Raw genomic sequence first — 72089 nt, 5'->3', positions numbered from 1 at the left:
GATGAGAAATGCAGTCTACAAAAAATTACCCAACATTGACATTTAGTACTAAACTATGACAAAATATAATACTCTACACTAAATTTGACAAAAAAAACCAATTTGACAGTTTGACAGATTATGTCAATATACATTATGCCATGTCACTTTGTACTAAATATTACCATACACATAAATGCATGTATATAAGTGGCGTACACAAAGAGAGGCCTATAGGTCAGCAGTGGGCGACTGAAAGCGAAAATGATGATAATGATGATTACCATATAATTACCTATTCTATTCTATTCTATTCTATTCAATAATAATATTCAAGTAATTTTATTTTGTACTTAACCATGACAAAATATGATCTTACACTAAATTTGACAAAAACTGTCAAATTTGACAGTTTGACAGATCATGTCAATATACACTAGGACACTGTAACATGTCCCTTTGTACCAAAGATTCCCATACGAAACCCAAAAACTCGCCCAAAAATACATACGCACAGCGATCACTGGGGCTGCAAGTGCGTTGCCGGCCCTTAAGATGAGAAATGCAGTCTACAAAAAATTACCCAACATTGACATTTAGTACTAAACTATGACAAAATATAATACTCTACACTAAATTTGACAAAAAAAAACAAATTTGACAGTTTGACAGATTATGTCAATATACATTATGCCATGTCACTTTGTACTAAATATTACCATACACATAAATGCATGTATATAAGTGGCGTACACGAAGAGAGGCCTATAGGTCAGCAGTGGGCGACTGAAAGCGAAAATGATGATGATGATGATTACCATATAATTACCTATTCTATTCTATTCTATTCAATAATAATATTTAAGTAATTTTATTTTGTACTTAACCATGACAAAATATGATCTTACACTAAATTTGACAAAAACTGTCAAATTTGACAGTTTGACAGATCATGTCAATATACACTGGGACACTGTAACATGCCCCTTTGTACCAAAGATTCCCATACGAAACCCAAAAACTCGCCCAAAAATACATACGCACAGCGATCACTGGGGCTGCAAGTGCGTTGCCGGCCCTTAAGATGAGAAATGCAGTCTACAAAAAATTACCCAACATTGACATTTAGTACTAAACTATGACAAAATATAATACTCTACACTAAATTTGACAAAAAAAACCAATTTGACAGTTTGACAGATTATGTCAATATACATTATGCCATGTCACTTTGTACTAAATATTACCATACACATAAATGCATGTATATAAGTGGCGTACACGAAGAGAGGCCTATAGGTCAGCAGTGGGCGACTGAAAGCGAAAATGATGATGATGATGATTACCATATAATTACCTATTCTATTCTATTCTATTCAATAATAATATTTAAGTAATTTTATTTTGTACTTAACCATGACAAAATATGATCTTACACTAAATTTGACAAAAACTGTCAAATTTGACAGTTTGACAGATCATGTCAATATACACTGGGACACTGTAACATGCCCCTTTGTACCAAAGATTCCCATACGAAACCCAAAAACTCGCCCAAAAATACATACGCACATCGATCACTGGGGCTGCAAGTGCGTTGCCGGCCCTTAAGATGAGAAATGCAGTCTACAAAAAATTACCCAACATTGACATTTAGTACTAAACTATGACAAAATATAATACTCTACACTAAATTTGACAAAAAAAAACCAATTTGACAGTTTGACAGATTATGTCAATATACATTATGCCATGTCACTTTGTACTAAATATTACCATACACATAAATGCATGTATATAAGTGGCGTACACGAAGAGAGGCCTATACTCAGCAGTGGGCGACTGAAAGCGAAAATGATGATGATGATGATGATGATGATGATGATGATGATGATGATGATGGTGATTACCATATAAATCATGACCCGAACTTACTAACCCGAAATTACAAAAAAAAAAATTAATGTATGTAAAACGGTCAAGTGCGAGTCGGATTTCAATATTTCCATACAAAAAAGTCATCAGCCCCTGATGGAGCTAATAGCAAAGTTTTTTCGTAAATTCGTACCTTCAGAACGATATATCTCGAAAACGGTAAGAGATAAAGCAAAATGGACTTCAGTTTTGAGCTGACGCTAGTACAAAGTACTAGCGATTAATGCATTTCCGTATACATAGACCTTTTTTGGGACCGATTTGGACAAAAAAAAAAATCAAAAAATGAAAAATAAAAATTTGACCCGGGTCTAAAATCTTTATTTTTAGAGCTAGAGAGATGAAAAAAAAACCGTTTCTGTAAAATTTTAATATCTTTTGTTCAACCCCAAATCCAATCATATAGTCTTGTAACTTTAATTTAAAAAAAATAAAAACTGAAAAATTTGTATGGGAGGTCCCAGAAGGGGGGGGATTTCCACCCCTAAAGGGGGGTTCAGATTTTAGATCTCCTTAAGAAACCCTTATATACCGAGTTTGAACCAAATCTACCGAAGGACGTACCCTTAACCTAACCTAACCTAACCTAACCTAACCTAACCTAACCTAACCTAACCTAACCTAACCTAACCTAACCTAACCTAACCTAACCTAACCTAACCTAACCTAACCTAACCTAACCTAACCTAACCTAACCTAACCTAACCTAACCTAACCTAACCTAACCTAACCTAACCTAACCTAACCTAACCTAACCTAACCTAACCTAACCTAACCTAACCTAACCTAACCTAACCTAACCTAACCTAACCTAACCTAACCTAACCTAACCTAACCTAACCTAACCTAACCTAACCTAACCTAACCTAACCTAACCTAACCTAACCTAACCTAACCTAACCTAACCTAACCTAAAATAACCTAACCTAACCTAACCTAACCTAACCTAACCTAACCTAACCGAAAAAAAGAAAAAAAAAAAAAAAAAAAAACCAAACTAAACACTACCTGAATAAATTGATTTTTGGCACAATTTTAGTACTCAACGAGCCCGATTTTTTGATACTATACTTATTTTCATAGTCCTCGTGGTTCCGTAGATATTCAAATTTTTACTACTTTTCAAAATCTCACTTCTTCAAAAATTCGTAACTCAGTCATCTTTTCACTTTTCAATATTTTTTCCTTTCCTAAAAATCTCTTTTTGACATTTCTTAATAATTCAATTCTAAAATAATATATTCTCATACAACTTCACATAAAAATATCCTATTTTCTTCACTTTTTAATTGCACCTGCCAAAAAGCTACAAGCAATCTACATTTTTACTAATATCTCTGTATCCACCCAATAGATTTTTCTAGTTTTTATTTTATTAAGTAAAGTAAATTTTATTTATTCATTTTGTTATATAAGTCAACATCGTATCTCTTACAGTTTTTTGAATAACTTCGAAGTTCACTTCCGTCGTCTTCTGACCTAACTTTACCACATTTTTTAATAGTTTGTTAAACAAATTTTATTTAAAAATTCTGAAACTTAGTACATATTTAAAGCTCATTAAGTTCCATTTTTTGGTATCATTTCTATGTTCGTATTCTGTTTGGTTACGGAGATATAAAATTTTTAGTGTTCCTTTAATATTTCTTATTTTAAAAAATTCATAACTCACTCATTTTTCAAGTTTTTCATAGTTTTACTTCACAATAAAATCTGTCTTTGTTATATCTATAAAAGAGTTTAATACATGTAAATAGTTTTCTTACATCTTCATAGTTTAAATTAATAATTTCTTCGAAATTTAGCGGTGCCTGCAAAAACCATAATAGCAATCATTCTTAAACTTATTTATCTTCATTTCCACTCGGTAGATTTCTCTTGTTTTAAATTCATTTGATAGATCTTTTTGTTTTTAACATTTTCTTTAGAGAACCCTTTCTTAAAAACTCTTCGTTGCATTAAAATTAATATTTTTCTTAAAATTTAACCTATTTTGTATTCTCCTTATTTCTCGATATATATAATTACATTAGAAAATGAGTAGCGAAAGTGTAAATAGCCTCAACATGTCAGAGCAGTTTGACAATCTCTTCACCACACCGCCGGGCACACCTGCCCAGCGAGAACGTTCACCGTCGCCTATGCGTGACACTAACATCCATCCGGTGCTTGGATTGCTCGACGAGCTCGCTGGCGATCTCGAGTTCGAATCTAAACAGATACTCGAAAACCTCGAAACTACGACAACCCACCGCAGTATAACTGTTGAGAACAAGAGGCAAATTAAGATCGCCGCCAAAAATATCCCATCTATATTTGCGAGTTATGCAAAGCAGATGCGCGCACAAATCCGGGGCATCTTAACACAAACTCCTACACCTACCGACCGTTCGTCGAAAGGGGTTCAAACAGACCCTAATGTCACACTGCAAGATCAGCCTTCACTGTCGCCGCTGCTGCCGCCGTCGCCGCTGCTGCAGCCGGCGACAAAGAACGGTGGCTCGGCCCAATTGCTTGAAACATCTTATACTTCAAATGATTTGATTAATTTTGACTCCCTCGATGTAAATATAAACATACTGACAAGAGAGAAAGAAACGCAAACGAATGTCTTAGTGCCTCGTAATCTCATAGTGGAAATTAAAGATAGCGTTGAGGACTATCTGCGCAAAATTGAGGCGGAAATCCTAAATATTAATAGGAATCTTATTTCCGATCGCTCGCACAAAAGCGTTACGGTCGAGAACAAGAAGAATATACACACTTCGGGAAGAAAAATATCATCCATATCAAGTCATTGGGCAAAAGAGCATATAGAGAAGTGCAGCGGGTTAGCTAATACTACAATCACAACTGATAACGTCACCATTAATAACAATAACCTAACCACTACAACTCGCAAAGATAACCGCACCATCCAAACGCAGACGGACTTCATGCCCGCACAGCAGCTGCTAACAACACCGCCATCGCCACCACCGCTGCGGGTGCCGCTGCCGCTAACACCACCTAATATTGAAACGCTTATGAATAATATAAAAAATGACACAGCCAACCTAATAAAGAAGGAAATTTTGTCTCTCAAGCGTGACATACGTTCGTTGACCGAAAAACCCACTACAGCATCGACTAAAACTACATACGCTACCGTGACGGGTAGGTCCGCAATACAGGCGCCTGCTGCTGTATCTTCGGAACCTACACAGATGACCACGAATCCGGCGATTGTCATCACTTCTAAGAAGGCCGGCGAAGGTGCTGCCGAAACTTTACAGACATGGAGAAAAGTGGTCTCCTTCCGTGATACGGACTTTGCCCCAACCGCTACAAAGTTTATATCGAATGGCAAAGTCCGTATTGAATTTAACACAAAAGAACAGCGTGACATTGCGTTATCTAAGACTAACGACGTCAATGCGGAGGTTGCCGCTGAAGCTTCAAAGTCACTTCGCCCCATGATTACTTTAAAGGGTATATCCGAAGATGTTCCAACAAAGGATCTTGTTGACATTATAATAAGTCAAAATCAACCGCTCAAAAATGTAATTAATGAAAGCAATAAGATTTCATTCCACTATAAAAAAGGCAACAAAAATCCTCGTTTGTATAATGCTGTACTTATGACGACGCCATCCACTTTTAAGGCCTTTATTCAACTGGGTAAAATCAACATAGATCACCAACGGGTGCATGCAGAGGAGCACGTACCTATCTTGCATTGTTTTAAGTGCATGCAGTATGGCCATACGCGAAAGCATTGTAAGGCTACCACAATCATCTGTTCACATTGCGCATCGTCTGACCATGAATATAAATCATGCCCGAACCAAAAAGATCAGACCAAAACAAAGTGCCACAATTGTGATGCATTTAATAAACAAGTAACTGAAGACCAATACAAGCTAAACACAGCACATAGCGCAACATCAACTTTTTGCCCCCGAATGCGATCTATGTTACAGAGAATAAAATCGCGCATTGATTATCAATCTAATTAATATTTAACATATTAAAATTTCACTCAAATGTAACTTTAATCTTTAACGAATTATATAAGTTTGTAAACAGTAACTCTTTTGTGGTAATGGCTTATTGACGACAACACTTGTAACTTTAGTGTATCCTATCTGTAAAATATCTTTGTTATTGAAACTATTATTATTATTACACCATTTTGCTTTGCATGAGAACTGTAATATTGACTGGCTTACGCTGATCAATATTGCAGTTAATTGTTCATCACATATGTAACATATAAACACTAATTTTGTCAAAAGCTTAGAATTAAACTCTGTAATCTCTTGCAAGGGGGCGGTGGCCGAACGGCCACCCGCACTCACTGACTGTCGTGAGGCGGGTGGTCGGTCGGCACTTAGCGCCCCCCCTTAAAACTATCTATGCATCTATTTCTTTATCACATGAACACTAACTTATCAATTGAAATTACTCGCTCAGTAATATCCAATCTCTTGCAGGGGGACAGTGGCCGGGCGGCCGCCCGCACTCATTGTACTCTGTCATGGGGCGGGCGGTCGGGCGGCAGAACTTGTCCCCCCAAAACTTCTTTTTAGGATAGCTGGTCGCCCGTATTTCTAGCGAGGGCCAGTTATCCCTAAATTAAAATCAAACAAACACTCCAGTTACACTCAACACACATCTAATAAAAACATATTACACTCAACATGAAGTGGGGGAGGTTTTAGTCCGTAGGCGGCTGGGTACCCAGCTGAGTCGGACATAACCGTCGGTACGGGCCGGCGGTATACATGAGTATTTCCTCCCTCACCGAAAAAAAAAAAAAAAAAAAAACCTAACCTAACCTAACCTAACCTAACCTAACCTAACCTAACCTAACCTAACCTAACCTAACTCAAAACCTAACCTAACTCAAAACCTAACCTAACTCAAAACCTAACCTAACTCAAAACCTAACCTAACTCAAAACCTAACCTAACTCAAAACCTTACCTAACCACTGTATTCCTCTAATGGGTGGACTATTTGTAGAAAAATTTTAACAGCGCGATCTATTTGGAGCGATCTGAATGATCAGTGCCATCTAGCGTACTTATAAAAAGATTTGTTGTTGTCCTTATTCAAAATCATATTGTTGCACTGATTTTGTAGGATATTGACATAGTAATTAATTAGTAATGTCGATGTTTTTTTTTTTTTTTTTTCTTGATACCTTATGTACTAAGCTTACATTTTCAATATAATTATGACGTACTCAAGCAGTACTCGCTTGTACACGTAGTAGCACGTATTTATTTCAGGCGTCGTAGTTCTTCAATATCCGGAAGTGTGTTTTGTCTCATTTAAATGAGTCAATAATTTCTACAGATCTTCCTAGGCTAGGTTTATTGAATTTGAAGCTTATTTTAGATGGCCTCCACTTGTTTAAGTAATAAATATAATAATATCATCTTAATCTTGCGGGTGTTACATTATCCTGGCATTTTTGTCTATTTTTGAGTATTAATTTGTTGACTATTTTTGAGTATTACTTTGTTCAAACTCATGTATGGAGTGAGCACAATGGATTTTTTCTTATGCTGAGACTAAAGTGAATATTTGTATGCCCCCAGAGCCCTCCAGTGGCGGGTAGAGAAACAAAAGCCTTAGTATGGCTTCCAGGGATTCTAGGGGGCGCTTTTCATTGCTTACACCCGATTTATTTCAATATTTCTAATTATAAAAATTCTAAATATCATAAATAAATGTGCAATTCGTGATCAGTGGTTTATGAAATTTACTATCGAGTAAGATTGTTCTATTCATAAATCGCTTATAATTTGTATTATTTAAATAACAGTTGATGAAATTTAGCGCCGTAATCAAAAGAGTGTGATTTTTTATTCAACAGAATGGGGCTCATTTTGAGCATTTGATAAATTAAATTAATAAATTTTGAATTAAAAATATTAAAATTCATGGTCTTTCTTTAATTTCTGACGCTATGTTAGTTAGCAAAAAAATAATTCTTATGATGAAGCCTTTCGATTGGTATGATAAAGCTACAGGGTACATTTTTTTTCTCGTGATGTAGCGTCTTAGTAATAGGGTCCCATTTTCACCCTTTGGGTATGGAACCCTAAAAATACGAACAGAGAACCCGAATGACCCGATGTCACTGGCACTGAATGTATTAAAATCATGACCTTTCGGAATACCAGTTCGATCGAGCAAGAAGCAACTGAACTTGTCTACTCGTAGTTGTCGAGATATTTCTTTGGATTGCCAAAAGTCCGACTTACCTACGTCAAACATATACTCTAGCCAGCCGCCGTCACGGCGCCTCACCTCAGCCAGGGGTGCGAAAGTCCTGACTTCGGTCAAACTCGGCTACGCTCGGCTCAGCATTGCTCCGAGCAATTATTTGGGTTGGCACCACTTGACTTCCTTTTGCGTGCACGACCACAGATAAGATAATCACTTGATTTTTGACAACCCTAAATAGCCGAAAGGGATAGTGCCATATAATAGAAAGGGACAGCATGATTCGACCCTGAACCGCTGTCAAACTTCGGTTTGGTAGGAAGTTTCCTTTCTGTACGGTAGTACTATTAATTATTCTGTGCCCAGGAGAGGAATTCAGGGGACAAATAAAACGACTCATAAGTTTGTAACCCTCATAGAGTTTATTAATTTGTTCTTAGAACACAACATTATACTATCCCGCGCGCTAGGCGCGCTCCTCGGGCGGCGCCGACGTCGCACCCACAGCCAGGGCGAGGCCGAAGGGTAGGGCGAGGGGGACGGAGGAGGTTGCGGGCCGGGGGAGGGGGCGTCAATGGCGTCTCTTATCACAATAATATTAACATCACTCCTGTCACTTATTTTATTAAATCATTACAAAATATCAATCGTAAATATCAATCAGTTTATACGATTTTATCCATTAGGTATATAATTAATAATTATCCTTCCCTGTCTTTTACAATACATAAATCGGATAAAAAATAGTCCATCTGGTATTTTTTTTTAATTCTATAGTTACTTTACAGGTACTTGTAGATATATATTATGTAGTTTTGTTGTATGGTCCGGCGCCGTCGGAGTAATCTCCAGAGCTGCTGCTGGGGGACGGGGCGGGGGTGGGGATGCGGGCGTGCAGGACTAGGGGGGGGAGGGGGCGCGGCGCCGGCGGTGCCCTCTGTAGGCCGCTTAAAGCTTTACAACTTAACTTTACACTATTAACATTAAATCCTAAGTTGTACTTTATTTATCTACAAAATAAATAATTTATGTTACGATATCATATCACTCTGTAAGAACGTTTACGCCGCGCCAACGATGCGACGTCACAGCTCGACGTACCGAATCATCTGTTCACATTGCGCATCGTCTGACCATGAATATAAATCATGCCCGAACCAAAAAGATCAGACCAAAACAAAGTGCCACAATTGTGATGCATTTAATAAACAAGTAACTGAAGACCAATACAAGCTAAACACAGCACATAGCGCAACATCAACTTTTTACCCCCGAATGCGATCTATGTTACAGAGAATAAAATCGCGCATTGATTATCAATCTAATTAATATTTAACATATTAAAATTTCACTCAAATGTAACTTTAATCTTTAACGAATTATATAAGTTTGTAAACAGTAACTCTTTTGTGGTAATGGCTTATTGACGACAACACTTGTAACTTTAGTGTATCCTATCTGTAAAATATCTTTGTTATTGAAACTATTATTATTATTACACCATTTTGCTTTGCATGAGAACTGTAATATTGACTGGCTTACGCTGATCAATATTGCAGTTAATTGTTCATCACATATGTAACATATAAACACTAATTTTGTCAAAAGCTTAGAATTAAACTCTCTAATCTCTTGCAAGGGGGCGGTGGCCGAACGGCCACCCGCACTCACTGACTGTCGTGAGGCGGGTGGTCGGTCGGCACTTAGCGCCCCCCCTTAAAACTATCTATGCATCTATTTCTTTATCACATGAACACTAACTTATCAATTGAAATTACTCGCTCAGTAATATCCAATCTCTTGCAGGGGGACAGTGGCCGGGCGGCCGCCCGCACTCATTGTACTCTGTCATGGGGCGGGCGGTCGGGCGGCAGAACTTGTCCCCCCAAAACTTCTTTTTAGGATAGCTGGTCGCCCGTATTTCTAGCGAGGGCCAGTTATCCCTAAATTAAAATCAAACAAACACTCCAGTTACACTCAACACACATCTAATAAAAACACATTACACTCAACATGAAGTGGGGGAGGTTTTAGTCCGTAGGCGGCTGGGTACCATACCCAGCTGAGTCGGACATAACCGTCGGTACGGGCCGGCGGTATACATGAGTATTTCCTCCCTCACCGCAAAAAAAAAAAAAAAAAAACCTAACCTAACCTAACCTAACCTAACCTAACCTAACCTAACTCAAAACCTAACCTAACTCAAAACCTAACCTAACTCAAAACCTAACCTAACTCAAAACCTAACCTAACTCAAAACCTAACCTAACTCAAAACCTTACCTAACCACTGTATTCCTCTAATGGGTGGACTATTTGTAGAAAAATTTTAACAGCGCGATCTATTTGGAGCGATCTGAATGATCAGTGCCATCTAGCGTACTTATAAAAAGATTTGTTGTTGTCCTTATTCAAAATCATATTGTTGCACTGATTTTGTAGGATATTGACATAGTAATTAATTAGTAATGTCGATGTTTTTTTTTTTTTTTTTTTCTTGATACCTTATGTACTAAGCTTACATTTTCAATATAATTATGACGTACTCAAGCAGTACTCGCTTGTACACGTAGTAGCACGTATTTATTTCAGGCGTCGTAGTTCTTCAATATCCGGAAGTGTGTTTTGTCTCATTTAAATGAGTCAATAATTTCTACAGATCTTCCTAGGCTAGGTTTATTGAATTTGAAGCTTATTTTAGATGGCCTCCACTTGTTTAAGTAATAAATATAATAATATCATCTTAATCTTGCGGGTGTTACATTATCCTGGCATTTTTGTCTATTTTTGAGTATTAATTTGTTGACTATTTTTGAGTATTACTTTGTTCAAACTCATGTATGGAGTGAGCACAATGGATTTTTTCTTATGCTGAGACTAAAGTGAATATTTGTATGCCCCCAGAGCCCTCCAGTGGCGGGTAGAGAAACAAAAGCCTTAGTATGGCTTCCAGGGATTCTAGGGGGCGCTTTTCATTGCTTACACCCGATTTATTTCAATATTTCTAATTATAAAAATTCTAAATATCATAAATAAATGTGCAATTCGTGATCAGTGGTTTATGAAATTTACTATCGAGTAAGATTGTTCTATTCATAAATCGCTTATAATTTGTATTATTTAAATAACAGTTGATGAAATTTAGCGCCGTAATCAAAAGAGTGTGATTTTTTATTCAACAGAATGGGGCTCATTTTGAGCATTTGATAAATTAAATTAATAAATTTTGAATTAAAAATATTAAAATTCATGGTCTTTCTTTAATTTCTGACGCTATGTTAGTTAGCAAAAAAATAATTCTTATGATGAAGCCTTTCGATTGGTATGATAAAGCTACAGGGTACATTTTTTTTCTCGTGATGTAGCGTCTTAGTAATAGGGTCCCATTTTCACCCTTTGGGTATGGAACCCTAAAAATACGAACAGAGAACCCGAATGACCCGATGTCACTGGCACTGAATGTATTAAAATCATGACCTTTCGGAATACCAGTTCGATCGAGCAAGAAGCAACTGAACTTGTCTACTCGTAGTTGTCGAGATATTTCTTTGGATTGCCAAAAGTCCGACTTACCTACGTCAAACATATACTCTAGCCAGCCGCCGTCACGGCGCCTCACCTCAGCCAGGGGTGCGAAAGTCCTGACTTCGGTCAAACTCGGCTACGCTCGGCTCAGCATTGCTCCGAGCAATTATTTGGGTTGGCACCACTTGACTTCCTTTTGCGTGCACGACCACAGATAAGATAATCACTTGATTTTTGACAACCCTAAATAGCCGAAAGGGATAGTGCCATATAATAGAAAGGGACAGCATGATTCGACCCTGAACCGCTGTCAAACTTCGGTTTGGTAGGAAGTTTCCTTTCTGTACGGTAGTACTATTAATTATTCTGTGCCCAGGAGAGGAATTCAGGGGACAAATAAAACGACTCATAAGTTTGTAACCCTCATAGAGTTTATTAATTTGTTCTTAGAACACAACATTATACTATCCCGCGCGCTAGGCGCGCTCCTCGGGCGGCGCCGACGTCGCACCCACAGCCAGGGCGAGGCCGAAGGGTAGGGCGAGGGGGACGGAGGAGGTTGCGGGCCGGGGGAGGGGGCGTCAATGGCGTCTCTTATCACAATAATATTAACATCACTCCTGTCACTTATTTTATTAAATCATTACAAAATATCAATCGTAAATATCAATCAGTTTATACGATTTTATCCATTAGGTATATAATTAATAATTATCCTTCCCTGTCTTTTACAATACATAAATCGGATAAAAAATAGTCCATCTGGTATTTTTTTTTAATTCTATAGTTACTTTACAGGTACTTGTAGATATATATTATGTAGTTTTGTTGTATGGTCCGGCGCCGTCGGAGTAATCTCCAGAGCTGCTGCTGGGGGACGGGGCGGGGGTGGGGATGCGGGCGTGCAGGACTAGGGGGGGGGAGGGGGCGCGGCGCCGGCGGTGCCCTCTGTAGGCCGCTTAAAGCTTTACAACTTAACTTTACACTATTAACATTAAATCCTAAGTTGTACTTTATTTATCTACAAAATAAATAATTTATGTTACGATATCATATCACTCTGTAAGAACGTTTACGCCGCGCCAACGATGCGACGTCACAGCTCGACGTACCGCGTAATATTCCCATTCAACTCAAAGTTGTCCTTTATAGACAAATTAAATTAACTTTTTCTCAAAAATGGACGGCAAAGTCGACTTTGCCGTCTAAAAAATAGGTCGCGAAGCGCGTAGTTTATGGTCACTCAAAAATTAAAAAGTTAAAAACATTGCAGTCTCGCTTTTGGGACTGCAATGTTGCATACAAATTCCATTATTTGTCGAGTTCCAAACTTTTTAAAATTTGAAATGGCCATATTAAATGAAGGCACAGGCCCATTAAACAGCCAAACAGATGATTAGTACCGCGACTATTTAGTTGTCTCAAATAGGTTGGCGTATTTTCGGCAGAAAAATACAGTTCTATTTTTTTATTAAAAAAATAAAAAGGCGGCAAGGGCTTTTTTCTCTGAATATATATACTTAAGAACGTTGGTTTTGTAAAATATTTCTATGATATTTATATTTCTTGCACCATTTTTGAGAAAAGCACTATATATGACTCGGCTGGAAGGCTACTTGCTGGCTTCGGATTCAATTAAACGGACTCCCAAGGTCGTCCGTTTAAAACGAATCCTCAGCCTGCAAGTAGCTACTTCCGAGCCTCGACAATAATGTACTATTAATTACCAGTCTACTATTATGGGATAAAGTAATCACCCTCCCTTCGTTAATCACGATTCACGATTAACTTTTTAAATAGGTACTAGTGACTGTACAAACGATTCACCAGACTGGTTAAAGCTGTAACTGATGTAACTGTGTTTATATTTACTTGCCTACATTAAAATATGAAAAAAAAGCCACAGATTTACATTAGATTAATTTCATCCCAACACGAAAGTGGATCCCTAAAAATGTAATTTTAGATTCCTTTAATACTTGAAGTTTTCTAAAGGTGTATACATTTATAAGACGCATAGGTAATATAATTTTATTATAAAGTGTATTTCAGAATGCGAGTACGCGCGGCACGCGAGCCGCCGCCGGGCGCGGGCGCGGGCAAACCTCCGCTACAATGCCATATTTAGATACGTAACGTGCAGTTATATTAAGTACTCAAATTAAATTGGTGTGACATTTTACGTATCTGAATACGCCTCGAGCCCGCACTACGTGCGGTGCATACGACGATGGTAAATAGAGGAAAATTAGCGACCTCCAGCTGCAAAGCACCACATCTAGCAATACAGCAATACTAATATGAGTAATATGGAAATGCATTAATTGTCGGTCTGCTTAGAATACAAAGCTACTTTGCAAACTTCCAAATATATGTTGTGTAGATATTGACGGTATTAAATAAGCGGTAAAAACGAACTGGAAAATATTATGCGGATTCTTTAAAACTGGTGGCCGCTAAGTAAATTTATTTAAATATTTATGATAGAATGAGACTTGTATTAAGTAGTTACGAGCTAGAATCACAACGTGGCGCAAGGCGCGTTACTGTCTAAGTACGATCAGTCCGGTCCGGGGCCGACTGCCGACCTCGTCGCGTCGGCCGGCCGGACTCCTCCGCCTTAACACTTCTAACAAAATATATATAGCTATGAATATAGTCCCTACTAGTCTAGTCTGCCGCCCCGCGGGGCGGGCCGGGCCCGCGTCGCGGGGCGCGATTTTACATCGACGCTATCACGCGTCGATCAGTTCGGAGCTCACTCTAGGAAACGTATTTACAACATCTAAATAATTAAAAATTTTAGTAACAATATATGTCTCTGCGTCTAAATAGTTATCACTCACACCTGTCAATTTAATCTCAAAAAATATAGTAATTGAGCTAGGTCGGGGCGGGGCGGGGCTACACCTGGCCCTGGGGCAGCGTCTTGCGCGGCTGCAGGCGCTCGTCGGCGGCCAGCAGGCGGTCCAGCTCCTCGTCCTCGTAGAAGGTGACGAAGTGCTCCGGCTTGGCCACGGCCTCGAACAGCGAGCACACCGACGGCTTCACGTTGTAGAAGTAGAGCGGCTGGCGGCGCTCGTGGAAGTCGGCCGTGAGCTGCTGGATGGACTTGGCGGCCGTGAAGTCGGCGCTGTAGATGTGCGTGCACTCGAGCACCACGGGCAGCGGGCCGCTGCCGGCCTCGCACGAGCTCGCGCCCGCGCACTTGGTCACCAGCTTCTTCACGTAGTCCACGGACGGGAACATCAGGCACCGGTCCGGCGTGATCATCAGGTACTCCACGCCGCGCTCCGTCTGCAACCGACATCGAACTCTTACTATCAAATTTGGAATTTTATCCTGATCAATAAAACGGCACTCAATCTCGAAACTTCTGTAAAATTTAGGTTGCGAAGGCTAGATAGAAAACTGCCCCGACTTGTAAAATCTGGCACATTGACTGTCGCTTGGTCACCTTTAGCATCTCGACGGAGAACTTGGGGCGCGCGGCGTGGTAGAGGATGAAGATGATGTTGACGATGACGCCGGTGAGGATGCCCATCTCCACCGGCAGCGTCAGGCACAGCACGAACGTGCCGATGCCCGGGATCAGGTCCAGTTCTGAAACAAACCAAACCAAATTAACAAACCGGGAACCGGGAGTGATGATGTGCTTCTTTTTTAGCTAAGAACATAAAATAAAAAATTGCTGCGCACGTTGTTGTCAAAGACAACTCATCGCCATTAAATCTGTTAACATCAGAAAAATATTTTTTAAATATATAGGAGGCAAGCGCGCTGACGGGTCGCCTGGTAAGCGATTACCGTCGCTGAAGTGTGTTGCAGGTTGTTTAAGATACACTTTGTTCGTTTCTTGAATCTTTTATTGGATTTTGAGAGCAAATATGAGCTATGTATTTGATACTTAGAAACTCGCTAATATTAGTATCTATGGGTACTTACTTTTAGCTCTCCACATGGGCTTGACGACGTGGTACTCCACCATGAAGACGATGGCGGAGATGATGACGGCCGCCAGCGCCGCCTTCGGGATGAACTCGAAGTACTGCGTGAAGAACTGAAGCGCCAGGATCACCATGATGCCTGCGGCAAGGAACATGCCGGTCAGTATGGAGTGGACGGGTGGAGCGCAGTAGGGACTGACCCATGTAAGGCATTCTAACTTGTCTTAAGTTGTATTTAAGTCACAGCACGTATTGGGCAGTCGGGAGGCTCGCGGGCACCTCATTGTAATGATGTCCTGATTTACAAGGGCGTGCCCGAGCCTCCCGACTGCCCAATGGGCCCCTACCTACTACTAATGGGCCCTGTTATATTGTAGTAGTTATTTATTTTAAAATTATTATTATTAATGTAATTAATGTTTACTCAGTCAGTAGGTATGTTTACACCTACATATATATTAAATGATGTCACTTGTATTGACTTATTGCCCACCTCTTGATTACAGAATAAATTTTTGATGATTGAATTTTGAATTTCTCGGTCTGTCAATTTCCTGACCAAATGTATGTGATTAGACATTGATCTCCAGTTTAGTGGTGACAGGTAGGTATATAGTGGGGGCATGCTGCACGGTGGGTATGGGTATGGGTATAGGTGTATATATAGGTACCGGTGTAGATGCCGTTGGCGGGCGTGCGCACGCCGGAGCCGTTGGAGACGACGGAGCGCGCCAGGGAGCCGCCGCCCGGGTACGCGCCCATGAACGAGTTGGCGATGTTGCAGGTGCCGATGGCGATCATCTCCTGCGTGGCGTCGATGGTCTTGCCGTCCGAGAACACCTTGCAGATGGCGATGTCCTCCAGCAGCACGATCAGCGGGATCACGATGATGCCGGACCCCATCTCCGAGATCATCTCGAGGAAGTCGGCGGTGGAGTTGTCGGCGCGCACGTAGCTGACCGGCGGCAGCGCCGGCACCGGCACGCCGGACGGGATCGAGCCTGCGCACACACGGCGGGTTACATCGAGCAAAACCAAGGTAAAACCATACGGACCGGTTGCACCACGCAAACTCCGAACCGACCAGCGCGGCAGTTGTTATCAAGGGGTTACTGGTTAAACACGACAAGGAAGCAAGTTAGAGGCGGTGTGGTGCAACCGGCCGTGTAGTGCAGTGCATATATAGGCCAACACTACCGACTGTCGCAGCGAGATGAATGGAAGAAGGTTGACTCTACTTTCGCTACGCTACTCTACTGTATGGTGGTCGTGATCGGTGACATGAGCCTGATCTGGTGACTTACTAACCGCCTCGCACGTTATCAGCTGACAGCATAAAAAGAAACATAACATCAGTTACTTTAATTCTAGGTTGTCCTAGGAAATGTGAGCTTATGGTAAGGCAGGCCAACACGCAAACTATATATTACCTATAGAGGTCAAAATAATTTTGCGATCGAGTGATCTTTATGTAATCGTATAACCGTATGAGACTACGGGTCGTCTCATAGCTTAAGTAACAGTGTTCTTTTAATAGACACGATTACGTAAAATTCGCGGCAGACAATCGTATATCTATGATGATATGACCTATATTGTAGCAATACTTATACAAAACCAATAAATATTTTTTCATTTTTTCATTTTTTTTTTTCATATTATATATCGGCCTCAGCCCACTTTGAGAACAATTTATACTCACCGACACTTCAGGGTTCCGTACCCAAAGGGTAAAACGGGACCCTATTACTAAGACTTCGCTGTCCGTCCATCCGTCCGTCCGTCCGTCTGTCACCAGGCTGTATCTCACGAACCGTGATAGCTAGACAGTTGAAATTTTCACAGATGATGTATTTCTGTTGCCGCTATAACAACAAATACTAAAAACAGAATAAAATAAAGATTTAAATGGGGCTCATGGGCCCCGTTGTATGGACAACAAACGTGATTTTTGACCAAAGTTAAGCAACGTCGGGAGTGGTCAGTACTTGGATGGGTGACCGTTTTTTTTTTTTTTTTTGCATTGTGGTACGGAACCCTTCATGCGCGAGTCCGACTCACACTTGCCCGGTTTTTTTAAACGCTCTGACTGTTTGTTTGAAGGCCCGCGAACGCCAATGTCCACAATACCAAGGTTCGGGCTGTCGCTATCATCCAAACAAACTCTTGCAAATAAATTGTACCAGATCGGTATATCTGTAACCCTTATTAATTACATTGTTATTCTTAAAACGCTTAGTCTCCGTTGTAGGTAGTATCGTGCAGTCGGCTGATAATCTTGAGAAATTATCGGCGGGCCATAATCTATGGAAAAGAAATACATAGTAGCGTCGACTAAAGTAGGTACAAGTAAAGACATCTCTCGGTGATCGGCGTAACTATCACGATTCTGTATTCATCGCTCGAAAAGTGAGTACTACTAACGCCATCTGCCGGCAAGTAGTGTGTTACGTTGCGTTTCAAGTTTTAGGGCATTTAGTAATCGTTTTCATATGTACATAACTTATATAAGTGTAGACGTACGTAAAAAAGAAATTCTGTTTGTTTCGGTCGTTCGTAGTGATGGGTATGCGATCCAGTGACTCACCCATGAGGCGCACGGGCGCGGCGCCGTGCGTGGAGACGAACCAGAAGCCGAGCGCGCCGGACGCGACGACGACGACGGCGTTGCGGCACGTGCCCAGCAGCCAGCAGCAGCGCGTCACCCAGCGCTGCCGCGCGCTCGGCGCCTCGCCGCCCAGCTTCACCATGCCGATGCGCTGCCGGAGACAACCGACCGTTAGTTATAGGTATACACCTTCACACGCACCCTCCGTAACGTTTACATACTCACTATTTTATAACAACGTTTTATTAAACTATATACATATGCACCTCCTACGAATCAGGCACTCGTTCTGAACTTTTAAACTTTCCTAAATATTTCTCATATAAAAAACCATTTTACCATCAATAAAAGTTAAATATATTTATTTGCACAATTAATGTAATTAATTATCTACAGACAAAAAAATATGAACTGTGCAAATACCACGTCTGGGACTTTTTTAAGTACTTTAAACTCAACCTGAAGATTTTTTAGTTATAATATAACAACAACTGCCTTCATATAAATGAACAAACAGCCATAAAAAGAGGCTTGAACAATATAAATATTTTAAGGGTGCGTACAGATTACGCCATCTAGCGACCAATAGAACGTACTAACTATTCGTCGCTAGATGGCGTAACCGTACTCATATTTTCTTCAAGCACTAGGTACCATTTGTAATTATTAGTTTCATGGAAGTTTCGTAGATACATACAGTCACACATACAACCGCGTAATGTGGTTTTTAATTTACCCTAACTACCCCTCTGATTGTACAACCTCCCTTAAAAATAGAGTAGGCGGTATTGTTTTGTTACATATAATGAAATGCGACTGACCCGCATAGAGAGCAGCAGCGCGATGCAGACGAAGCCGAGGATGGGGTCCCAGAGCGCGGCGCCGTGCAGGTTCCGGAACACGGAGATCCACTGCTGCAGGAACGTGGTGCCCGACATGCTGATCGCGAACAGGTCCTTGACCTGGCTGGTGGCGATCATGAGCGCCACGGCGGACGTGAAGCCCGAGGACACGGGGCCCGACACGAAGTCGATCAGGAAGCCGAGCCCCAGCACGCCCATCAGCAGCTCCACCAGCCCCGACAGCATGCACAGCAGGATCGCCTTCTCGATGACGCCGCCCGCCACCTGCCACGTGAGCAGCGACGCGATGGCGGTGGGCCCGGCGGGCACGGCGCGGCACCCGCCCAGCACGATGTACACGAAGCACCCGACGAACGAGCCGTAGAGGCCGTGCTGCGGCGGCAGCCCCGCGATGTTGGAGTAGGCGAGCGACTGCGGGATCACGGTGAGGCCGACGGTCACGCCCGCGATGAGGTCGCCGAGCGCGTCCTGCGTGGAGTAGCGCGGCAGCCAGCGCGTCACGGGCACGCGCTTGTGCAGCGTCTTGCGGTTGAGGCGCCGGCGCACGGCGGCGCGCCAGCCGCCCGGGCACTTCTCCGAACCCGCATTCACTGCATAAACAACAAATATATTTTTAATAAGTGTGGATTAACCATTGGGGTAATAGTGCTCCGTATATAGATGAGATTTTTGTCCCTACTATAAAAATACCATAAAATCAGGATTTTAATAGCGACCGTAGCCAAGGCTGAACAAGTGACAACAAAAAGTTGATTCACCCACTTATTGTCACATATACCTTATAACGTAATTTTTAATTTAATTTTTTATTTAGAAACAAACAGTCTTATAAAACATGTAGGTAAGTAAGCTAACAGCTAGAATTTCATATAGTGTAGACCTATAGTTCCCTATATGTAAAACATATTTTGTAATAAACTTAATACTATGAAATGCTATCTAAGTATAACAACTATAAAAAAAAAACAACAAAGAACACATAATGTACATAAATAACTTAACCTAACTTTCACACTAAGGTATTTAATAAAGAGTAAATCTTCTTCTTAAATAACCCTAACGAACTGCCAAATATATCCGCATTCATACATTTTTCATTATACAACCTGCATGCGCGTAATAAAATACATATTAACAAGAAAATCAGCTGACAACATTTTGAAACGTAAAATCAGCAAGCGGCCGAGGTTGTATTATGTAGAGGAGGTTATTTTCCTTTACCTTCTAACGTCTGACTGTGCTTGTCAAATATTATATATTAGCACTATGGAAGGTAGAGATGAGGAAAACAATCTTCATGTATTAAAAAGTGTCCCTCAAAAACATTAAATAGGCCGCGCCGCGGCGCCACTGTGCATCGCGAACCAATTTTTGACGGTCTTTTAGCCTTGTCGGTAGTGACCCCGCTTATGAAGCAGGAGGTCCCGGGTTCGAATCCCGATAAGAGTATTTATTAGCTTTTTATTATTTGTATTTGTAGGTATTTAATACTAATATATAAATTAATATTGATATACATATGTAAGTTGAAAAAGATAGAGAACAGAAATTGTGATGACCAGCATCACTGGAGGAGGCCTTCACCCTCACAGGAGGGGTTGTTGCAGAATAAATTACAAGAAAAAAATATAATTACTTACTACTTATTACATAACCAAGCATAATAGAACATTGATTTGAGGAATATTAAATATTATTGTAATACTAAACCTAATGTAAATTTAAGTTTATAATATTGTGTTTGTTTTACCGGCGAGAAATAAAAGGCTCTTTTTTGTTTTTCGTTTTTAATATTAATATAAAAGTAAAATATAAAAACACTTACAAAACAAAAAAAAACACCCGAACACATTTTTATATATGTATAATGTAGTGGCGGATTTGCAGTCTTTGCCGCCCTAGGCCCCAGGCCCTGTAGCCGCCCCTTTCTCAGCACCCATCATATTGACTACATTTTGAGTTATTTCTTGTTAACATCAGCGAATGTTTTGTCACAATTTGCCTGCATCTGACCCTTGATCCAGTCTCTAGGTGTTGGTCGAGACTCATCGCTATGAGACCGTCCGCTGAGACGACTATCGCAACAATGATCGTCGAGTCAACATCCCACATGGCGGTAATCTCGTAATTGAGTTGGAAATCAAAACCTGAGTGTGCGCGCTGCGCGGTAGTTTTCAGCGAATGCGAGTTCTTAGTTCGGGGCGAACTATTAGTAATTAAGACAATAACTTGGCATTTTTCCTATTCATTTTAGTTTTGGTTTTGGCTGCGGCGTAACGTTTATTTTTATATTTTGCCAGAAAGTGGGCTCGCATAACTAAGTACATATCGATAACATTTTTTAATATATGTTTGAAATGGTCGACACATCCAACTTTTATCAATGCTCCTTTTAGTCATTCTTGCGTAATTTCACTGATCGTCTCCATATTGGTTAAAGCTTTGCTTATTACTCTTAACATACATTTCTCTATCATTTTGGTCAGATTGAATAGATCGTCACTAGCATAAATTAACCCGCCGTATAAATCCATTTTATCGATCACGTCGTTTCTCACTAACAGTTTTCCCTCATTAGGACTCATTTGTATGAGTTTTAAACAATTATTGCATTTTACGATTTTTCGCAATTTGCGGACGATGTACCCAGCAATGTAAGACTGAACCGCGTCACTGGTTTATAGCCTCGTTGTAATCATGGTCTTCATAACCATGAATCAATGGTTACCAGATCCTTCGCTCCTAGTAAGTTCTTCAGCAAATCCTTGCCGGAAACATTACAACCGGGCGTATTAGGGAAAAACGAGACGCGAATCGGTAAACTTGTGCAAACATTTTGGGATCAGGGTGATCGTTTCCTCCACACGAATATCTCATGACGGAAAAAAATCCGAGACGACTATCGCAACAATGATCGTCGAGTCAACATCCCACGTGGCGGTAATCTCGTATATAAAGTATTAGTAGGTATCACTAGTGAGATTGAGTTGGAAATCAAAACCTGAGTGTGCGCAGTAGTTTTCAGCGAATACGAGTTCTTAGTTCGGGGCGAACTACTAGTAATTAAGACAATAACTTGGCATTTTTCCTGTTCATTTTAGTTTTGGTTTTGGCTGCGTCGTAACGTTTATTTTCATATTTTGCCAGAAAGTGGGCTCGCATAACTACGTACATATCGATAATTTTTTTTGATACTTGTTTGGAATGGTCGGCACATCCAACTTTTATCAATGTTTCTTTTTGTAATTCTTGCGTAATTTCACTGATCGTCTCCATATTGGTTAAAGCTTTGCTTATTGCTCTTAACACACATTTCTCTATCATTTTGGTCAGATTGAATAGATCGTCACTAGCATAAATTAACCCGCCGTATAAATCCATTTTATCGATTACGTCGTTTCTCATTAACATTTTTCCCTCATTGGGACTCATTTGTATGAGTTTCAAACAATTATTGCATTTTACGATTTTTCGCAATTTGCGGACGATGTACCCAGCAATGTAAGACTGCACCGCGTCACTGGTGACAGCCTCGTTGTAGTCATGGTCTTCATAACCATCAATCAATGGTTCACCATTATCTAGTATATGGTCGAGGCTTTCCAGCCATGCTTGCTTAGCCTCGTTTGAACCAGTTACCATATCCTTTGCTCCTAGTAAGTTCTTCAGCAAATCTTTGCCGGAAACGTTACAACCTTTCGGAGGGCGTATTAGGGAAAAACAAGACGCCAATCGGTAAACTTGTGCAAACATTTTGGGATCAGGGTGATCGTTTCCTCCACACGAATATCTCATGACGGAGAAAAATCTCTGAAAACAAGTCAAAATTATTATTCAATAAAAAATATAGGACCTCGGGTCTCAAACTATCTCCATAATTTTATCTAAATTGGTTCAGCGGTTTAAGCGTGAAGAGGTAACAGACACACTTTTGCATTTATAATAGTACTAATATTTGTATGGCTATGTTCGTTTTTTTAGCATTAGAAAGAAGGTAAGCGATAAAAAACGTCCACAGCCCAAAGTTACGCCTCATTTCAAAAGAATTAAACCCAAAAACACCAGGCAGAAATATATTGATGGGTACATTAAGTATATGGACTAGGTAGGAACTGTATCCTAAAAAAATATGTGCCACCTGTCATGCTTAACGGAGCTCTCTTAGACAGAGTACAGAGTTTCAAGTACCTACTGCATATTGTTACTGCGGACCTCAAGGATGATGTGGATATGGAGCGGGAGCGGAGGGCGTTGTGCGTAAGGGCGAACATGTTGGCTCGCAGGTTTGCTCGTTGTAGTAGTGACGTGAAGATAACGCTTTTCAAAGCGTACTGCACGTCGCTGTACACGTGTGGCCTGTGGGCGGACTACACGCAAAGAGCGTACAACGCGCTCCGCGTCCAGTACAATAACGCATTCAGGGCGGTGTTGGGGCTGCCCCGCTACTGTAGCGCTTCGGGCATGTTCGCGGGGGCCCACACGGCCTGTTTCCACGCCACCATGCGCGTGCGCGCAGCTGCGCTGGTGCGGCGCGTGCGGGCCAGCGCCAACACTGTCCTGGCGATGATCGCAGATCGGCTTGACTGTCCTTATTAGGGATGTAACGATACCGATACCGATACGATATATCGGCCGATATAATCGGCAGACCGATATATCGGCATCGCCGATTTAAATTCAGCCGATGTTACAGTTTGAAAAGCGCGCAAAACGAATGACGCTGCTAATAATTTGAATACACTTTGTTTCCATAACAAATAACCCTCCTTTTGCGTTGACGTAGTCGGGTAAAAACTACCTAAAGTGAACTATAATTACTGATTTGGATTTACTTTTGCATTAATTGCTTGGTGGTTACCCCTAAATAAATGTTTTCTTTGATTTTGATTTGGCATTTTTCTTTATTAGTTTTACAGTTTTTCACACTTCACAAATTCGAGTGTCTATTAATACATATGTATGTTTTATGCATAATAAGTATATAATTCCTTATTTGTTATATCTATTAGCTAACTACTATGCCATTGATATCGGTATCTGTATCGGTATCGCCGATTATTTACTTGAAAAATCGGTATCGGTATCGTATCGGCAAAATCATGTATCGTTACATCCCTAGTCCTTATATTGTGCACTGTTGCAACAGGCATGTAAGGACAGGTGTAGGTTAGTTTTGTATGTATTGTTGTGTTTTTGTGTATATATTGTATATCATTATTCTTTAATGTGATTTGTAAATTTTTAAATTTTATTGTTAATTTTAGTAGATTATATTTAAATGTAATGTTATTAATGTTGTGTAATCAAAATGTAAATAATGTAAAAATATGAGTATAATTAGCTTGAATTAATGAATTTTAATTTATTTTTTATTTTTAAAAAGGCTTTCTGGACTTTCTCCAAAAGTAAGGCAGCATACATGATGCAGATTCCATACAAGCAGATTCATATTCATTGGATTACATAATTAGTAATTATTAATTACCTCCAACGGATCTTGAGATAGGGTTGCTGTCATCAAATACTTGTAATCACATGCAACATTCAGCATATCCAAAATTTCAAGTGTTGCCCGTAAAGTTACTTTTAATCCAGTTAACGTGCTCCTTGACACAGGTATTTTTTTTTCGAGCTTTTCCCAGTCTGCAAGGAATTCTAAAAATTCCTGGATCGCCTGAAAAAAGTATTTCTTCATTAAGTAAACAAGATTCAAAGCTATACAATGAAATATTAAGAGGAAAGGGGACGGCCGCTTCTCTACACAAAAGTATAGTCAGTAGTAGACATTTACAGATATTAGTAAGGAGCAAAAAATATATTCCATACAAATTTTTAAATGTTCCTAATTTTTATATTAAACTAAAAATTACAGTATAGGCTGTATAGGTGCCAAGGGATATATTCAGGTTGCGAGGCGGCGGCGGTTCCGGCATATTAACATTAACACATAATATTCACTACCAGCAACGCATAATTATATTAATTCTAATTATAATCGGCATAAAATATTCTTCACTATAAGAGGTATCTACTAACAAAAATACATTAAAAGGTTGGCTACTTCTGGTTTAAGGCACCGTCCGGCCGGTCTTTCTTTATGACGGTCTTCCCTTAAATGTTATAGTGAGTAGACGGACTTAGCTGATAGACGGTCTTCTCCGCATTGACCTTAATTTTAATCGCCAACTATTTCTTACCTTTCTTCGTCTGCAATTTTCATTCACGTACAGAGCATCTCTTGGTATACGCGAAGACATAGCTTGTATCAAATTGAATACAAGATCAATAAATTTTTGTGTTGCAGTTGAATCCTTCAATTCCTCGCAATAGGGTTGATAGTGAGCCATGGCGACCGAAATTTCGTGACCAAACACCTGTTTTTATAAGATTAATAATATTAGTTTTGATGAGCCGAAAGTCCTACGAAATAAATCCGGACAATCAATGAAAATTATTGATTATATTTATAGGTACATACTTCAGTTGCAAGAGGAACATTCATTACTTGAAAACCTTTCGGTTTCAAATGCGCTGGTGTTAACTTGTAAGCGATTTTTGAGTTAGGCTGACGATAATTCTCTTCCTCTAATACCGCTTCCCAATGTCTTTTTTTCACAGTTCCGTAAGGGGTCTGAAAAAAGAATATTACATTAGTTTGACTTCGTATTATCATTTTATACAAGGCGAAATTGTTATCTCTGACCAAACTCTGAGGGGTGAATATATATAGGTCATACTTAACAACTTATACTATGGGACCAGCCCCGAAATCGTGAAAAAAAATCTGCTGTCTCATACATATTGCGGTGAATCAGTAGAGTCAATGTTTTCTATTAAACAGGCGATTTCTTTTTCGTGATTTCAGGGTTGGCTATAGTAAAAGTTGTTCAGTATGACCTACATATTCACCCCTCAGAGTTTGGTCAGATATAATAATTACACCTATTTTTAAAATTATCATTACTCATGCATTACTCTTAATTAACCTTGAACTCTTGTAGCTTATCATCCAAAGTAGATGTTCGAAAACATTTCACTAAATGATTAAAATCTGAAATCATCCATAACCGTCGTGAGCAGTCACAAGGGTGTTCACAGCTAACAGTGTCTTCATTTACACCGAATATTTTCCATACTCCTCGGTTCCAAGGTGCACCGTCCATCACGACAGCATCAACACAAATTCCGCTGTTTTCCATTAAAACAATACACTCTAAAACTAGTTTATGTAGCGGTTCGCTTTTGCATGAATTTTTCGATAAAAAGCAACCTAAGGCTTGAACCCATCTACCTCGAAAAGGCACAAACTTGAACACCAAAGCATGGTCCGCTGTTGTATTTTTTAAATTATCTGGAGTGTGTTGCCCCAGGTCAACAAAACCATTAAATTTCATGGTTTGAGAATCAAAATAAACGCCTTCACTTAATTTCATTTCATCCACTAAAATAACTCCTCGTTTCTCCTCCTTCTTCATCGCCTCACATTTAAAGTTTGTACAGAAGGAAGGGGTAAAATATTTCTTTTACGTATAAATTCATACGTATTCCTGCTTTTTATACGTATCAACATGCACTCATAAATCCATTCTAACGTATATCGACGACCTTTTGTATTATTTTTTTTCGCGGCTTCAAAACATGATCTCACGGCATTTTGAAATTCTTCAGGTAGTTTTGAAATAGATGCTTGTACTACGGTATCCGATTTCTTTGCACACTGCGCCTTAGCCAAGGAAATTTTCTCTCTTAATTGGATATTCTGCAATTATATGAACGGTCGATATGAAATTCGTTACTCAAGTAGGTACAATGTATAAAGTTATAAGCCGACAAGATATTGTAGTAATTAAAATGTGGCAACATCGTAGTGTCGTCCCGTTTTCTTAGATTGATTTGAAAGGGACGACACTACGATGTTGCCACTTTTTAATTTCTACAATTTCTTGTTGGTCTATAAGCGGGTGTGCGAATAAAAAACAACAGCTAAGTAAAGTGGTATCCAGACGGGACTGATCAAATCGGTTGATTTTATCAGAAATGAAATTGGCGTCAATCTCTAATTTTAGATTTATGGTGATATTAGAGCCCTCTACATTGAAAAAATCCAGAAATGGTATCCAGACTGGCCTCACAAATTGGTATTCTTGCATCTGCACTTCATTTTATCGGTAATATCGGTCATTATCGGCGGTTGAATTCGGCGAGCCAAATTGGTATTTGCATCCGCACTTCGATCGGGCAATTGAATCAGATTGGCGAAAAATTTACTAATCTGGATACGCCTTAAGGGACTTCGAAATTATTTCGAAAAATATGTATGAAAACTTCTTGCTCAAGTTTCTTTTTGTATTATTTTACGTCTTCAATTATACAAATATAGTATATTATAGCGTCGCCTAGTACCCATAGTACAACTTTTGCTTAGTTTGGGGCTAGGTTGACCTGTGTAAAGGCCAGTACACAATGGGCCAGCGTGGGCCAGTCTGGGGGACGCATTTATGCGTTAGAGGGAGCAAGTGATATTGCTACCTCATTCTACCGCATGGCAGCGTCCCTTGGCCTGGCCGGCGCTGGCCCATTATGTACAGGGGCCTTTAGATGTTCCCTATTATTTATTTATTTAATATGTTTTTGATAAAAAGCCGTAACAGACTACCGCACCATACCGCGACTTTAGTGCGGTGCGACGCACGTATCGATAGTCGTAAGGTGGTCGCCGTACGTGCGTTAAGAGCCCCCTCCAGACTATGCGCGTGAATCGCGGGCGAAGCCGCGAACGCGAGTGTGGAGTCCAGAACGCAGACCTGCGAAATCGACTCCACACTCGCGTTCGCGGCTTCGCCCGCGATTCACGCGCATAGTCTGGAGGGGGCTAAGGATGTAGCTATAATTTGGAGCGTGAAAGAGATATTTTAACCGCACCATCAAGGTCGTGGCGCGGTGCGGTAGTCTGTTACGGCTTTAATGCCGGCTACATACGTAACGATAAATCGTTGCGATAAAACTGTGCAGTCCGATTGTCGATTATCGTAACGATTTGTCATACACACGGTTCGATTTATCTGCACAGTCGGACTGCACAGTCTTATCGCAACGATTTATCGTACGTATGTAGCCGGCATAAGACTTACCGTCCTCTTCAGACGCTTGCATTTATGTACAAGATTTGAAGCGCGCCGTTTTGCTTCTGCCATTTTTTGTAATAGAGTTGAAGTGGAATTACGGTTCTGCAAACGATTTCGTAATATTCGACAAGATTTACATCTTGGGTACTGTTGATTTCTTTCGTAAGTATCATCACCAATAATCACACCTTTACAAAATCTGAAAATGATGTAATTATATATTAGATAAATTCGTTTTTATCTTTTATTATTCTCCTGTACCATTGTTTATGTATAAATAGTGCTTTAATCTACAGGTACCTACATAATAAGGGTTCTTAAAATACACATAAAAGTCGAGTTTTAATAGGATAGGTTCAAGAATTAAGACCTATTTAATGTACCGTTACATACAATATTTTGAATGACAAAAATGTTAAATAAAATCAAAGTTAGGCTTACGAGTTATCCTTTTATTTTAAATACAACTGTTACATTATGGTATATATATTCATAAGACAACTGCAAACAGTTGTATTATCGCCTACACCCATAGTACAAGCTTTGGGGCTAGGTTCCTCGTATTCGAAATGAAAAGTAGAGTGTTTAACTCGGGTGAATGGCATCATTTTAGCCTCGGACTATACTCTCACTGCGTTCATCCCTTGGTTAACAATCTACCAAAACTTACTTATTGTCGTCAATCTGAGTACCAACGCACAAAGGCCATCTTTCAACCGATTTTAAGTAATCGTAGGTGTTGTCATATGAATTAATTTTCTCCTTTAGTGGCAATTGTTCATTATTGGGAAAAATTACCTGCAATTAAATAGCAATTATGTTTCGTTACAAATTCAAATCATGCCAACCGAATTTTATTGTTACATTAATAAACACTTACAGTGACAGTTAGATCATCGTTTAAACGTATATGATGTTTAATCTTCTGAGTTTTTGGATCCATTCGCATAAATACCAGCCCATTAGGATTTTCTGCATGTAGCCAAAAAGGCGGCAACAACGAAAATGCCCGAAACTTACTTTTAAAATTATCTATTGGATTTATTGTTACATTAGTATCCTGATATTGACTAAACAATGGTTCCGCAAAGTCCTGTTGTATCATTTCATAATCCATTAAATTATTAGAATCATTTTGATCTTCTGATAATTCCTGTTGCTCGGCATTGATTTGTTGTTGCTGCTCGTCCTTAGGTTGATTGGGGTATGGTTCGAAAGATTCCTCTATGTGAATAGTATTGGCTTGGAGTTCATGTTCGGGAATGGGAATAAACTGATGCTCAATCGTGGGCACAGCTTCTTCCTTAAGCGTTTTTCTTTGTGTAGGAATATATTTGAGCTCTCCTTTAATAGTTAACTTTTCGTACATATTTATATTTTCTTCTTTAAAATGAAGATGGCAAATATAATCATTTGCTTTTAATGCAATTCCTAACGACTTTTTCCAACTTTCTAACCGTGCCGGAGTCTGAGAATTAATAGAAAAATGAAGAATTGTTGAAGTGAAATTGTGAATTTTATAAGAAAAATATAAAAATCACAATATAATATTTTATTAAATAACTAGCAACCGGCTTCGCACTATAGTTCGTTTTTTTTAGCATTAGAAATTAGGTAAACAATCTTGATGTGTCTTTTAATTGAAAAACACATTTTAAAAATAAGTTACGGCAAATATGTAACAATTATGAATCTAATACGATCATTTATATTCTTCTGCTTTCATCAGTAATAGTTTTTGAATTTTAAAAAGCGTTTTTCAATTAAAAGACATGTCAAAATCGCTTACCTTCTTGCAAGTTCTTTCTAATGCTAAAAAAAACGAACTATAGTCAACAAATTATATACGTAAACCTTCCTCAAGAATCACTCTATTGATAGGTGAAAACCGCATGAAAATCGAACTGAAACCGTCCAGTAGTTTGTTTATCGCAAAAATACATTCAAACCCACGAACAGACAGTCGCGGCGGAGGACTTTGTTTTATAAGGTGTAGTGAAAATTACATACTTACTGTTGGTTGGAAAAAAGATACGGATTTCGTAACATTTTTCTGTTTTTTCCTCTTACGCCCACTTTGGCAACTGTTTACGATGCAAACTTTTCCCATTTTTACTATAGAAAATATATCCTATAGCGGTGGATTTGCCCTAAAGCCCCACATTCACACTCCTACCTTGTAGGCCGCCTCGTAGTCGATAATACGATAATACGAGCCGTCCTACCGTTTAGCCGTTTGTAGGACGGCTCGTAGTCCGCAACCCCCATACACAATCCTACCCAACGAGGCGGACTACGAGGCGGCCTACAAGGTAGGAGTGTGAATGTGGGGCTTAAGGCCTGGTAAGCCCAGGCCCGAGGTGGCTAGATAACAGAGGTGGCAGTCTATATGATGCGTACTGAGACAGGGGCGGCTAGTTTTACTGCACAAGGAAATCCTAAATTAAATAAATCACTTTATGAAAATTTTTAATAAAATTTCAAAAAACTGACAGCGCACTTCACTCAGTCAATAAGGTCTAAATTCATGTTAGTTCCCGGTACTACCTACTAGCGCCACCGGAGAGATTTCGAACTATTCTTTAAGCTGACAGCTGGACACTTTTACAACCGTCTTATCATAAAAGATAGCTCTCCTTTACTTCTACACTCCATAATTAGCACTAACATTTATCACGTCAATATTAACTATTTTGCAATATACCATGGATTGTAAAAAAATACTTACACAGGTGGATGTGGTAATAAACAAAACGTTGGTTGTTAATATCAACTTACTCTCCTGATCCTGACTCTCCTGAGTAACGAGTACGGTGTGCCTGCAGTTTGGCAACCTCTCATTATACGCTTGCCGCTGGTTACACTTCCCGTGTCGCAAACAAAACATGTTTTTAATCAACTTCAGTTTCACCGGACAATTATCCAAACGCGATCTAATCTTGCCAATAAATTGAGTAAACGTGCACGTTCAGTCAGCCTCGAAATTGACTAGGCATTGTACACTTCTTTAAATTTACGGTGTTACCTACCTAAAAATAGCATTCGAATGTTAAAGCGTATCTAACTTGTGCACTAGCTGCCATTGCTTAGCGAGTCGGACTACATTTTATCAACTTAAAAAGAGTCCATCAACATGCACACTAGCGCCATTAATAAATAAACGTGATTATTTAAATTTAACGAAAGATATTTAAAAAATATCTTATATATCTCCTTTTTTAAATATCTTTCGTTAAATTTAAATAATCACGAATATTTAGCAGGGGCGCTACTGTGCACGTTGATGGGCTCGATCTTAATTTGACTCGCCCGACCGTGTGTCTCGCCCGTACCCGGTTAGCTATTGCAATTACATTCCAGATCAGTAAAAGTGGCAAGGTCGTGATCGGAGGCTGCGCGCTGCGCGCTGGCTGGGTGCACAGCCGCCGCGCTGTAGGCGCCCGGCGCGGCGTGTCACGGCGGCGGCGTGTGGAGCGCGGCGCGGCGCGGCGCGGCCCTGAACTTGACCGCCGCAATGTACGGCCACTCGACGCGGCGCGCGCGCGGCGGCGGCGCAACGCTCCCGGCTCGTGCTGCCGCTTGGCCGACGTGCGGCTGAGACCACGCGCGCTGATATTGGCGATTAGGCGGTGAGAGGTGACAGGAGCGAATTGCGACTTTCGGGGTTCAATGACGCGGTGTGTAACAGACTGACATCTACATTCATGTATTTACTCTCTCGGAAATTACTGAATCTGTTAGAATTGAATTTTCCGCGTTATATTGGCACTGTTAATGCGACAGTGGAGTCGGAACGCCATCTGGCTTCTAATCAGGGAACTAATAGGTAGCTTAGTTTTGATTCATTATTTACTACCCTGCAAAATTATATAATTTAATATTTTTAAATGAAAATTATTAAAGCAATATTTATTGCTTAGTTATTTAAATACTACTACTTCATTGTGCTTTTTAATTTATTCATGTTATCCTTAGAGATGCCATCTGTTGTAAGGCAGATGAATCAAAATACGCGGGAATGAAGTAGGCCAATCATATGCAAGGGTGGCAAATGTTAACCAATCAAATCTTTGGATTTTGATTCGACCATTGAGGAACTTCCATTAACATGGCGGTTTAGGGGTTCTCATGAAAACCGCGAGCGAGGTTATTTAAGGAACCGAAAAGAGGATTCGAGGCTTTTTCCGTCGGCAGAGCATCGAGTCAAAAGGGAGTCCTGTGAGTGTTAGTTTGTAAGGAAAACCATGTGTTAAGCTTGTTCGCAGATATGAGTATTACCTGCCGTCTTCACGAATTCAAGATTTGGACAAGAGCCAGCAACCTCAATGGGCGAGACGCAACTTACAGCACCTGGTACCATGGTGGAGCCATGGGCGTGAAGACCGGGCGTGTGGTCACCGCGAGGCAACTACCAAAAACACTGCATCTCGTAATCATCGAGCGAAGCTTCACCTCTGGACCATGGGCGTGTATAATTACACGAATCCATCACGTGACCGCTGCCAATCAACTACTTATGACGTACGTTAATTCATTTACACTTTATTATTTGCATGTCATTTTATATCTTGAGGAAACCTACATACATATTGCGATCATCCATAGGCTGCAGTGATTGCCTACTATCCGTAGGTTCATAGACGTGTTGATGTCGACGAGCTAAAAATAGAATCATTATTTTTATATGCTTGTCGTATGAATAGCGGGTAGTTGCATCGATCGCTTTAGATTATACCCTTCATTGACAAACAAAAGTACACTTTTATTCATGGTTTATGTAAGTCCGATTCTCGTACGTTAGTGAATTTTAATACATATAACGGACTGGATCGCAGTGTAGTCTATTCAATTGTATTTGTACATTAAATACCTTAATTATGTATGTGCTGGTGTGATTATATTAATTCAACTTGAAGTTCGTGTAGTGAATGAGCGTTCTTATGATTATGGATTAACCAACTACGAAGGGAATAGGAACGTTAATGCGTTAATCATCATCCATGAGTGTGTATGTATGTATTTTTACCCGTTTTATTTAGATGGTAATGTAGGACGCGTCTTGATTTAGATATAAATGAAATAGGTAGATGTGTTTAATTAGATTTAGTTATTGTTGCATTCTTCGATTATATCTGTATCGGTTACTGTAAGTGGTTAATTATTTTAGGTATGAATATCGTTCAATAAACTTCCATAAATAGTATTGGACGTAACTTTAACGAACGTTTTAGATTAAGATACCACAAGTTTAAACATTATAATTATAAATATTTATTCTTGGTTTGACAGTAAGATACTCATATTATGAAGCAATAGATTATAGGTTATTTTCAGTATTAGAGATCCATAAATCTTTATTATTTTAATGATATAGAATATGTCGGCAATTCTAATTAAACTTACAATTTATAATTTTCATAATTGAAATGATGGTCCCTATAAATGCTTAGATGTCTTTGTCCATATAAAACATTAGCGCTGTAGGGCGTAAATGTTTGGTTAGATTAAAAATTGGTACCTATTTAAACCAACTACTTAATAGTTTATTAAACACTATTTTATTTCTCAATTTCCGGTTCACGAGTGGGTGCGGCAGCGAGCCCTGTTCCATCGACGGCTTCGGAGTGTCTCGGAGCATCCTCGTCTGAACCTGATCAATCCCGCTGCTACGGGCGCCCCTACCTTCTACATCAAGAAGCGACCGGCAGCACTACGCCGCATCTGAACCTTCAAGCTACTCACTGGAACCGGTGCAGTATTCACCTACGTGGGATGAGCAAGCTTTGTCTTCTCCACGACGTGAGAGCTTCGAAGCCCCGCCAAGCAGATCCTAATACCTACCTAAACGGTGACGTAGATCATTACCAATTATGTTAGGTGTACTTAAACGGTTAAACAGGATTATTGATTTATTACGGTGTATTTATCTGTAGGTAGTATTATGTAGGACATTCGCTATATTTGTATGTTTATATTATTGCGGTTTTAATATGAGAATAGGTAGATTTATATTTTATTACGGATTCTGGTTTAAAATGTAGGTACGGATTTTATTTCTTAACGTTCAATTGATTATTGATTTAAAATCTAGTCTATGATTCTTATGACTATCTGATGATTTATTTGAAAGCAAATGACTCTGACGACTTCTAGAACATTCTGTAAAGCCATAATCTGTGTGATAATACTGGTAATTGATACCTATTTAATGATCGTGATTTCGTATTCATATTTTAATGCTAGTATTCTCTAGTTCATCCAAACATGACTTAGCTAATCATATTATATATATATCTCTCTCCTACAATCTGGTTCAGCTTAAGCTGGTTGCGAATCACCGTATCATTTGTAAAGCATTGTAGTTACATTGCTAATGCGTATCATTTTATCTGTTATTACTGATATTTGGTAAACAGATTGGTATATTTCTTATGGTCTTAACATATTATACTTGAGCTACGAGTCCTTGTGATTCGCAAACAGCTATATGCTATAGAGTTCAAGAGTCATGAAATGCTATTGTGGGTGTATATTTTGAATAATTGGTATATAGTTTGATCTATATTTAGCCAATATTTTTACTTGCCCCAAATTCATTTGTCATATTGAATTAAGTCATTTGACTAGAGTATGGTTAATATCTATTACTACCATTTCAGATTACGTCCAATTAAAAGTATATTATATTTATTTACTAACTACATAATTGTAGTTGTTGAAGCTAGTCACATATAAGTGTCTGTTTTAACAATGAGGTATTTAGATGTTACCCAAGTTCATTTATTTAAGATATCGCTAAGCAATGGTTTATGTATACCAGGTTGATGAAATACGTCCATGTGTTTTATTATAGGGCCTGTCCTTGTTTCTATGAAGGGTGTCCCGTCTTTGGCCTTCGGCACTGAAGGGATCTTTGAAAAGGGATCGCTTCAGTGGTTGTAGCACGTTCAGTGGAGCTAAGCTAAGTATATTGATTGCATTAATCGTACGATTCATGCAATACGTTTACCAACCTCCCCTCGCATAGAGGTTCGTGCAACCTGGAGCTGAAATAGGCTGCTGGTCGGAATCTGATTGGATCTGGATAAATCCCTTTAGATCTTTACAAGACGCCTTTCACCTCCCTGGCGAGAAATCTGTGTTCATCGTTTGCTGGTACAAGCCATTAAAGACTCCTTTATATACTTACTGGTAGGATTATATACATTTATAGGACGAGATGGTTCTGTATCGGAGTCAATGATGATACGCAGGTTATTGGCGGGGCGCTAACCCCTTTGCCCGTTCATAGATAACTGAATCATTATTGATCTTGTCCCAAGCTCAGTAATGAGGACAACTTTATTATAAGTGTGTTTATTCAGTATGATTCAACCTGGATTCAAACCTGTATTATGAATGCTTAGCCTTTTGTTGTATATTGGGTAAAGGTAACAACCCTAATCCAACTGGCTTCTATTCTACTTTTAGTAGTTCTATTTTACTTTCGAGTAAAACTCTAAAATAAAATAATGAAATGACTGATCTCATAATATTGGGGGGCGACTCTTATATCATTGCTGTGTATATTGTCTCTCTCTTGGGCACTATTTGTCTATTCATTACTTACTAGACTCTGTTTCAGATCTACTTGTTTGTCTCATCCATATGTGAATTACTCCAATACGCAAATCTATTGGGTGCTCTGCATGTACGTTAGGTTGATAGGGTTTTACCAGAAGGTAGTACAGTCAAATGCACGTCCGACGACTAAGTCGAATAATATGACGAACCCAACATGGTTAGCATGATCGATTTTATATACCCAAGGGATTGCATACTATGCAAGTTACTATGTAACACCCCACTAGGGTTTGATAGGGACCACCTGAGGGTTGCGCATTTGAATGTACGTCTACATGACTTTTACTTCTCTGGTATTGCGTGGAGTGGATCACAATGGGACTACAGTTCAGACATAGTTGCTTGTGGTAGCGGCGTATGCACAGTAATTTTATAGGGCACACAAAGTGGCCTTCTGGTTGACTGCAATCAGTTATTTTATTTTAAAATGCTGTTCTATTAAAGATAATATTGTAAGAAGCCAGACCACTCTCCTTTTCACATTCCTAAACTTATCTATTATAATATGTTCTGGAATAATGTTAATACGCCATTCACAACATAAGTTAATAATAAACCTTAATTTACTATATATTATTAATAGAACTTGTTACAACCTACTTTCATATTTAAACATATGGACTCAAACAGATTTAAAACTTACTTGATTTCATAATTTTCAGACACCCATTTATTTAAATTATAAATATATTGAAATTTGATATCTTACAATAGCATTTTGTATGAAAAGGGCATTTTATTTATAGTAGTCATTTGGTTAGTAAATAGTATTCCGTTATTTCGGTAGAATTATATGAATTGTTGTCTAGGAGCGTTATGTTTAGGATCTTTTGACATGTTAGTTTCATCTTATTTTAGGAGCGTTATCTGTTAAATCTTATTTATTACGTTGATGATTACGTATTAGGAAATATTTAGAATATGTATTGTGCTTGTTGGAACATATTCCAGATTTTATGTTATGTAGTAACATGTCTCACACCTCGGAGAGCTTTGGTTATTACTTGTCATAATGTTGGTCTATAATTCTCAGTTAGATGATCTTGCCATATTTTGCTTATATATTTACATAAGATTTTATTTCTTATTGTGACATATTTTATTATGGTTGTGTACAGGTTAAACTTGGGCAGTCAGGTTTTTGTCCCGTCTTGTTTTCCTGACGTAGGTATTTGGCCCTAGCAATCAAGGCGGTATATCCTAATGTGTCCTAACAAGACTTCATTGGATATAGAGCTTATAAATTATTGAATTAAGTCAGCTTTCAAACTTAACATATTTGAATGCAATAAATCAAATTCGTTAGCATTCAATACCTTGTTCATTTTATACTTCATCCCCTCTAGCCTAGACCCTTATATACTAAATTTCAGTAATATTTTCCAAAGGTTTCAATAATAGAGAAACTTGAGGAAAAATTTAGTATTTCAGGTTATAAAGCTTTTATAGTATAGCTTAGGCTGGATGAATTATTACAATTGGTATAAGTTTACCATGAGCATGACTGTGCCGACGATTACAACTCCAGACGTGTCTCATTTCACAAGACAGGAGCATTATTAACCCCGGCGTTACCTCGTTCAGGCTCCGTGAGCGCTATGTTGTTGATTGTTGATGTAGTACTCACGTATGTAGTCGTTGCTGGCCGTCTTGTCGTCGGGCGCGGGCAGCGAGCCCGAGGAGGCGTTATGTTTGCGTCGGGGAATCATCCTGGAACAGACAGGCAGCGTATAAGTAATGATAAGTACCTATACATATAATAAGTAGGTACATTTTTCAATATTATAAAAAAATACAGCTAACATAACAAATTGCAGTCCTGAAAGTAAGTCACATCATGGGGCCCGATTCAGATTTTGAAATAGACATCTATTAGATATCTTTTAGACATCACCAAGATACGATAACGATATGTTTAAGATCTAACCTGTCAAATTTTACATTTGCGCGATTCTGGAGATACTCTTGAACGATTTCCACAGGATATGACTTAGAGATCTAATAGACATCTAATAGATATCTTACTCTAACTAACGTAAAAGTGACATTGGTTGCCCGAATTGCGCTGCAAAAGAGAACTAGTTGATATCTAAACTACAACGTATCTAGAATGGATCTTAGTACGTGTCGTCTCTTGTGAATATCTTGAAGTTCGAATACGGCAGATGGTCTCCAAATGTGATAAATAAATATTCTAGGCTGCCTAGCCCTGGGGCCTGGGTCCTCCGAAGCTAGCCGAATGGATTTCCCATGTGACATATTTAATGACATATTGGCGACGTAATGCTTAATAATAGCAAAGCCATTCGAAATTTGAATGCACGCGTGCAGTTATGTGACCGTTTGTTGATCTTATTTCCTTGCGAAAACTTCTACTAATAATTCCGTTCCGAGTAATGTTCATTGCTACAGCAATAATAGGAACCACGCGTGACGTGGAGTTATTCTATGTCAATGTCAGTGGCAGCTATCGCTATCTCCGTAATTACCATCAGTGGAGTCGGGTCGTTAAGCGTGCAGGTGCGACATCGGCAGAACTAATTACCGGTGTGAGGGTGGAGTCACACTCGGTACCTCGCGCGCCGCTTACGTTCTATTAGGGGAATGAGAACCAACAATTAAACGCCAGTCTAGCGCCCCCGACAGGAACTTCCCGCCTCCCTTTACACTATATTTAAATACTCGTAGATTTGTAGCAATCGCTCCAGCCTGCGGCTGTCATGCATCTAAAGAGGTCTTTTTTTTATTTAATTTACCCCCCTTGTTGCACAATGTACTATTATTATACTCGAGTCAAGAAAAACAGTATGAGTATTCCCTACACTCTTACCCGTCTAACTTTAAATCAATCTACAAGACTTCTTTATATAAGAATGTCATGAACTTCCCCGACTTATTGTGCATTAAGTTTTGAAGTGTCGGTGAAATTCAAGATTCCGATGTTGACGTGATAGCAAGTGCCAGTCAGGTCTGACCATCGATTATCTACACATAATATACTACACGTATTACTAATGTTTTATGAATCGAGATAAACTTACAGACGAGTCGCCTAGCGAGCTAGCCCCCCTCCCCCCGCCCCCGTCTCACCCCGCCGGGTCCCGTGACTGCACACAAGGAGCTGTTGTCGTTTAATGAGCTCGTCGTAATCAAGTGATCAGGTTGCGCAACCTCTGCGGGTTCACGCTTTCTCGAACCAACGACCGGTGACATACTCGTCGCCAACACAAACACGCATATTGTGTATTGTGTTGTTCTAACTTCTTATTACGTCTGTCTTGTCTCCTGACATAGTAAGCTCATCGAATCATCATTCTCATCAGTGTAGGCCGTAAACGGTATCTTTAAAACTTTCCGTTACTGCCTCATTGTTAAGAAAACACTGTTTTTAGAAAATAAAATCTAATTCCTCCTGAGGTCGCCACTAACTACCGGTGTTGCAGGCGGCCGCAACGAATTGTTTTCCAAAGAATAACTCAAACCTAACGAGGACTTGCGTTTCTTTGGAAGTGGAAGCTATTGTCCAAAACAGGGTGAGTCACTAATGACCTGGTCACCGACCTACCTTGTACCTACTGCGCGGCCAGCGGCAGATATCTCAGCAATAATGGGTAAGTAATAGTACCTATAGATAGATGATCGTCAATCGGTAGCTTAGCGAGCAGCGTGGTTGTCGCAAATACATCCTCGAGACGACAGATGCCGCGGCGGCGCCGGCGTCGGAGGAGCCTTCGGTCGGACAACTATCACTGTCACACACACTAGACACAGTCAGTCGGCAGCTAAAAAGGACGAGGTTGTTAAATGATCTTCCCACGCCTTTTATTATGTTAACAATAAGGTTGTGTTTAATTTCTTTTGCACACCTAGTCTGTTGAGCAACTTCGCTGCTAACGGGTTTGGCAGTTTATACTAAACTTTTATCTTTAAATTAGAATACGAATGTTATTAACTTATCGATTTACATTTAAGGACGAGTTGTTAAAATGGTTTGATTAACACACAGAGACGATCGATTACGGTTGCTATCATCAAAGAAGTATTAATAATTAAATTGTTATGTGCTGAATGGTGCAGGTGCGATGCCGTCCGGGGTCCGGGGCGGATAGAATAGGACAGGAGGAGGTCGGAATGCGGGCGCACGCTGGCGCTGGCCTGGCCCGAAGGTGACTACAATAGATCGCCGGGTTTTTACAAATAGCACACGTCACCGGCAGGCACAGGGCGCGAGGGCCGCGGCGGTGACAGGTAGGCCCGCCGCTGCCGGATCGCCCCGCAGCGCAGGTAGCCCACATCATTATCCTCCTATAGCGCTGTCCCGGCATCATTATGAATATAAATTTCTCCGTAGGGAAAATTCCCGAGCGCAGGTACCCGTATCTTGTTTGGATTGTATTGTTGTCGTAGGTACATATTGTTGCCCCATGCTGTTGCTGTTTTAACACGTTCTACTTAAATTACGTATTTAATCTTAATCTTACTTATATTATCTAAATAGTTACCTATACCTACTTTACAGAATACATTAAACTATTGACTGACACTGATACAATACATATTGTCATAGTGTGACACATTGCGTGAAACATTCGGTTAAGTAATCAATAATACACTAATTAATTGGCAGTATTTTTAATCGCGGAACCCCCCCCCCCTGCATTGTGTCAATTAAGGCAGTAAATATGCCGTAACAATGGTAATTACGAGTTCCCAGAGAACGACCGATTAAAGTTACACCGCCATTGCTTTGCATTGTCACTATGATTTATTCCTAATAATCCAAGTCGTTATCAGCTTAGTAATAATGGTTCGAATATTAACACCATTAACAACGAATTATTATTTACTATGTCAATATATTTAGGTATTTGGAACGGAGCGGAATGTGGAAAATTCGGAAAAACTAATTAAAACAATCTCTTACGATAGTTATTGTTATTCCTGCTCATAATGGACATTAAGGTAAGGTCAATGTAGAGACCGTAGGTACGTCCATCAGGTATGACCATGTACAAGCTCTCTCGTCGTTTCGAACTCCTGCGTTACAAACCCCATACGACAGGTACACCAGTAGAAGGTCGGTAGAGAAGAAGGTGCAAAGCTCTTCCTTTCTGACTGTGTCTGAGCGAAGTGCGCATTTAAATACGAAGAGTTCTTGTCCTATGACGGTCTTTCCAAACAAACACTGTTTAAGCCGGTTTTACCCACTTTGACCCAATTAATCTTATTGCAGATATCTGCTGTGACCGATTGATAATCCTGATGACTGCATTGTACTTTTACGAAACGCACACTATAGGTACTTACTGTAATTACATATTCTGTCGTGCAAATATCCATATAAGGAATGGGATTACTTTCCCATCAAGCTAATTGTTTCAATAATTGCATGGTTTTAGAATACCAGTTACTTAAGTACTTTGTAGGTATATTACGGGGTGTACCCTTGTTTTGCCGACAAACTTTTCATCGAATATTATTTCATCGACAACGATTCATCGAAACGTTAGTACTAGTAATATTGTTTGGCGTTATTATGTTTCATATACTATTTATTTCAATTTTTCTTATTGCGTAGAAATACTATTCTACGAATATTCATTGATCGCTGATTCGTTTCAAATTATTTCAATTGGCATAACTACTAAACAATGTAATTCATTTGTTCGACGTATTACTTTAATACATTTTTATATGTCGTACTACACTTTTATATACATATTTTTCTGTTGTAAAAATTTTAAATTTACGTTAGGTTAGAACTGCGACCCCACACAGAATTGAACGGCTATCAAAGTCGGTTTAGGTTAGGTTAGAACTGCGGCCCCACACAGAAACGAACGGCTTTCAAAGTGGGTTTAGGTTAGGTTAGAACTGTGACCCCAAACAGAAACGAACGGCTTTCAAAGTCGGTTTAGGTTAGGTTAGAACTGTGACCCAACACAGAAACGAACGGTTTACAAAGTAGGTTTAAGTTAGGTTAGAACTGCGACCCACACAGAAACGAACGGCTATCAAAGTCGATTTAGGTTAGGTTAGAACTGCGACCTCACACAGAAACAAACGGCTTTCAAAGTAGGTTTAGGTTAGGTTGGAACTGCGACCCCACACAGAAACAAACGGCTTTCAAAGTAGGTTTAGGTTAGGTTAGAACTGTGACCCCACACAGAAACGAACGGCTATCAAAGTAGGTTTAGGTTAGGTTAGAACTGCGACCCCACACAGACACGAACGGGTTTCAAAGTAGGTTTAGATTATTTTAAAACCCTACCCGCGACCTGCCACCCTATACAGTAATAAACGGCTATAATCGCACAGAGTGAGTCGACTGACGTGACTGCTTTTAGTTTAGTTCCGATAACGAAATATTACAAATTGAAATAATTTTACGCGTGACAAATTTTATTAAATACAAACCAAAATGAAATAAGAAAACCCGTAAAGAAATCCCACGATATAAACTATATTTAAAATAACTCAAGTACCAATTAAAAGTCCCCGATTTAAATTTACTAGTATCGATTCTTGGACGCAATAACTTGTCGATGAAATGAAAATACTTGAAGCGTTGTCTTCGAAATAAAATTCGATGAAATGTCTGTCGGCAATTCAAGGGTAAACCATATTACGGATTCATCTTCAGCACGGTAGATGGATGCGTGTCGCCGTCGCCGTCGCGGGCCAGCGCCTGCCGTCATTGCTCGCTAACTAGCTAAACATCGCTTAATGCCCCGATTCTCATTATCTAATGATTAAAGCGATCACAGACAATCCTGTAATTAGCAGGCTGTAGTCAATATCGATGACTGGCCCGGTAAGAGCGTCACGTTCGGTCGTGGAGCAAATCTACACGCGTGAGTGCGACCAATGCGCGTAATGGATTCAATGAAGCGTGCCCGCCGCCGCCGCGATAACATCGAACGCTGCGATACGATTGAGTCGATTGACACTAATGCAGCGTATACTGTAAACAAGTACTTGCTAAATATGAATACCTACATTCTATAGCAACATGGCGTATAGTCAGAGTCACTTATACCTATCTTTATTATAAGTGATGGGGAATGGTTTAATTAAATATCAAATAGGTTAAGTATATTATTAATTATCTTGGCACAGGTGCCTAAACTTGGTGCTGATAATTGGATATTGTGGAAATCTTATCAAAAGCTGTTACTAACAACCTAGCTAATAGTCTTCAAAGTCGATTTTGGTTGAGGAAAAAATTGCTTTTAAACGTTGGTCAGTTCAGTTGACAGCAAATAAGTTGTTCAAAATATATTTAAAAAAATCCAAAGTAAAGTAAAAATTCAAGTAGGATTTTAAGTCAGTACCTACATAGGTACCTATCATTCTTTTTTGAATCATAAGTACATTATAAATAAATAACAGCTTACAAAATTCAACAATTATAATTGACTACGGTAGGGGAGCGCAGCAAACGCCTAAGTTAGGCCATAGCAATCCAGCGCGGGAACGCTGCCTGCGTGATGGGCACCCTACCAAGGACACAAAATTTTGATACGTATTTTAAATTTTTCAGCCTTACTTATTTTAATTGTAGTTAATTTAAGTTTAATACACTTATTATATTATTCACAATTAGTACTTAATTCATTTCTTAAAAGTCGCTTTTCTCTTCGACTGTATAATATGCCATGCAGTAGACCGCATTTAACATAATTTTTAAGTCCAGGAAATGGTAAATCCAGTGTTTGCCTTGGTAACTTATTGTAAACCTTGTATAGTACCTATAGCTGTACACTGTCCTGTCTAAGGATTTCTTTACTCTCTTAACACGAGCTCTACATAGTTATCGCTACATATGTATTTTGTGATTAATGTGACTATTAGCACTGCGTTTCTGAAAGGTTTCTACGATCGCCTGTGCCCGCGGTGTTCCAGTTAAGACAAATTTGTCTTAATCCTTACTACTTGCTTGGTGTACCTGCAAGGCGTTCACATAAGTAACACCGCGCGAGCGCAGGTGATTGTATCTACATCTGTACTGTGATGCCATTGTTAGTATACTACTTATTTATTTCTCTGAAACGTTCTGTTAATAAAACACGTGACCCTACTGTTATATTATGTTCCGTGCTCATTTGTGCAATACTAAAATGGGTTGCATAAAACAATAATAACATGTAGGTACGTATTAAGTAGGGTAACTATGTGTGTATGTAATCCTCAGCCCCCAGCGTCACGGGCAGCGCGGGCTGCGCTGAACACACGGCTCGATTCTGAAAATGTATTAGATCTCTACTAGACCTCAACAAGTTACGATATGGATAATTTAAAGATATTTGTAAGATAGATATGTCAAATTTGACGTTTCCGCGATTCTGGAGGCCCTCTTGAACGATTTCGACAAGTTATGACTTACACGCGTATTCGGGAAACGAGATAATCACAAGATCTAGAAACGATATAGAGATCAACTAGATTTACATTAGATATCGACTAGATGTGACTTGGATATCTAAGTCATAACTTGTCGAAATCGTTCAAGAGGACCTCCAGAATCGCGGAAACGTCAAATTTGACATATTTATCTTACAAATATCTTTAAATTATCCATATCGTAACTTGTTGAGGTCTAGTAGAGATCTAATACATTTTCAGAATCGAGCCGTTAGATATCCAAGTCACATCTAGTCGATATCTAATGATTCTAATGTAAATCTAGTTGATCTCTATAATTGTGATTATCGCGTTTCCCGAATACGCGTGACAGTCGGCACGACACGGCACGGCACGCGGCAGCAACGCGGGTCACGGGATGGCCGGCTGTGCAAACACGAAACACGCTTGACTCCGAACAACATACCTATTTGCGTTCGCACTTGAGCAAGCACTCACGTGATGAGTAACAATTAAAACAATCCTACTGCTAAATGATACGCGGCGTTTGTTGACTTGGGTATCGTGTTTACCAGAATCACGGTTCAAGGGAGAGATATATTGTAGGTACAGTCACCTGCAATAATATGTTACTCTTCGAACGCCGCAAAGATATGTGACACGCTCTTATGGGTCTAAAAATAAGATCGTGTCAGATATTTTTGCTGCCTTCGTTGTGTAACATATTATTGCAGGTGACTGTACATATAACAATTTCCCACTCTTTGTAGGTAAGTTTTATAATTGCAAAGAAAAAAATCAATTGGGGCTAGTGCGGTCATTGTTACAGGTATTGTATTTCGTGGTTACCTAGTTACCTACAACTATATTAGCCTCGTCCAAACCTTCGCTTCGTCGACGTTGGAGTGTGGTATTATTGCCCTACGAGTGCACATGTTTGGACAGGGCAGGCTAAATATTTGCTCGTGTCACGTAAGGGTCGTTTGTATTCGCGACCGGCCATTTATCTTTGGATTTCTCTACGTTGGCTTTTATAACTTGTAAGATAATTATAGGTAAAGTTACTTATGTATACGAACACGATTAATAAACATAAGTACTTATCTGATAGATACCTGTTACGTTGTGTGTGTGTAGATATCTGTTTTTGTCTGAAGAAACATCATTTTTGGCACTGACATATCTAATCCATATCGTATCTAGACTAGACGTAATATTTGACGTATCTTAAAGTTCGCATCGGGTTGTTATCTTATTAATCTATTAATGTTTTGCTAGGTATATTATTTCCTTACAATAAACTTTTCAGCGAAATGTACATGTTTTTTAAATTTTGTTAAATATTAGTTTATCAGGTAAGTAGTGCAATTGCGCTTAAGGTGTAATTCAGATTTGTGCAAAAGTGTAAATTTTTTGAAGGGGATAGTCTAAGGGCTGGAGGGAAATGGCACCACTTTTCACCCTAGTAAAATCGGGTTTATTGAAGTCTAGCCGCCAAGCCGTTTCGGTCTAGCCGCTCTGCCTGTACTACCTAACTAATTAAGACATCTGAATTTGGAAAACGCAAATTGCGCAAACGGAAAAATGTTGTACATCATCTATTTTAATAGTTGTTACACATATGCCAGCAGGCTGTACATAAGCTGTGAAGAGTCCATGTGTCGGTGTCGTGTCCAGTGTCGAGTGGTGCTCCGCAGACGACCACGTGTCGCCGAATTCCTCGTCGACCCGCGACCGTGAGAAATCAATACACAGCATCGCTCGCCTGAAGGTTGACTGTAAATATACCTCTACTCTCCACATATGTGGCTCTCAGCAGTCATCAAACATTTAGCGTTCGTGTCGGTTTGGAGACTGACATATATGTATATGTATGGCATATTACTCATATTAGGCTTGCTGTAATTAGTACCTAGTAAGTGTAAGGAAGTTTTACAAAAGTTGTAAAATATGTCCTAGTGGTTACCTAGGTAGGTATTAAGTAGGTAATGGTGCTAAAATGCTGCTAGTGTCAAGTTGTTGGATATAGGTTCATTGAGATGGCAGGCAGCTGAGCGCTACAAGTCATGTGTGTCAACAGAGCGAACCTGCCTGCTCTATCTGTCAAATGCGATCGTCTCGTGTTTACTTTCTCTGAATCTAATCAGTATCCAGCATTGTTTCCGCGCGGATCGGAACAAGGTAGTCGATTGGAGGTGTGTGTTCCGAGGCGTGGGCGGGGCGGCGGGGAGGGGATGGGGGGCAATGACGTCACGGCGGGTCCCGGTGCCGGCGGGACTGACGGGACTTCAAGGCCTGGACTGGAAGGAGTGGACTGGTGTTTTGATCAACTCCTAGTATTCTCTCTGATGTATCCATTTATTTGGAAGTTAATAACTTTAAAAACAAATTCAAATAAAAAAATATTAAGTAGTCAGGTAAAATTATACCACCAATATATACACCGTGAAATTTTAGTGGTTGTTTTCCCGCAACGAAATGATTCTGCTATCGATATACAGTCGATGTGTAATCTTTTTTTTAAATAATGTTAAGAAATGCCAGATTTATAAATGTATCGAACGAAACTCGAAAGTGACCTAACACCAGTAGTAGCACTGCAGTAGTACCTACCTAATTCTTTTGAGTGAATGAAACAAAATAACCTAAAAAGTAGTTCCATTTATTTTTCCTTCACACATTTTAGGTGCAGTTAGTTTGCAGATCCTTAAAAGTAAACATAACAAGTTAAGATCAAGCTTTTAATGATCAAAAACTTAAACAAACACTGAAACTTCCCGATACCGCAATAATTGTTCGAACTGCAATCCGCCACGTTCAATACACAATCACCTCTGCCCCGTGCATGTGATGGCGTTTGAAACTGCCCGTGGTTAAGCAGCCGCTGTGTTGCGGCGACAATTGTTCGTCCGTGTGGAACTTGGGGGTTTAAAATCCCCCGAAGACGCAGCGACTGTAAATGGTCCGGTTCCGCGTACAGTCGCCGGGCGGCGTGGGAGTCGTAGTTAGCCCTAGCGTACAGCTGCACCATCGCGACGTACTCTAAATTAGAATATTCGTAATGTCGATCCATTTTACTAGAAATAGCCGTGATGACATTGACAGGATCTGTTATCACATTAGTTTAATAAGCGAAGAGGATGTAATTATTCGATTTACCAAAGTTGACACAACGTAATGGCAATCATCAAACTAATAAAAAGGTTTTATTTCAACTGAACGTGAAGGAACAGTCTAAGTAAATTTTAATTTCAGTTGTCAAACAGTAAAGCACTCTAGCCTGTTACACAGTTTAAAAAAGTAACATGTGCTTGTTTATTTGTTTATCTGTTTACAAAATCGGGAACTGTCGTCGACTTGCAGTTTTAGTGTGTTACTATTGTTTTTCGCTTGTTCGAGTTTAGGTTATTTTTTTGTAATTTTTTTTTTGGAAAACAGTTTATTTATAAGTTTGTCTATCATAATTCGAAAGTACTACCGATAGCAAATCGCCCTGCCGCGGGAAAACAACCACTAAAATTTCACGGTGTATACTACCAGACGAAGGCTTACAAATTTAAATTAAGCCTCGATTCTGTAAATATAAATCTATTATTATATTAAGAAAAGTTTCTAGAACAACATCACTTGTTATCTTATTTATGTATGTATATTGAAAATGTACCTAGTTATATTAAGCGTAGTTGATTAAAATGATTAAATTAACTCGTTTACGTCACCTACCTATTAAATATTTAAATAAATCGTACCTAAGCAAGAACCTGTGACTTTCGTTCGGGATTTGCTAAAAATAGGGGTTATTTGTTGTATTCAGAGCTCTTGCCGTAACCACGACCGACACGCAAGCTATTTTATTAATATGTATTATTTACTGCAGCAATGAAATACCGTGTACTGCCGTGTACTGTACAATGCATGCTCTGGGAGGCTTTGCCAGCAACATTATTTATCGTATTTCTCACACAAACGCATATATCGTATCGTATCGTATTTATCTCATATCTGGATTTTATTCTTTTTCAAGTATTCAGATCAGACCCTAAAACAGTCTGCATGAAAATAAAATTAATGTTATTTCTGTAACCCGTGCCGACTAATATTTTTTTTGATATATCAACCACATTTTTAGGGTTCCGTACCTCAAAAGGAAAAAAACGGAACCCTTATAGGATCACTCGTGCGTCTGTCTGTCTGTCTGTCCGTCTGTCACAGCCTATTTTCTCCGAAAATAATAGACCAATTAAGTTGAAATTTGGTACACATATGTAAGATTGTGACCCAAAGACGGACATGTAACGTAAACAAATGAATTTTAAACATAAGGGCCACTTTTGGGGGGTAAATGAGAAAATTAAAGAACAAAGTTTTTTAAACTATATAGTGTTACATATCAAATGAAAGACCTAATTATAAGAATCTCAAATATTTTTTTTTTATAATTTTAAAATAAACAGTTCAATAAGTAATTCAAGAAAATAGGCAAAAAATGACCATTCCCCCCCCCCTTTATCTCCGAAACTACTGGGTCTAAAATTTTGAAAAAAATACATAAAATAGGTCTTTACCCATAGATGACAGGAAAACCTATTAGAAATATGCAGTCAAGCATGAGTCGGACTAATTACTTAGTTTTTATCCGACCCCTACGGGTTTTTTAAAGGCAATTCACTCGCGTTTCACATATAAAAAATACATTGTTAAAAATTTAGTAATGTACGGAACCCTTGGAACGCGAGTCCGACTCGCACTTAGCCGGTTTTTTTTTTAGATTTATTTTGGGGTGTTTTGAGGTAGTAACAATACATAATTATATTTAGACAGTACCTAATAGTACCTACCTATGCGCTGTTAATTTGAACACCCTATCATTTAGTAGTTTACAGTGGCGATAAATTAAAACACGGCTGAAGGGAGAGTTTTAAATCGACACGAGTTGTGAATTACCTTTTCGCATGTGTACTGTACAACGTTTTTACAGTAATTCCCGCACTAGGGCGGTAAAGTAGCACCATATGTACTGTAAACAATTATTAATTGGTACCTAACTAGTGTAAACATCTGTTTTACTTACAAATTACAAACCACCACCATATGAGGTTGTCTGTGTGCAGTACAGTAACGTGACGCCGGCATGAGACGTGTATTTAAGCCGGAGTGCATGGTGGTGCAACAGAATGTCTAACTGCGGGTCGCTATTAATACGTTTAGGGGCCTTGGGCCCGCCGGGCGCAAGGACGCGGCCCATCGACCGCGGGCCGCAGGCCGCGCCAGGGGAGCCCCACACCCGACCCGGCCGCTTCCAGACCCAATACGTGCAGTATATCATTAAAACGTACGTTAATACGTACTCGAAGCTGTATGACAACATTTAGTATTTTTGACAATATTCAGTACATGTTATTGTGCTGCTTTCCAGCCCTAGTGCGGTAATTAGTAATTAGGTACTAATTAGCACTATAACGTGCATGTGTCTAAAATTTAAAGGGTTAGATGTACTGTAAAGCGTTGTACGATAGGTACACGTGCGAATTAGGGAGGTAAATTTGATTATCGATGTGGAACCGGTACAAAAAGTTGCAGTTTGTCATGTAGATTATAGTGATTTTATCAAATTTCAAAATCAACACTATTTTTAGCCCTCTACTCTGCCGCTAAAGAAATTAATAAAGTTGTATTTCACTGATATGTGTTCATTTTATTGAAATTATATGATACATACTTAATAAGCGTGTAATAAGTTATTATCAAAATGTTTTTGCCTTTTTCAATATTTATGAAATAATATATTAAACAGCAATTTCATGCAAAACAAGGAAAATGCTACAGTGTACAAAAATTAAATATGAGTAATTTTTTTAGACATTCTTGTGTCAAAGTAACGATGTTATATTGATTATGAAAAGTATAATTTTATTGCAAAAAGGGTTACTTATATATTTATATAAATGTGTCAACTTATATATAATATTGAAACATTTATAAAGTTTATTTTAACAAAAAAATCTCGATGCGAACACCACCAATGATAAATTATCAAATTAGTGTCTGGTCATATTTCTCTATAGAAATTTTTATGGGAATTTCAGTTGTAAGTCGGCATGGGTTCTTGTTACTGGAATATCCTGAAAAAAAAATTCAGGGTGTTTTGGAGTAGGTAGTATCGTTAAGTATATTTAGGGGGTATCCATAAACGGGATGTTTGCCGAGTGGGTCCTCAACTCCTCATGTCCCTCTATTGGGCAATGGGCACCTGTCACTTGAGCCTGTCACGGGCTGTCACTCTGTCCAAAGAGCATATAATCACTACGTTACTCTGTCAGTCCCTCTACGTTTAATCTAACGAAGTGATAAAAAATCTGTTTTATGGAAAAATGCAGTCAGACCTCATCGAACCGTAAATAATACGTATATTTTTTTAAATTAAAACCTGTTGTTCATGGGATGCTGTTATTAGCCGATAAAAAAATAAACACGATCATAGACGTTTTAATTTAGCGTCACATAACAAATCATTATATTACAGGTAAGTACAATTATGTCAATTATACAGTCAGTCCGTTGTTTGGCAAATTATATCAATTTGGTTAAATGACATAATAAAATTTTATGTTGATTTTAAGTAGTTCCAAAAATATTAAGTTAATTATGTAGGTACATATATATGTACTTGCCTATTAGGAACGTTCTTAATGGCATCCGTAAATAAAGTTCAGGATAAAGCTATCGTCGAGGGCCCTAATCGCGCACCGCCGGCGCCGTAGCTCACATTCGTTGGTAAATATTACGAGGAAACCGTTGTTTTCCTCGTACAAGCTACATTAAGTGATATCGACTTTCCTTCCCCGACCCGACCCACAGGAACTGGCGATAATACGTGTTCAGTACTTGATGATGAGTGATGACTTCGGTATTCATGCATAGATAACCAATAACTGTTGGGTCGCCAACCGATTACTACCGACCTTTCTCAATTTACTCGTACGTAGTATGTAGATGAAGTATAGTAGGCCCTACGGCGGCCGGCGCGGCGGTCGGTGCGGTGACTGCGGGTGTCGATGACGGTGTGTTGACTAACAAACATCTAGCCTACGTATATTTGGTTTGGGTATACATTGAATATACATAGTAGGTGTCTACGGTTTATTTCGGGCTTTCTTATGATCTAAAATTTGAGAACATGTAAGTAAGGTGAGTGTGACAACCACGACAGCAACACGAAACGAAATATAAGGAAAACCCAATAATTTCATTGCAATTAATTAGTCACTTCCGAATGCAAACGTCGCACGCCGTTGATTAAAACATTGGAATTTATTTTATGCTTAATTGATTCCGTAAAGTTAAATAATTGTATTAGGGTATTTGTGTTAGATAATTTGTTGTTATTTGGTACCTAATAGTGTTAGCCGCGGGCGGCGGCGGCGCCGCAGCGAAAGTTCGCGGCGAACATCCGCGATCCGACAGATATCTATTTATTGTACCTATTAGCACTTTCTCATTTTTTTCGCAAACAATAAATCAATAGAAAATTACAAGAGGTCGTAATTAAACCATTTTACACTGAGGTCCCGCGCGACTTTCACAGATTCAATTAGGCTTTTGTACAATTGTATTTTAGGGTACCTTTAAAAATTCGTAGGATCCTTGTTTTCGAAACCGGTGATCGATCACTGAAAGGTGAGAGGGCACTTGGGACTCACTTGCGAGGGGCTGCGGGCTGGCCGAGCACGGCGAGGGGTGCACGGGGCGAGTCGTAGTGGTGGTGTCAGCTACTAAGTGACATGCCGCGAGGTCGGTAGCGGGATTGGGCCGGCGAAGGCACGGTGGAGCGCACCGGAGACGTGTTGTGCAGAGCGCGGACGGCGCGCGACTGAGTGCGCCGGGAGGCTGCGCGGCCCTCCGTCCGCGCCGTGTCCGCGCGCCGTGTCCACTGCGCGCTCCGCACGACGCCGGCGAGTCTGCGGCGCGTACGGCGCGCGCAGTGCACACCGCGCAGCGATAACAGATTGCGTGGAGTTATCAGCGCGCGTGTGGGCGTGCTGCACCGTGTGTATGTGAGCGTGCAGCCCTGCACCGGCAATCCCGGGCCCTCATCACTGATCGACTATTAAGTGAGCTTAATTAACTCACTATAAGTCAATTCGAGACATATCGGTAATTAATGTACTTACTTATTTCTTAAAACTGAAAATGACACTGTTTTTTTATGCTTTTATACTTTTTATTAACAATAATGTCAATTTGCGGTTGTGACAACACTGACAACTCTTATCCGAAGTGAGGTCTCTGTTCATTGCACAACCAAAAACCAATTGAAATTGAATCGAATTGGTAACCACGGTCACGCGCAACGCAACGAAATTCCAAACCAATGAAATTCATAATGAATCTATGTTTTACGTACTTATAAATATTATATGTATGTTGGTGTTAGTTCGTTAAGTCCCTGTACTTATATTTAAACGAGAGCAATGTCTATGTGTAACTTACAATAGATATAAAGGACTTAAGTATATTAAAATATAATTATACCTAAATTGGCAACGATGGTATATAATACAAATCGTATTAAAATATAAATTTTTGGAATTTCATATAACAGACAGACAGACAGAGTTTTACCGGGCGAGAACCGCTGGATCCTCGATAACAAATATGTATATTATTCTGCGTAGCTATGTACGAGTAAGTACCTATACGTATACCTAATATTGATTGTCAATGAGCACGTGTCAGGAGTTAATCAGCGTGATTTATTTAAGCGCCCCCCCCCCCCCCCGCGCCCTCGTCATCACCGCCCACGCCCATTCATCTCGACGAGCGCATGCAAGTAAGCTCAATAGAAGTTAAAATTAAAACAAACACACAAATATATACATTACACAAAGAAACTAGGTACTAAAACACTTTATTGTAATTAGTAGGGTTTGAGGAACGAGCAAACTTAAACACGTACTACTTAGATTAAGATGGAAATAATGTAGGCCCGGAGACCACCACATTCAGAGACAAAAATAAAAACATTTATTTTAATAAAAATTCATTGAGAATATGTATTAATTGCGCTTACTTACACACATCATTTTCCTGGAGTCTACGAACGGGCAAATACACTCGTATTGAATCCACGGATGCGGTTTTGATATGCTGTGATAAGGAATTTAGTACCTAATAACCCAACCTACAAAGATCGCTTCCATTCCAGTAGGTAAACCATTGAATAATTAAAAAGAAAACTAGTGAAAACTTTTTATAACTTATAAAATGAAATATAGTTATATAAAATGAAATATAGTTAAAAACATGCCTATTTAAGTTACCTATTTTACTATCATACCTACATTTCATGATGAATCCCCCAGACCAGAACATTGATCTAAGAGTGCACCCGTTGATCTCTTTTGCGCGACGCCAGCGCACCGCGCACGTGCCGCAGTTTACATAATGTTTACGTTATACATACTCGTTATGGGAGCATGCACATAATGTTTATACATACATATGTACGTACGTACATGACACCCGACACCGGCGGAGGACGCAGTGCATATTCGGCTGCGGTGACCGACATTTATGTCTTCCTGTCGGCCTCTGCCGAAATATACTTACCTAGCGGCTGCGGAACGAGCGGTCGGAGGTTGCGAGCCGAGGGCGGCGAGGTCGCAGGGCAATACGAGTCAATATTTACTCCGCGGACGCAACTTATGTTGACTGTCAGCTTTGTTGCTCAAAACTCAAAACAGCAACAGAAGGGCTGTGGTTGCTTTGGCACGTAACGTGAAGTTACGCTTGCGTAGGTATTTACGATACATTGCTGCAACTGCAACTAGGTAGCTAGCTAGGTAGGCCTGAAGGTGTCAGAAATTGTGACGGCACCACAACCAAATATAATTTTTCTAAACCAAGTTTCCTAAAATAAATGTTTTATTAGGGCGCTGGTTTCTAAGTAGTACTTGTTGATCGTTTATTTGACATACAAATTCATTCCGATTTATCGTCAGACTTGCCCAAACCAACCCAATGCATCAATCGCATAATCGCGGGCGCGCGTTGATGTCTTTCGAACGCCCCGTCGTCGCGTGCGCATCGCGGTCGCGAGCAAGACTTCGCTTGTTTCTTTGTTCGCACTGCGTCATCGATCGAACCTGTTTGCGAAATCTACATACTCATACATTATCGTTAATTTAACGTGTAAAGACACAAAAAGCTCTGTTAGTGTGTATCACAGAGCTCTCAGTCTCAAAGGAGGGATAGCGCCCCCTTCCCCTGTGCGGCAGGTGATAGTAAACTCTCCAAGCACGTGATCGTCGCCCTACATACACACACATAGCATAGGCACACACACATCAGAGCCGCGCACATGCTGGCGGCTTGTCAACAATCCCCGCGCCACGGTGCGCGCGCGTCACATAATACATGTACAATCCCCGCGGGAAGACAGTACGAGTACCTACACGCGGTTACGGACAATTAAACGATTACTCACTCGGTCACTAGATGACAATTCAAAGTCTTTGGAAACCGCCAGGTGACGTTAATAAAGTAAAACATTCTAATAGGCAACTCACCGCCGGTTACTAAACTCCGTCGTTTTTCATCAATAAAAGTTGGGCAAGCTACGCGGAGAAAAGTGGTCCATTGCATATTGTGATGGTGTCAAGGTCTGCGGTGCGCGCGCGCCGCGGTCAGGGTTCGGCGGGGTCGTCGACCGCGGGCCGCGGGTGGCGGGTGGCGGGAGCAGGCTGCAGGGGTGGGGGGGGGGGGCGTCATGTGACTCCGGGTGCGGGCCGCCGGCGGCGTGGCGGCCAGACCCGCCCCGCCCCCGCCCGCCGCCATTCACCGCCATCCGAGTGACGTCACCGACACCCGTCGCTCCCGTCGACTCACGCGCATCCCGGACTCATCCTCCCGGTGTCATCAGCATCACACACAACACGCAACTTTTATTGCACATAATATTTTAGTTAAGTAGGTTATTTTCTAGGACTTACCTAGATTCATAGATAGAAGAATAGATCATGACTCGTTCTGGAGTGATGATGATGAGCACCAAAGTAATGCTGCAAATAAGACGACTACAGCATATATTAGGTATTGCATATATTTGAGCGCCTGGGGGCTGATTTTTGAATTTCTATCGCTCGATTTCGTCACTCGAAAATCGGTGGAAAACGGCGAAATGCTAATTTTTGAAATACGAGCGATCGAAATTTGGAATCTAGTGGTATTGAACACTCGATTTCAATTCCATTAGTAGAATTTAAACGCCTAGTAGTGGAGATATCATTTAACGAAATACACGAAATCGAGTGGTCGAATTTCAAAAATTGGCCCCCTGTTCATCTCTTTTCTGCCGAAGAAACTTAGCGCACACTCTCGTTATACAAGCAATATCGTTTAAATTAAATACATATTTACCCAATATGTGCCATAAGAAAATTGATTCACCTCATGAATGTTAAATACTCGGCCATGTGTAGCTATCATATGTGTGTCATGTGACATTATGTTTGAGTGGGAGCATTAAGTCACATGTAGGTACCCTGATAACAAGCATTGTGCGGAGCCGAGATCCACCATCGTTGCTGCAACACTCCACGGCGGTTGCGTCAGATCATCCGCCGTCAATCATCATCATCAGCTACTGGCCGCATTCCAGTTCTACTGCCATCACGTGATATCAGTGCCGCGGTCGAAGTCATGTGGTTTCCTTAACATATATAGCTTCGCAGCAATACACTCCGAAACATCCTATTTATTTATTACTTGCCGATAACACATTATAGACGCTAAAATGTAATTGTCAAGGAAATAATGTTTTATGAATTTATTGTAATAAGCGAGGAACATGGTAAGTATTGGCAGATGAAAGGAAGAGGAACAGTTAATGTTTACAACATTATTCTTAGAAACACACCACCACGGCGTGACGGCGACAGCTGTATTGCATTAGAAACCTATAAGTAGCCTATCTGCCGCAAAATCAAGCCGTCGTTGATTAAGGAAAACCTGCAACAGGTTATTTCAATTAATTTCAATAAAAGCTGCCGAACGGGTTATCAAAGAAAAACCGACCAAATAAAAAATCTGGCTGGTGATTAATAAAAGCGGTTAGAGAAACGACGTCACTTGCGCGTGACCCAGCGCATTTACATACTTACTACAATACAGATACGTATATATTATAAATGTACAATATTGTAAACACGCAATCGTTAATTAATCTATGCGCATAGGTACGATGAGTTCTCAGGACGCGGGCCGAGACTTGCCGGCGCGGCGCGGCGCGCGTCCTCACTTCGACAATCTTCGTCAACTTTAGTGATTCAAGTGCGCACTTAATGATCATATTATGGACAAGATATTACAATTGCCCTTAATCTTGATTACCTTCGTTACAATGGGCTGATAAGATTACAGTGCGGGGAGTCATTAAAGTATTAAACTATTTACATGTTTGTCAATGCCGCTACATGTGAGCAATCATAGAACAAGCTCCCTTCAGCCGAGAGATGACACATATAATGTATAATATTTCACTTCCTTGATATAATATTTCAAATGCAAAATACAAAATAGCTTTTGAATTTGTATTTAAAATACAAAATACGAAATAGGTATTTTCAAAATACTTTTTCAAAATACAAATACTTTGCGATAAAAGGTACTCTGAATAATGAAACCTAGCCTGAATTAAAAAGTATTATTACTCAGAATTTCCGAGTTGAAAAGACTCTCTTTATCCTTTGAAAACAGTGTGTCAATCAGTCCTCTATCTAAAGTGCAAATTTCTAGTTGTTTGCTCATATGAACCGGTAGGATGGATGAATGATGGTTTTTAACGGCCAATTTTAAAAACATTGATTTATATTTGAAATATTTTACTGCGAGTATAATGCCTCTCGTTAGTGTGATGAAAACGTCCCGCTTGTGTTTCACCAGGGCAGAAAAGTCTCGTGCCTTGAAACCCTCATGATTCCACTTTTTTAACCGCTCGCTATGCTTGTGGTCATGTGCGACGTTACTAAACAGATTCACCAGTTCCATGTTAAAAGAATGAGAGAGTTGCTAGGATTGTAACATCAGAAAGAGATTGTAACTAATACCTACATTATGTACTTACATAGGTACATACTATAAAGTATTTTGTATTTTGAAAATAGAACATAGGTCCCAAAAAATATTTGAAATAAAATACAAAATAGTTTTCATCGAAAGGTATTTAAATACAAAATGCAAAATAGGTATTTTGCATTTTGTATTTGCATTTTAAATACAAGTATTTCAAATAAGTCACATCTCTGTTTGTATGTTTATACATTCCATTGCCTTTTAATCGATATACATAATAAATATATCATTTTGAGTCTTGGAATAAAGCATGAAATTATTATATGACTTCATGCCATGTCTCACATATTAAGTACATAATCTATAATTCTATATGAATATGACCTCTGATGTTGACTGTTTTGACCAATCCAACTTTTGTCGGTTAATTGTAACGCAAGTGTGCTATACGGCCTTTACTTAAGAAAAAGCTAGTAGGGTTACATTTAAACGAAAGTTGCATTACCGGCAAATATTGACATTGTTGTTTGATCCAATACTAGCAATGATTGTCGCTTAATACATACGTGAGTACCTAAGATCTACGTACTATAATATGTAGTATAATAAATAATATAGTATGTCAAGAAACGCGTCATGCTATAAAAACCGGGCAAGTGCGAGTCGGACTCGCGCACGAAGGGTTCCGTACCATAATGCAAAAAAAAGCAAAAAAAAAAACGGTCACCCATCCAAGTACTGTCCACTCCCGACGTTGCTTAACTTTGGTCAAAAATCACGTTTGTTGTATGGGAGCCCCATTTAAATCTTTATTTTATTCTGTTTTTAGTATTTGTTGTTATAGCGGCAACAGAAATACATCATCTGTGAAATTTTCAACTGTCTAGCTATCACACGGTTCGTGAGATACAGCCTGGTGACAGACGGACGGACGGACGGACGGACAGCGAAGTCTTAGTAATAGGGTCCCGTTTTACCCTTTGGGTACGGAACCCTAAAAAATCTTGACGCACTGTTTACGTCCAACGACGACGTGTCGGAGGGCTCTGTGCTTGTTGTACGACCATGGTCATCGTTCTGATCTTTCCTAGCCTTTATTGCGAGGGTGTAAGATCTACCGATGTTCTGTCCGCTGTTGCTGGCTGTACCTACAGGTCTGAGCGAACATGCGAGTGGCGCGTGCCACCTGTGGGTGCCCACTTACCCACTCCCACTTCCCTGTGGGTAAGTAATTAATTTGCTCAATTATATAAAACTGCAAACTGCAATGTGTTAGCAGAACAACACATGATTGCTTGTCTTGTGGAGTTCCAATCTTGCGGCATTTTGTTAAATACACGACACAATAACAATATAACTATAACATATTACCTATTTGGAAGTGACAAATAGTTAATTTTTTGCAGGTAAATTAATACTACCTATGTATTCAGATGTTCAGTCAAATAAAAGCCACCAGCACCATTCGCATAAAATAAACATATTCAGAAAATTGACATAAGTACCTACTTACTTACTATCTGCTGAATAACGGTTCCGCATTCCGTGGATGTGCGTCGCAAATAAAATGATATGAGCTCAGCAGCAGTGCGTTCTCGGCGGAACGTTTCCCGCTCGTCGATACAATTCAATGGCTCAGTAAGTAATTGCTTTTCAATTTAGTCCGTAAATTGGAGATCAATTGTATCGCGCCTCCGTTGACCCGCGGCCGTCCGGCGGCCCGCGGCGCGGCGCGGCGCCGGTGATATAAATAGTACCTACTCATTAATGACCGCTCCAGCTCGAGAGTGATTGCTGTGGACGTTGTTCTATGCTTAGAACATGAATAACTTCCATGACCATTGCTAGTTTACGTTCCTAAATACTTTCGTTGCCGTGTCATGAGATTGACGACTTGCTATTTAACTTTTGCTTTACTGTCAATCCTAGAGATTCCACCAACTCTACTGGCACTTTATATTTAACAAAACATAAGTTAAGTGCTATTTACGTATATTGGGATAACTCAAATGTGTTTACCTACCTACTTATCCCATTAAGGAATCTTTTATACTTGACCTTTCAGTACATGTACCTATTCCATGTTATAATGTGAAATGTAATGTATTCATTTCCAATAAACGCGTAAAATCTTGTAACGTGTCTGATTATTATCGTTGGATGTCACAGATAAGATCAATCAGTATTATTTAATGGCGGATGTCATACCTAGATTTGTTATCAGCAGTTCAAGAGCTGTTATCAGAAATATTTGCGATGTTGCACTATATCTAGATTGCCAGGTATTGCAATGCGAGTACCTGCAGAGAGTACCTACTTGTGAAAGTAAAGATCGCATTCTGACCTAGATCTTACCTAACCTATAAGCACCCTATAAGTAATTGTCGTTTGTGTTACTTTAGGTCCACTTCATTGTGTTTAAACATCCTGGCCTCGGTGATATATAGAATTAAAGAAATCATGAAAAACATGAAATGCCGACGGTAGTCGATAAAAGCACAACCACTTGTGTGATGAGATAAAATCAGACCAAGAAAAGTCTGCAGCGGATTTGATAGTCCACGCAGTGCAAGTGTTATTTTAAACGTCAAACTTATATGAAATTATGACGTACTAGCTGTTGCCCGCGACTTCGTCCGCGTGGAATCTTATCTTCAACATTTTACATCTTTAGTACCTATAATTTTCATATGCAAGCAATGTTGAAATTAAGTACTTTTCTTTTTTAGCAAGTTGTATGAAGTTTAAAGTCAAGTGGATTTTGATGTTGGTTGCTGAAATTACTTTTCTTGTATTCTCATAATAGGTACCTATGCCCTTATACAAAGATTCAAGTTCCGCATTCCGCACTCACAAAATATTTGATCTCCATACAAACTTTCAACCCCTTTGGTGAGAAAGGGGGATGGGGATGAAGGGACCTTGGGGGATGATTTTCATAAATGCTTGAATTAGTTTTCATGTTTTTTAATTTATTACCTTTTTTCCAAAAAGTTAAAGTTCCTAGCTTAAAATTAAATTTACACCCCAAGACGAATAATTTTCCTCCCCTTTTTAGCCCCCTTAGGGATTGAATTTCCAAAAACGTTGCAATTACTTTTTTTTTGTAGTCGGCTATTATGTCTTTCTAAGAAGTTTCAAAGCATTTGTAATGGATTCAAACTTTGAACCCCATTTTAACCCTGTTAGGGGATGAATTTTACAAAATGCTGAAAGTACTTTTCCTGTCTTCTAATAAATAAAATAAAATAAAAATATAAAAGCCTTTAATTCCACACAATATGAACAAATAACTTAAAAAATAACAATATAAGTAGCTAACATACCTAATTCAAATTATTGATATTAAAATGAAAAACTTAATTACTATGATTGGTGGACCTCTTCGCGAGTAAAGGCCTCCCCCAGCCTCCGCCATTCTGAGCGGTCCTGCGCTACCTCTTGCCATTTGTGCGGTATGGTGTCGGTGACGTCATCGACCCATCTTGTGATTGGTCTGCCAGGTTTTCTTTTGGGGGATGAATTTTCTAAAACGCTGAGATTAGTTTTCTTGTATTTGAATTTGATACTTTTTTACAAAGTTTCAAGTTCCTATCTTAAAATAAAATTTGCACCCGAAGACGAACTTTCATCCCCTTTTTAACCCCCTTAGGGGTTGAATTTCCAAAAACGTTGCAATCTCTTTTTTTTTGTAATCGGCTATTATTCCTTTCTACGAAGTTTCAAAGCATTTGTAATGGATTAAAATTTTCAACCCCTTTTTAACCCTGTTAGGGGATGAATTTTACAAAACGCTGAAATTACTTTTCCTGTCTTCTAATAATATCTCTAAATACAAAGATTCAAGTCCACCCCTTGAAAATTTTTTTGATATCCATACAAACTTTCAACCCCTTTTTCACCACCTTAGGGGATGAATTTTCAAAAACGCTGAAATTAGTTTTCTTGTTTTTTAATAATATATCTTTTTACGAAGTTTCAAATTCCTAGCTTAAAAGAAAACTTTAACCCCATACAAACTTTCATCCCCTTTTTAACCCCCTTAGGGGTTGAATTTCTCAAAATCGCTTCTTATCTCTTGTACACTTTATAAATGCAATCTGGTGTGCAAATTTCAACTTTCTGGCTTTTGTAGTTTCGGCTCTGCGTTGATGAATCAGTCAGTCAGTCAGTCAGGACACTTGCATTTATATATATAGATAAATAACATTTGCACTGCGTGGACTATCAAATCCGCTGCAGGCTTTTCTTGGTCCGACTCTAGGAATCCTCGTAGGTAAATATACAGCGGGCTACCTGGTGAGGTGAGCCCCCAATGTCGCACGGCCAGGAAACGTTGCACGTCGTCGGGTAAAACCGAGAAAGTATACAGCACTTTAACAATAGGTACGTAAAATGTGGTTTACACGTGTATTATACATTATACCTACATTCGCCTTAACTACTTATATTACCGAGTCACCTGAAAACATGACAATTTACATGGCAATAAAACCATTCAAAGATTAACTAACCCACCACAATGGGTGATGAAATCATGGTTGACATGACTATTATTTACAGGTTCCTTTATATTTTTCTTTACCTACCCATTTATATTAAAATGCTAGTACGTTAGAATCCGTACGTTAGAGTAGGTAAGTACAAACTACTCCATGCCCATACTTTCCTAAGGGCGTACAGATTTATACATTGATGAGTGATTAGTTCAACTTATACTAAACTCAAGTAGGCAGTAGATGTATGAACTCGCACTTAACTCTAATCAATAGGCCCTAAATTAGATTTTGGCACCTTATGCGTCTGACAGCTGGCACCCCAATCCCCATACAAAGCTGAAAAAAAAACAAAAATCTTACTGACGCTTCTGTCATGAAAATTCAGTCATGAAAAAGCTTTTTCTGCCCTATGCTGTCGGAAAGCATCACATTGGGCCTGTTGCGTTAAACGAAATGCCACCCAAACCTATAATGGCCCAATGCGCACACAGACAGATCGGTATCGTAACTACCGCAGGGACGTCTTATAAGCATTGTTCGAATTGGCCCGTATGGCAGTAAATAAGAAACCCTATCATCATAATTAGTTCTATATTACGTTAACAGAGAGTTTGCTGTGTATTCATTCGGTCCATTAATAAATATTGTGGACAAAAGTTGCCTACTTACTGCTGTCAATTATACTGTAAAGTCAAGATTCAAGAATCAGGATACGTACTAAGTATGTTCTCAGTTCGATTAGTAACGCAATGACGGAAAGTTCAGTTCAGTTTTGTGTTCGTCCAGTCTCTAAATACGAGAAAGTTATCCTAATTCATTTTGGCACACACGTGTATCATATCATAGGTTCTTGTGGCACATGTTTAACTATCAGCGGTGAAGCGGGCGCGGCATAGTTTACGAGGTGTTGCCCCGCGGCGCGGGTGCCGGTGCGGCCTCCGCGGGAGCCGGGCCCGCGCGCCGCGGGGCGCTGCCGAATTATTCGCCGTCGGTCGAGACCAGCCCGCCCGCAGCGCCAACCGTTAATACTTACGCGCTTATTACGTACGAGTACCTACTTGTTGTAACTATGTATAACTGTGCCTTTTTATGATATAGGAGGCAAACGACCAGTCGAATCGCCTCGGTAAGTAAGTACCGTCGCCCATGGACACCCGTAACACCATCAGAGGGGTTTAAGTTTGTACGTGTTTTAGAAGGGAGAGACTCTTGATTCTTGAATGTTTAATGGTCATCTAAGAATGTAAGTTTACAGCAGCTGAAACTGATGAACTATACTTAGGCGATATATCTTGAGTAGCTGGACCGATTTTCATTTTAAGCATACATTCACTGCTATACCTAGACATAGCCCCATCATCATCATCATCATCATTTCAGCCTATATACGTCCCACTGCTGAGCACAGGCCTCCTCTCATGCGCGAGAGGGCTTGGGCTATAGTCCCAACGCTAGCCCAATGCGGATTGGGGACTTCACATACACCTTTGAATTTCATCGCAGATGTAAGCAGGTTTCCTCACGATGTTTTTCCTTCACCGAAAAGCTAGTGGTAAATATCAAATGATATTTCGTACATTAAGTTCCGAAAAACTCATTGGTACGAGCCAGGATTTGATCCCGCGACCTCCGGATTGAAAGTCAGACGTCATATCATATCCACTGCTTGTTGCCATAGCCCCATGCTCATGCATAACAATATAATTTTAACCCATTTTCAATTGTTGACCGGCTTTACATAGTTCCAGTAGTATTGTGGTTTGACAATAACATACGCACAGTAAGCACCTTGATGTGTTTCAACTTGAATGACGACATTGTATTAACACCGCAAAGACGACGACATGACAGCGTCCGTTATTGACCACTGATTGAGTCATCTCTCCCTCCTGACGGGACCATTCCCGTGCGTCAAACTCTGATTAATTTGAACTCTGAACCATCTCCATTCCGCTACACATCAGTTCCGGGACTCAATTAGATTGATCGACTCTTGTATCATCGAGTGGAGTGGAACTAATTTGGTTTGGAATACGGTACGCGACGATACGGACCACGAACAACTGTCTTACCAGTCATTGAACACGCAGTTTGAATATGTATTTTAACCGACTGAAATATTTATTTTCATATTTCATGCTCTGAAAGAGGGTCATTGTTGTTCTAAAAGGTATGCAGTAAATGATACGTTTCTGCACTAGAGCATTTTACGTTCCAAGTACGACTATATTTTTTTTACGATAAACAGTTAAAATTTGGGACATTTCCATTCTGATATTTATCTCCCCATTCCATAAATAACGATACTTTTGCCTAAATTGTTAATTTAAAGTACCCTCAAGATTTAATATAAAAAATTCTACTTTATCATGTTTTAAATAAACACATGCATTTTACTTTCCTCGTATTCGAAATAAAAACCGGTGTTTAACTCTGGTAAAAGGCATCATTTCAGTCTCGGACCATTGGCGCTCACACTGCGTTCGAGCGCCAAACTACCTCGAAATGAGTGCCTTTTATCCTTTCGTTAAAAATCTACTTACTATTAAAAATAAACGCCTCAAACCTTTCATACTTAAGCTTACAGCAGTTTTTGAATTGTCATCTACAAACCAAGCATACGTATTAGTTGTTTCTAGTAAAGGTCCGCTGTCCGCAGACAATTAAATTCTTCTTCAAGAGGGCTCTTTTTGCCTAAGTTGTACATATATGTACTTAATAGATCTAGACACGCGGCAGCGTGTCACGCCAAGTTCAAGCAATGGAACTGGCTAGCCAGCGCCGAGTGTAATATTACACGAACCACTTGGTGCCACTTTTGACCCTTCTATAACTCAAAACATCTTTGACGTAAACACATAAAACTACGTGTGTTTAATTATATCCATAAGGATATCTAGAAGCCCAAATTTCATGAAGCTAGCTCAAACGGTTATAAAGGTATGAAGGTCAATAAGTCGTAAATTTTAAGACTGACTTATGACTTATAGTACCTAAACCTAACCTACTTCCAGATGACCTAGAAGGATGAAATTTGGAATCCAGCTTGGTTATTGTGTGTAACCGTAGGAAAAAATCTAAATATAAAATAAAGTTAAAAAATAGGGGGGGTCCCCATACAAAAAAACCACTTTTTATTGGGACTGACATATAAGTACCTAAACCTAACCTACTTCCAGATGACCTAGAAGGATGAAATTTGGAATCCAGCTCGGTTATTGTGTGTAACCGTAGGAAAAAATCTAAAAATAAAATAAAGTTTAAAAATAGGGGGGGGGGGTCCCCATACAAAAAAAACATTTTTTATTGGGACTGATATAAGTACCTAAACCTAACCTACTTCCAGATGACCTAGAAGGATGAAATTTGGAATCCAGCTCGGTTATTGTGTGTAAGCGTAGGAAAAAATCTAAAAATAAAAAAAAGTTAAAAAATAGGGGGGTCCCCATACAAAAAAATATTTTTTTATTGTAGCGTTGGAACCGTTACAAGCAGATATTTGAAACTACCCCAATATATGTATTATTATATTTGCTATATTAAAATAAAGTTTAGTCAAAAAATAAGTGGTGTCCCCATACAAAAAACTTTTAATACGCTCTAAACAACCGGCCAACGGTGTGTCGTCGGCGGCGCGCGGTACCACATAATTATACAAAGAACAGAAGTAAAAACCATACAGCGGAAACACAAGAAAAAACATTAAATCTCAATACCTGCCTAGTTTTCTTTACAAAAAGTATTAATATCCCACCAAAAACATAAATGTAAAAAAGGAGAGCCAAGTTCAATACAAAAATTATGCTTGGCTGTGGGGCTCGCCGCAAAAAGAATGGAGATCTAAATGAGTGCCACTGCCAAGTTCTATGCAAAATCCAAATATGTATTTATAGGAACAAAATAACATTATAAACAAGTATTAAACTCTATTTCTTTGCTTTATTGGATACCTATAACAATTGCTGTTATTTAAAAAAATGCGAGATCTTAAAGTAGGTTAGATTTGGCTTGGCCAGGTTTTATCAGAATTACAATATATATAAAATGATTGATATAATGAAAACTGGCCAAGTCAAATCTAACCTACTTTAAGATCTCACATTTTTTTAAATAACAGCAATTGTTATAGGTATCCAATAAAGCAAAGAAATAGAGTTTAATACTTGTTTATAATGTTATTTTGTTCCTATAAATACGTATTTGGATTTTGCATAGAACTTGGCAGTGGCACTCATTTAGATCTCCATTCTTTTTGCGGCGAGCCCCACAGCCAAGCATAATTTTTGTATTGAACTTGGCTCTCCTTTTTTACATTTATGTTTTTGGTGGGATATACTCTTTACGCTGATCCCTTTTTGAGACCGCTTTTCTGTAGTATGCATACCGGATCCCGCAAATAGAATCCTTCGTGTGAAAATTACTACATATGTACACTGAGAGAAAAATCATCACCAGGAATTAAAAAACAGTTCTGTACTGGGGGAAAAAATGAAGTTTTAGTAATAATTATGGACGTTTCACTATTTCTGTAAAGTTTATTTATTTCTACAAACAGCTCAGTAATCCCAAATATAATTTCAACAAACAGATAATAGAAATTGCAAGAACTAATAGAAATTGCAAAAGTAAATTCCTTCCTATTAGTTAACTCTCCTTGTGCCCGGATTAAGTTTATTTTTGTAATTCTAAGTGTATTTTTGTTGTACTTTTCTCTCAGTGTAAGTACATATATATTTAGCACCTATGCTACTAAAACGGGATCCGGCAAAAAACCGTACCCGCAAATAACTGGACGTCAGTGGGAAACAGCTGTATCTGACAGTGACAAGGCCACGCTGCCCGCTTCAGGGGCCCTCTGCTTCACAACACAACCGACATAACAGATACAAATAATATACATTACCCACAGTTACTTCCTTATTTTCTAATTTCAGTACATTTAAAAAATTAAGAGACGAATAAAGGCCACTGGGGCGCATTTTAATGAAACAGACTGACGATAGTGACGATGTCTAAGTCATCATCTTCCTCGCGTTGTTGTCCCAGCAGTTTTGCTACGACTCATGGGAGCCTAGGGTCCGCTTTGGCAATGAATCCCAAGAGTTGGCGTAGGCACTACTTCTTACGTGCACTCGATTTCAGACAGTCATATTTGCAAGGGAACTTTCTGTGCCCAAATAGAGTGGGCCCTGATCCATCAGCTAGACTAAAACGAACAATAAGTATATGTATGTTCACCCTGCTTGCCCGCAAAGTTAATTACTTTAAATGGAATGCACAAATGTAAGATCAATGAATGGTGTTACGCTGCTGGGTCACACAACACTCACAATGTGGTCGGTGCGATCCCTGGGGGAAGGGTGCCCTGCTCGTCCTTGCGATTTGTGATCGTATATCTGCACGTTGCACTCTGCCTGTGCAGCCTGTGCTTAACTACATGTAGGCGATGCAGGTATGTATTATACGCCATCTAAACAATACATAATGTATATTATTTTTATGTCCAAGACGTGTCGTTATCAAACAGCAGACTCATTGAAATAAAACATCGCATGAATAGTAATAACTATAATTTGCATGGTGACATTAGGTACCTCCACATATTATATGTATTAAAGCGATTTAGAAACGTACTTAGGTGTACATACTTGCTACGATACGCTACTTTATTACTTACGCTATTCCATTGCACGCAACGCAATAGGTAGACAGAGCGCGATTCGACTAGTTTAAATAATAGTGATTGATAAACATTACAAACACTACGTGTCTTCGAAAAGAAATGTTTAAATGCCTAGAATGAATGACATTCACGTAGTTAATTGCAGAAAATATTTCCCTATAAGATTAAAGCTTTACATAAATTATTATTTAATAAAATGCAATTAAATGAAGACGAATACAAAAAAATGTCATTGTAAATAAAAGTGTTAAGTGGGTAATAATTCTAGCTATTAATTCTAGAAAGTTTGGTCTGCCATAATATGAAACGCATGGCTACCATATCAGAATATCGGCAATATTACCAGCGGCCATCAAAACGTCTTGAATGGGCCTTAGTTGACAAAACAACGGCGACTGTTGATCGAGAGCTAGGCTTATCATGTTACAGATAACAGTAAGTATTGGCTTGTAGTTGTAGGCACGTACCATCCTCCACACAGTCAACCATTCCTGCGCCTTAATTCAACGACCTAAGGTCTACCAATGTTCAGTGCGTAGCGATATTACGATTTGTTGCTAGAGGTTGTTTACCATCCGAGTTTATCTCTGAGAGGCCAAATCTCCACCTGCGTCAAATGTATTTTGCTACAAAAAGTTTTCATTACTTTGTTTACAATTTAGAGGGTTATTAAAGTAGTAAAAACTACCAAGTGTATTCGGGTAAATTCCGTAAGGAAAAAGCACAAAAAATTGGCGCATAATCCCGAAAAGGGAACGGAATATGAGTGATTTTTAAATAATTTTCGGGGTTATTGGATTTACAATATATACATTTCATTACATTTATTGTGCTTACCTACTTTGAATATTATTGCATTTGCATGTATTGGAAAAATACATGTCTGACATGTGATTACGATATCGTATTGAAATATGATCCAATATAAGTAGCATGACATTCAGCCACCTCGTCCAAAACGTTATGGAATACGTAGAGCAATAACACGTACATCGTAACAATACATATACGCGACGCAATACGAGAGGCCTGTGGAGTGTGGCCCACAGACTATAAGTACTTACTTACCTATTAGTTATAATTTTAACATATCCACAGAATAAATAATAGTACTAGGTACAGAAGACTCACTCTCTAACAAAACGCGTCTGTTACGATCAGCACAGATATGGCCGCTAGGTGGCGACAGCGCCACGCGCGGCTTATTGGCAAACCCTAAAATTGGGGTCGAACGGATGTACTTTTAGCTACCTGTAGCAAACAGATGAAATCGCGGAGTAAGCTACGCCTGACATATCTTAAGAATTGTGCAAATGTTGTGTTTTATTGGCAGTGGTTTTCCTTCTACGTGCGGGGTTTACCTATTAAGCATAAGTATCTACCTACTATTAGCGCGTCACAACACCCCGCTTACCCACTGCTCGTCTCGGCCCTTCGGCAGTTACAACATTAGGTCACACCGCAATTCATGTCCCGAGTCCCTTGGATCAAGTAAAATCCTTTCCTAAGCCCTTCACATAAGTACTTCAGATGATAGACGTATCGTCTTCGGCCGAGCACCTCATACCTAATCGCAACACATGTACATACATCTAAGATACGGTAGTCCCTTATCAAAATACGGCATGAGTCGCGCAAAAACAAGAGAATATACATTGTATATAAAAACACAGTTACAGTGGAGTTCAATAGAAATGAGTAATACTTAATGTGATTGTAAACAAACCATTTACCTTCATTTCTTCGATATCTCGCACTTTTTTGGACAAACATGGCTTTATTAACAACAATACTTAAGGCGTGCTTTTTCCGTAGGAGCTAAGCGAACCAGTTTTTTGAATCCATCGGAAATATAAGAAACAATGTTTTAAAATTGTGAAAAAAATATATCTTATACTTAAGGATCTGGCAGATACGTTTTGGATCTCAAAAACATGATTAGATAAACTTTGCTCGATAGAAAGAAATTCCAAAGTTACGCTTTTTTTTAACAATAAATCAATTTCAGAGCTACAATACAAACTTTTTTGACTTGTTTTTTACATAAATGTATAGGTAATAAGATAATCTAGATGTTTTGGATCACTTTGTCTCGGTAACATCATTAAAATAATTTCTATGTTTCAATACCTACTAAATCCGCAAGCGCCATCACTCGCGAACGCACTTACGCCCTCTTCAGTCGCGCGGCAGCGCTTGTAGAGAACGGACCTGCGTCAGTGTGTTCCGCGCGGTCACGTGATTTTACCATTTACAAACAATGGGAAACAAAGCATATGAAACGTAAGAAAAAGTCACTAAGTGTTATAAAAACACACTTTCTGATAACAGAAGCATCTAATACTTTACGAGGTGCTTGAAAGCGCCTAGCTTTACTACATCAACAGTTAAAATATTTCAGTATTTTCACTAGGTCAGCAACCAATTTCAATGTAGGTAAATAATATTATATTCCTAGATAATATAATTGTGAGTATGTAAGTATGATATATTTACAGTATTTCACCTTTACTGATATACCTACGTCCGATCTGCAAAATGATTATATTCCTTCGTGCTCTTTGACTCCTTTGAAAATCAGAAATTATTTATTTGGATTGACACAGTATGGGGATGTTACAATATATGTATAGTGTTACGCTTTTAGTATGAGGGTGCCGAAGGCGCCCGGCTTTGGATCGCATGCAACGCGCCAGGCCCGTCAAGCGTGCAAATTCAACATCATAATCATAAATTTATATAAATATAAAATGTCAAATAGAAATAATTGAAAAAATTACCATAATAGGCATATCGTAATACAATTATTTAAGAACTAAATACATATCACTAATTTTAATATTTGACCACGGTCGACATGAATTAAATATAATTGAGAGTTCAAGGTGCCTACAGGCAGTTCATCTTGCGCTTGGTTGTATTAGTCTTGTTCGAGAAACTGAACACGGTGAAAAATAGATATAATACTCCTAAAAATATGTGTGATACCTCATTATCACACAGACAGACAGACATTATCAGATTCGTCATAATGCCTAGAAAAATGTTTTCGAAGCGTGTAGTAGCACACACAAAATATCAAAAGTTATAAGCAAAAAAAGGGGGGAAAAGTAGAGATCTTTAATTTCCCCAATATCTCAAAAAGTATTCATATTACGGTGCGAGATGGGTGGGGGGTACTCGACCAAATGTCATAGAGGGCCCCAAGACAAAACAAAATCATTTAAAATTTTTCAAAATGGCCGACTTTTTTATTTTTTTTCAAGTTGGTCCGATCGCGCTGAGATTTAGCATGGCGGAAGATAGAGGCCTCTAAATTCCTATGAAAAAAAAAATTTTTGGAAAAAATCCAAGATGGCAGAAATAATGGTCATTTTAATTTTGTATGGCAACTTTTAAACGGTGCGAGATGGGTGGGGGGTGCTCGACCAAATGTCATAGAGAGCCCTAAGACAAAACAAACTGCATTTAAAAAATTTCACACAGGGCGACTTTTAAAAAAAAAAAATTTCAAGTTGGTCCGAGTGCGCTGAGATTTGGCATGCGGCGAGCTTGGAAACCCAGGATTACTATGTGATGGCGGCGGACACAGGCCAAATTCAAATTTCCAAGTAGGTTAGGCGAGCCCGAAGGGCGAGCTTCAGGCTGGGAGGCCGAAGGCCGACCCCGCGGAGGGTCGTCAGGCCCGGAGCTTTATCTCGAATGTCCAAGCATGCTCCACCCCCAGTAATTTTGGGCGAGGCCGAAAGTCGAGCTGCGGGAATGACGAACAAAGCAAAATCCTATACAAAAAGTGTATAGGATTATTAAGCGAGCCCGAAGGGCGAGCTTCAGGCCGGGAGGCCAAAGGCCGACCCCAGTGGATGGCCGAAGGCCCGGAGCCTCCACCCTGACTCCCAAAACGCGAGGCCGAAGGCCGAGCTGCGTGAATTCAGTTCCTCCAAACGTTCTACAAAGTCAACTGTCTTTATAAGCGGAGCCGGTGGGCCGAAGGCCCGACGGCGAAGCGTCAAGGCTCGCGAAGGCCGAAGGCCGAGCTCCGCGTAGGGCCGAAGGCCCGAAGCGTCACACGTGAGGAGGAAGTTGGAGCTGAAACACGACCCAATAGGAAAAGTTACGATTTCCCAAGCACGCGAGGCCGAAGGCCGAGCTGCGGGAATGAAGTTCCCGCATGCGGATCTTTTCTTCCTATCAAAAGTACAACTTTATTTATTTCTCCCTTTGGAAAACAAACTACATACTACACAACAATAACAACAGCAGGAATGGACTGCTACCAACAATGTGGGTTAGGTTAGGTTAGAACTGCGACCCTCACAGGAACAGACTGCTACCAGAAAAGTGGGTTAGGTTAGGTTAGAAATGCGACCCTCACAGAAACGGACTGCTACCAGAAAAGTGGGTTAGGTTGGTTAGAACTGCGACCCTCACAGGAACGGACTGCTACCAGAAAAATGGGTTAGGTTAGGTTAGAACTGCGAACCCCACAGAAACGGACTGCTACCAGAAAAGTGGGTTAGGTTAGGTTAGAACTGCGACCCTCACAGAAACGGACTGCTACCAGAAAAGTGGGTTAGGTTAGGTTAGAACTGCGACCCTCACATAACCGGACTGCTACCGAGCTACAGGAATTAAGTGCTCGCACGCGGA

The 72089-nt window shown here is 39.5% G+C and overlaps 2 protein-coding genes across 3 annotated transcripts; both read right to left on the bottom strand.

Annotated features, from left to right (window-relative positions):
- Window positions 1-14545: 14545 nt before the first annotated feature.
- Window positions 14546-52016, bottom strand: LOC134667577 (sodium-independent sulfate anion transporter-like). The gene is made up of 8 exons (XM_063525010.1): window positions 51887-52016; window positions 37450-37532; window positions 19033-19664; window positions 18191-18362; window positions 16275-16604; window positions 15602-15742; window positions 15114-15259; window positions 14546-14953 (listed from the first exon to the last, which is right to left on the bottom strand). Exons 2-8 carry the CDS (start codon window positions 37529-37531, stop codon window positions 14561-14563), a joined length of 1896 nt encoding a protein of 631 aa, XP_063381080.1. The 5' UTR covers window position 37532; window positions 51887-52016; the 3' UTR covers window positions 14546-14560.
- Window positions 24757-29220, bottom strand: LOC134667578 (uncharacterized). 2 transcript variants are annotated; one of them, XM_063525011.1, is made up of 5 exons: window positions 29080-29220; window positions 28870-28997; window positions 28206-28398; window positions 25553-25705; window positions 24757-25448 (listed from the first exon to the last, which is right to left on the bottom strand). In XM_063525011.1, the coding sequence occupies exons 1-5, from the start codon at window positions 29146-29148 to the stop codon at window positions 25212-25214; spliced, it is 780 nt and encodes a 259-aa protein (XP_063381081.1). In that variant the 5' UTR covers window positions 29149-29220; the 3' UTR covers window positions 24757-25211. The 2 variants fall into 2 exon arrangements, with proteins under 2 accessions (XP_063381081.1, XP_063381082.1); XM_063525012.1 differs by lacking the exons at window positions 24757-25448; window positions 25553-25705 and adding an exon at window positions 26420-26833.
- Window positions 52017-72089: the final 20073 nt, after the last annotated feature.

Source organism: Cydia fagiglandana, chromosome 9 (assembly GCF_963556715.1).
Source record: "Cydia fagiglandana chromosome 9, ilCydFagi1.1, whole genome shotgun sequence".
NCBI lineage: Eukaryota > Metazoa > Arthropoda > Insecta > Lepidoptera > Tortricidae > Cydia > Cydia fagiglandana.
Note: the sequence above shows the minus strand (reverse complement) of the source record. Positions and strands in the feature narration are given on the sequence as shown.

Bases quoted from the DNA above. Each gene is read 5' to 3' on its own strand.
- LOC134667578 (XM_063525011.1), bottom strand. From the start codon at position 29,148: ATGCGAATGGATCCAAAAACTCAGAAGATTAAACATCATATACGTTTA. The intron at 28,998-29,079 runs GTAAGTGTTTAT...ATTTAATTGCAG, and splicing joins ACGATGATCTAACTGTCACT to GTAATTTTTCCCAATAATGA. The intron at 28,399-28,869 runs GTAAGTTTTGGT...CATCATTTTCAG, and splicing joins ACTCAGATTGACGACAATAA to ATTTTGTAAAGGTGTGATTA.
- LOC134667577 (XM_063525010.1), bottom strand. From the start codon at position 37,531: ATGATTCCCCGACGCAAACATAACGCCTCCTCGGGCTCGCTGCCCGCG. The intron at 18,363-19,032 runs GTCAGTCGCATT...TGTCTCCGGCAG, and splicing joins CGCTGCTGCTCTCTATGCGG to CGCATCGGCATGGTGAAGCT. The intron at 15,743-16,274 runs GTACCTATATAT...TCCTTGCCGCAG, and splicing joins CGCCAACGGCATCTACACCG to GCATCATGGTGATCCTGGCG.